Genomic DNA, 72089 nt, shown 5'->3' on the forward strand with positions numbered 1-72089 from the left:
GTCGGGTCAACTTTTTTTTTGTCAAAAAACATGTTTTGTTACTATACAGTTTACATTTTCATATATAATATATTGATTGATATCGCATAACAGATTTCTTAGTTTTATCTAAAAATGTTGTAAAACAAAAGCTATATTGACATTTTTTGTCGTTCATTTCAACTTTTTTTGTTAGATTTTCATAAAATATAGTTATGTATCTCTAAGGTCTTTAAATATTGAAATAATCTATCAAATAACAAAAAAGTTAAGACTATTCATATCTCATCCGGTCAATATATCCTGTCCTAATCCGGGCAATCGTCCTGTCGTTAGTGCAACCCGGATATATCGCCGAAAACAATGCAGGGTCAGCGGGTGGAATTCCGATATTTTGATAAATTCACTTATCAATTATAATTAATTGATTGTTTTATTTCAAACATAATAATCCATAAAAACTTTTAAAGACTTAATTGATTTCTTGATTTAAGATTTTTTCCATATTCTATTAGCAATTGACCCGTCCCTGTTTTCAAATCATGTGACACGCCACACTTCCGGTTAATCACGGGAACCACCATCACATAATAAATCAAAGCGCGAAAGCGCTGTAAAGGCAGTTAATTACAGGTTGTGTGTATTTTTAGTCCAGTTATATCATTATCTTGCATAGTACAGTGTACATGTACTTATCAGAGGTGGCTTTCAGTATTTAGGATTTAGAGTTTTCTAATGATATTGAGCAAGTTTTATGAATGTCATATTCTGAGCACTATATGAAGGCGATTGTTCTCACTTGTTTATGAACTAGTGCATTATGTCCAGTTTGTTCCTTTTTTATCTATGTTTATAGTCAAATTAGTTATCAAAGGTACCAGGATTATAATGTAATACGCCAGACGCGCGTTTCGTCTACATAAGACTCATCAGTGACGCTCAGATCAAAATAGTTACAAAGCCAAACAAGTACAAAGTTGAAGAGCATTGAGGACCCAAAATTCCAAAAAGTTGTGCCAAATACGGCTAAGGTAATCTATTCCTTGGATAAGAAAATCCTTAGTTTTTCGAAAAATTCAAAGTTTTGTAACAGGAAATTTATAAAAATGACCATATAATTGATATTCAAATACTGTTTAAAATAGTTAGGCATTTTCTTTTTAGTAATAAGTAAATGTTATCAACTGTATTTTATTCAACTCTGCAAATGTGGTTTGTTACTGGTAAGTATGGATGATAGTTGTTTCATTGGCAATCATAACACATCTCCTTATTTATATAATGATCCATATTCAACGACCTCAGGTACAAAAAAAAATGTATGTAACTAAACTATGATGGGAAACCTTTGACTTCTTTCTTTTATATAAACTTTTGATTTGGTACCATAGAACTATGTAGAATAAATGTACATTGCAACATGTCAACTCTTTCAATGACAATACTTTTTTTAGAAACTATAACTCCAAGCAAAATTATATTTCCAAGTATAAAGTAATTTATGAATGAAAAAAGGAGTTCTTAATTAAGAAATAAACTGATTCGCTGAGCGCAGCTGGATACACCCGCAGAGGTCCAACCCTGAACAATTGGGGCAAAAATGGACACAATATTCAAGCTTGATACAGGTCTGAATTTGGATTGTAATTTAATATTTGACATATTATAGTTTCTGAATAAATGTAGTCAAAGAACTTGAAATCGGTTATATGAATCGAATTTATATTCAATTAAAGATTTCTTGCTGTTGTGCAATACACTGTGCTGTTGCGCAATACCTTATAAATCTGTTGCCAGACTATAAACAAATAAAGTTCAATTTCCTCTCAATGTCATATTTGAAATTTATGAAAATCAATAGGAGAGATTTACATCAATAGCTATAAATAATTCACCAAAGTTTCATGTGAACTGCTTAAAGCATTTTTGAGTTGTCCAAAAACTGGAAAATCCCCCCTTTTTTAATGAATAAAACCCCATAACTCATATAAAATTCTAAAGGGAGCTTACGGATTGATAATTTAGTCTTAGATGCAAGATTTTTTTATCAGTTGTAAGTGGCTTTGAACTAGCTGTCAGTAATTGCGAGTACTCTCAGATCTGTACTTAGTGTCTTTTTGTTGTTTGGATGTACAACTACCCGACCACGTCCACTTGTATTTGTATTTATCCATCTGATGAGTTAAGCCTCTTCCAACTGATTTTTATAGTTTGTTCTTATATTGTACTGTTACACCACTGTCCCAGGTTAGGGGGAGGGTTGGGATCCAGCTAACATGTTTAACCCTGCCACATTCTGTATGTACATGTATGTGCCTGTCCCAAGTCAGGAGCCTGTAATTCAGTGGTTGTAGTTTGTTTATGTGTTACATATTTGTTATATTCGTTCATTTTTTGTACATAAATTAGGCCGTTAGTTTTCTTGTTTGAATTGTTTTACATTGTCATTTCGGGGCCTTTTATAGCTGACTGTGCGGTATGGGCTTTGCTCATTGTTGAAGGGTGTACTGTGACCTATAGTTCTTAATTTCTGTGTCATTTGGTCTCTTGTGGAAAGTTGTCTCATTGGCAATCATACCACATCTTCTTTTTTATATTTACATCAACAGATATAAACAATTCACCAAAGTCAAGGTGAGACAACAAAACTTAGTTGTAAGATCTCTGAAATTTTTTACACATTACGAGTTTTTCTCATTGTTGGAGATTGTACGGTGACAGTAACACCTGTAACTGCTTAAACCCATTTCTTATGCACTTTAGTTCGATAAACTCACTGAATATCATACCACATCTCCTTATTTTTATATACATTACAATTTACATGTGCATGTAATTGTAAATATATATATATATCAGAACAAAATTCATTGCGTCACTTTTATTTATGCATCCTTTGGCACAATACAAGTTCTAAAATTACACAACATAAAACAACTAAATGTTATTTCAGATGAAAGTTTTGTTTCAGTTCCATTCATAGGATTTATTAGAATTTTGTATGTTTTGCCAAGTCCAATAACTCGCTCTATGTGCACATGTTAATTGGAGACTTTTCTATCCCGTATAAGAGTTTTGTAACTAATTCTGTTTCTTTTTTTGAAAAAAGTTAGCAAACAAATCATGCACATTTAAACCTTTGTCTGCCATCACAGTCACCTGGATCACATAAATGAACTATTCTACATCTTTCAACTATTTCATAGTCACTGGTACAACCAACATATGCATTAGGGACATAGTTGACTAAACCACCAGGTGTCGAACATACAAGAATTTTCAGTGTTTCTGTTTTTATATGATGACAAGGTTGCCTGAGCTCTAGGAGCTTTAGGTTTTATCACGGGATATTCTGTGCTGTCAATAATAATCCAAGTCGTAGGAAACTTTAATTTGAAATTGGATGGCGAAAAATAAATGACTAAACCACTAGATGGCCAAGTGTTAGCCTCACACCACTGTATGGACATAAAAACAATCCATGTATACACAATATTCTTAACACTAGATTCAATCTAGAATCTAGACAGTTCAAAGTTGGTTGTATAATGCCTCAATTTCATCAAAGTCATAAAAAAACTGATTTTCAACTGACACCCTATCAATTTGAAAATATATGTATCTCAAACAATGTGCTGCTTGACCAAATGTGGTCAAAACAAATAAAAATTTAGTATACAACTCTAAACTGGTATAAAAATGCATGGCTGTGTCACATGTATTCATTTCAAAATTCTCTGCTGAAAACATAGGCATTGATGGTGTTGGCGTAATTCCATCTGTGAAGCTCAACATTAGCTCGGCAGTTGGTGGTGGACAGTCATAAATCCTGTCTGCGGTATGAATGACTTCTTCAGGAAAACCAACTTTACAATCAAAACTTTCCTCTAGATTTCTACTACAATATTCATCAAGTTTAGTTCTTTTGTTTTCACAGGAAACTGCCCTGATTTTTCTTTTTGCGGACGATTCAGTCTCTTGCTTGGTCCAGGAAAATATAATTCATGTTCAGTCGACCTTTAATTATTATATCAAGGACTGAAATGATTTATAAACATCTAGATTGCAGATAACACTCGAAATTAACCCGAGCTCTTTCCACACGGAATTTCAAATAATTCTATGTTTGTCAATCGGTTGACTGCTTATAATGCAAAATACAAATATATCAAAAGTTTTTAAAACTAACAAAACACAATGATCGTTTCTCTATTTCCCAATGTAAATGAAATGAAACAAAAAACATTTTATATCAACATAAGAAGAGGAGAGAATTCAACATTTCCGGATCTACTTGGAGCCTAATGACCCCCCACGTAGATAAGTTGAATATCGCGGAAGGAAGGATTAACCCGGCAACCAGAAAGGCATTAAAGCACTGCCTTTAAAAACCACCTTCGTATAATAGAAAACCACCATCGTATAATAGAAAACCTCCTTCGTATAATAGAAAACCACCTTCGTATAATAGAAAACCACCTTCGTATAATAGAAAACCACCTAGTAGACGTATATTAGAAAACCATCATCGTATAATAGAAACCACCTACGTATAATAGAAAACCACCTACGTATAATAGAAGACCACCTTCGTATAATAGAAAACCACCTTTGTATAATAGAAAACCACCATCGTATAATAGAAAACCACCATCGTATAATAGAAAACAACCTACGTATAATAGAAAACCACCTACGTATATTCGTATAATATAAAACCACCATCGTATAATAGAAAACCACCATCGTATAATAGAAAACCACCATCGTATAATAGAAAACAACCTACGTATAATAGAAAACCACCTACGTATATTCGTATAATATAAAACCACCATCGTATAATAGAAAACCACCATCGTATAATAGAAAAGCACCTTTGTATAATAGAAAAGCACCTTCGTATAATAGAAAAGCACCTTCGTATAATAAAAAAGACACATAAGACAGCTATGGCGTTCCATAGCGTTCCATACATTATAATGATATAACATCGTGCTATCGTAGCTTAACATTACAAAATTTCAACTGTACGTCCTGTAGTTTCAAGTGAGCATCTTAGCTTATTACGTTGCATCGTGTTGTTTTAAGTCAAAAAATTGTATGGTAAGCCTTTCGTTTCAATATAGTGGTGTAGCATCGTGTTATCTTAACTTAACATCATGTACTTTCAACTGTGCATCATGATGTTTTAAATCAACAGATTGCATGATAGACCTATCGTAATATCACAATGATATAACATCGTACTATCTCAGCTCAACATTTATTAATAACAAGTCAGCACCATACATTTTAGCTGTTCATTTTATTTGTTATCATAGCAATCGAAGTGGATGACTGAGCAGTATTTATCTGCAAGCTAACATCATGCAGCGCCAACATTTGTCAATTGATACAACATATATTTCTGGAAGATCTAGTGTTAGACATGTTCGATACCAAAGTGTCGAAAGCCAAAGTTTCGAACATAACAGGTTCGCCTTAAATAAATTTTGCAAGAAGTAATTTCAACTTTATTTTCATTAGAATGACAGAAATTATAAAATTACAATTTTCAATTAAATTTTCCATAAACCATGCAAGTTTCAAAGCCCCATACGGACTGACAATCCATTGAAAAGGGGTTGATCATTATTATAAAAATAAACAAACGATAACAATTTCATTGTCCATGACACTTATTCTAAGATGCATTTACGTATAAAGGTTTTACAGTTCAAAAAAATAAAACAAATGAAAAATAATTTAAAATCTTTTAAATTTCAGGGTTGATGAAAACTTTAATACGCCAAACAAATTCATAAATCGCTTAAACGGAAAACAAACAATAAAAGTACAGGCATCAGCAGTTTACCGATGTTCAAAAATGATCGTGCAACAAATCTGGACTGAGTTCATCGAAAATGTAAGAGTGCCCTGTTATACATACACCCACACCTAGCAAATCCAATCGTAATTACTCGGCCATTCTCGCTACTCTCTGTAGTTACGATTGCATGCAAATCCATGTAAAATATACCAGTATATTAGCTTATTGGAATTAAACCAAAGGGCAGTTTTGGTTTGCGGAATACTCAAGTGAGTGTAAACTACAAAAGACTATTCATTTGGGTAGTTACTTTGTTAGAAGCGCACTTTAGAAAGCTTGTTTATTGATCATAGCGACGGCAAACATGTTTTGCTTTTATTTTGCTCTATTCTATCTTACAGTGTTGCGTTCCCCTTAAAAACTCAAACCATTTTTCATTTCACATGTTCAAAAACAAAAACATTTAGTCAGTACCCGGTACCTCTTGAATTCGATTTAAAAGGGTGCAAAATAAGATTTTACTATTATAGCTTTTTACATATGATGAGAAAGAGATGTAGCAGATACGCCAATATGACATCAACCCTAAAACCATGAAAATCATTTAAGATATCTAGAAGACAATAGACAACTGTCCATAACATATGTCAAGCTCTAAATTGTCCAATTTGTATACATATTTGTACCTATAAACAAACACAAACAGCGAATAGGATCTTGTCACATTGCCTTTCTCTTTAGCTCTTGAAAAAGTTAATGTTATATGAGTTTGTTTATCTGGTATCTTCAAACTTTATCAGAAGTTTAGTCGGTAATTCTTCAAATATATGAATACACGTCGTTACATTATTAGTTATCTTCACGTTGCGCTATAGATATCCAACAGCAGTTTGCCGATGTTTAATTTTCCTAATTAAGGACAAATCAGGGTAGCAAATTAATACTGAGGAAACTCGCATGTACTCCAAACGGAGCGAGACTGGGTGAGTCGACAGGGTAAGCTTCTCCTGATATGCATGCGTCACCTGTCATGCATATGAATCTAAACTCAGTTAAAAGGTCACAATCGGGAATAGGACACAATCGGTAAAATTACAGGAAAGACGTCTAGTCTTGTATCTAAAGATCTAAGTCTGCCAAAATCTGTCGTTAGTTAGTTGAGACACACACATATAGGTTTATCGACCGTAAAACTGATGTAGTGTTGATTTCTGTCGTTCTTCCTTAAAACTCTGTTGTAGCAGTTTTTGTCTAAGGAGCATACACCTGGTAATGAAGACTATATAATGAGAACACGCACTAACGTAACGTATCAACTGAGATATATAAACGCCAAACAATGGAGCAGAAGGTATACACGATATCATTTCAATGACTTATTCGAAATTTGGCGACATTTTTGACCGTATGTATCCCATTGTGCTTGAGATAAAATAATACCGTAAATACAAACAGTCAAGATGACACCCGGTTTTTGGTGGGGTAGCTGTTGCTCAGTCTTTAGCTTTCTATGATGGATTTTGTAGACTGTTGTTTTATCTTTTGTTTTTTTTTGTTTGTTGCCATGGCGTTGTCAGTTTATTTTCTACTTATGGGTTTGTTGTCCTATTAGCATCTTTCACCTCACTTTTTCATACTTTGACATACACCTAGAATTCAACAGTGAACGTCACTTTAGAAGTAAATCTAAAGGAGATGATTTCGATTATCCAATTGCTTTCTTTCAAAGTTTATGAAGCAATATACGAGTAGCGCCTGCATGTCTCTCTCCTATGATAGGATTATTAGTCTAGGCCTTGTGTTTTATATACCAGTAGCGCCTGCATGTATCTCTCCTATTATAGGATTATTAGTCTAGAGCTTGTGTTTTATATCAGTTCATCCTTTATATACGATTGCTGTTTCCATGGATTACGCACCAAGAGATCCTAATGGTAAAATTGGAGTCATCGCTTTGAGAATTTTCCGAAAGCCATCATGATTTGGTCTGTGGTTTCGTAAAATCTTTGTGAGGGTTGTCAGCTGACATGTTCGAATTTCTAAAATACAATCCGGTTTCCCTTCCTTCGTTTATTAATATCACCGACATAAACACAATGACATAATTGGTATTTATCTATCATGAGCAACACGACGAATTCCACTAGTGGGACAGGAACTGCTAACTCTTTCGGAGCACTGAAACACTGCGCTGTTTTTCTGATATTTTATTTTTTAATGTGTGTTGTTTTTGTGATATACATTTTTAAAGGATTTGTTGTTTCTTGGTCATTGGCTTAACTTTATTTTGTAATGAAAAACTGCTGGTATTTTAATCAACGTCTACGTGCGGTCCTGTTATAGGATTGGATTATACGAATCATTTATTTACAAATTATGTAACTTATCGTACTAGTACCTTATTATGAGCAAGGAGATGACTGTAGCTATTGAGACAGAACCGTTTTTGATTGGTAAGCTTCGTTCTGTTCAAACTTTGGTTTCCTATGTGGTGTTTTGTAAACTTTTGTTCATCTTTTCGTGCTTTTGTTATGCCATGTCCCGCTTCAGGTTAAAGTTTTTGACAAGGTAGTGTTTGATGAAGTTGAAGTCCAATCAACTTGAAACTTAGAACACATGTTCCCTATGATATGATCTTTCTAATTCTAATGCCAAATTAGAGTTTTGACCCTAATTTCACGGTATACTGAACATAGAAAATGATAGTGCGAGTGGGGCATCCGTGTACTTACTATTAACACATTCTTGTTTGGTCGTGTTAAATTTTAATTTCCATCCATTTTAGTTCAGGATATGCATTGGCGTCTTTGTATGTTGGGTTTTGGTCGTTTAACCTTTTAGTTTTATTAATGTTCCTGTGTGGTGGTAACATTTTTCTCTTCACTGATGTCTCATGTCTTGCCTTTCCATTAGATAGGATGTCTCATGTCTTGCCTTTCCATTAGATAGGATGTCTCATGTCTTGCCTTTCCATTAACTAGGAGGATTTGTTGGATGTAAAATGCTAGTACAAATTTGTAAAGCATTGTTTTTCTAGGAGGACATTCTTTTCTAAATAAATCATAAATTGGAGTTTTAAATCACGACCACACTGTTTATGCCGTATCGAGACTATTCAGGGACATATATATATATTCACTCGGATTACGACACAGATACAGGCCTGTCAGTGTTTTATATCAAACCCATGGTCCATGACTTTGTTCTTTGGAAAGCAGTCCATAAATATGGGTGCGGCCTTTTTCACAAGCAATTGTTATATAATATGACACGTTTTATGATGATGCGGGTATTTGTAGGTTGTGTATTGCAGGAATAGGTTTCAATATCATATAATTTCACACCAATAGTGAATTATAATAATTAGTATTGGCCACGCTTAGAATTTGCGTGTCACTTGTTTTGGTAATTCAAAGTACATGACATAAGGAATTTAAATATATAAATATATGTCTGTCGTTTTGCATCTGAGTATTTAAGTGTACAAGTTTCTGACACTTTTTTTTGTAAACGGCATATTAGACATACTACAGATTGTTACATGTAAATCCCTAGAAAAGCTGATTATATATTGTGTGTAATATATATATGGGTCCCCGTTTTATTGCGTGAACCCCCTGAGGGTTCACGCATATAAATTAGTTAGAAATATAGTCTATGGAGGAATATTCGGAAGCTAAATTAGTGTTCATTCGGAACAACTATTCATTCTATCTGTATTATATTAGCTTCCTGCAATTAAGAGCGCCTCCATACGGGGTATCTAAGATATTTAAAACATGACAATAAAGAATTTTCACAGATCGCTAATTCACTTATATGATATATGATAATAAACAATCTATAGATCCTTTCAAACATGTATATTTATTGTAAAGCTACATTTTATGCATTGCAAGGGTTTACTGACTTGAGCAAAGTTGACAGATGTACCCTTTGATAAACAAGTGAAAGATAAATGGTCAAGATTTAATTATAACGTCCTATGCATATGGTATCAAACATCTGTGTCTAGATATTCACAGAGAGATATTTTAAAATAGTGCTGTGGCTTCTACATAATGAGTTATAGTGGGCTTTGGGATTTGATTTGTAACAATAAAATCATTATGCATACTTGTCATTTTGACAAATCAGATAAACAAAATCTGTTTCAAATGAAAATAAAACAAGTAAAATATTAAAAGACTATTCGTTAATATACATTTTTTACAACTTTTACTGTTTCCTTTTTACAGTATTCCCTATCAATTAAGTTATCTTGTAAGCTAATTAAATGTTTATTTAATTCATTGATGTCACTATTATTTCTTATATTATTCACACACTGTAAATTAATACTCTTAAATTTATGTGTGTTTTGGATGTGCACTAGTGATTGGTAAATCTTTGTTTTTAATATACGTGACTTAACATTAAGAATTCCATTTTTATGGAATCGATCACATTTGTACACTTCGGTATCTAAATAGAGGGTAGTAAAAAAAAAAGGGGGGGGGGAGGTTTGATCACGGAAACACGTGAAATAACAAATCGCAAAAACGTTGCACGGAAAAAAACACTCTGGAAAAACGAAGCCAAGGAATAAAATCGTAAATATTTAAGAAAAAAGTATTAAACGTTATTACTCAGCCGTTTTTGGAGATCATGCAGTCATTATGAATTGACATGGCGACCCTGCATGTGGTCACTTTTTAGCGTCCTCTAGTTGCATACGATTCATCATAGTAATACAATAGGCTATTAATAAATATCTTAGGACCAGTTAATTTGTTTATAATTTAAAACAATATCTGGGCTGACTTTGAATTAGTCCCGGTTTACTTTTTAATCAAATGCGGGACAAGCACGAGAAAATGAGAGTACCGACACGAAACACGGAAAATAATTAAGGGAAATCACGAAGCACGCACGTCGAACCAAACACGAGAAAACGAGAAATAAAACGTCGAAACACGAAATCACGTGAAATAAAAAGGCTGAAAACGTTGCACGAAAATAACCCTTTTCCACCCTCTAAATAGGTCATACTAGATGTCGACACCTCATATTAGAACTAAAGTAGATGATCAATTTCGTTTGAAGGTTAAAGAAATCTTCAACTTGTTCTAATTTGCCTGTGAAGACCATAAAACCGTCTTCCCTATTGACAGTGTAATTTGATGTTTTCTCTCCATTGGAAAAAGTAAAATCACAAAAATACTGAACTCCGAGGAAAATTCAAAAAGGAAAGTCCCCAATCAAATGGCAAAATCAAAAGTTCAAACACATCAAACGAATGAACAACAACTGTCATATTCCTGACTTGGTACAGGCATTTTCTTAAGTAGAAAATGGTGGATTAAACCTGGTTTTAAAGCTAGCTAAACCTCTCACTTGTATGACAGTCGCACCAAATTCTATTATATTGACAACGATGTGTGAACAAAACAAACAGACACAATAGGTAAAAATGTCACAAATAGGGGTACAACAGCAACACGAACCCCACCAAAAAAAAACTGGGGGTGATCTCAGGTGCTCCGTAAGGGTAAGCAGATCCTGCTCCACAAATGGCACCCGTCGTGTTGCTCATGTTATTACAAAGCCGGTAGGTCACATTCGTGATAAGGGAACGGGATTGTAGTTACGACATAAGGAACATATCCGATATCATCTGTGAAACGGATATTCCATAACGGTCAACCAACCCGTGATGGCGTCCGTAAAATTTACGAAGTGATGATTTCAACTGCACAATTTGGAACTCTTGGTTTAAAAATGAAAAGGTCACAATTGGGAAGATGAAATCATCTCTTTTGTCGTAAAGTATTGTTTTCAACCGACCCTCATAGTCAATTTCTAGATATAAGTCCTAATCAAATGGCAAAATCAAAAGCTCAAACACATCAAACGAATGGATAGCAACTGTCATATATCTGACTTGGTACAGGCCTTTTCTTATGTAGAAAATGGTGGATTGAACCTGGTTTTATAGCTAGCTAAACCTCTCACTTGTATGATAGTCGCATCAAATTCCATTATATTGACAACGATGCGTGAACAAAACAAACAGACACAATAGGTAAAAATGTCAAAAATAGGGGTACAGCAGTCAACATTGTGTTATCATCTTAATCACTATAAAAACAAACAAATGTAACGAAGTAGCACAAAAAGGCATACATCAAATTTAACATCCTCATTTTGCTTATATTATACGATTTTATTTATCTATGTAAATACCACCCATAAAAGATGGAAGGTATTAAGTACTGGCGTAAAATCGCACATTTGAAATTCGCACAGGTAGACATAAAATAATTTTGTCGTTCAAAGTATGAAGGGATACATAAATACAGAGTCACGTAAAATGGATATCACAAAAAACAGACTTAACAGTAAAAGTAATATTAATGAATAAAATAATTTTGTGGTTCAAAGTATGACGGGATACATAAGTACAGAGTCACGTCAAATGTATTTCACAAAAAACAGACTTAACAGTAAAAGTAATATTAATAAATAAAATAATTTTGTCGTTCAAAGTATGACGGGATACATAAGCACAGAGTCACGTCAAATGGATATCTCAAAAAACAGACTTAACAGTTAAAGTTATATTAATGAAGACAAATAAAAGAATACCATAAAACGTTATTAAATAAACAACGTCAGTACGCAAAATCTATACTTCAAGACCATCGTGTATTATTTGTGAAGTTCATACGGAATATTTATCAACAAGTTCTTGGTACCTTCCGATGAACTTTTTTAGAAAAAAGGACGAGACGTTCTTTGACATACTCCTGGTTCATCAACTTCCTGCTCAGACACTGGTGACGTTTTACAAAGTCTGAGTAGGAGCTGCGAGCTCTTGAATACCGAATAAGTTGAGAAATGTATATCCCATATGCAGGTGAAGTTGGTATATTGCTACTAAGGTGGGAGAAATTGATAATTTCAAAATTAAAATCGTCTCGTTTGTCATAGATTCTGGTACTGAGATGACTATGTATGTCAAATTCGAGGTATAAGTCTAAAAATGAGGCGGAGGAAGCAGTGTCTGTTGTTTCTTTCATTTCTAGTTCTGGTTGATATATTAATGGAACCCAATTAGAAAAGTTCGGATTGTTAATGGAAAGAACATCATCAATATATCTGAAAGTGAAATTAAATAACCTGGCTTCTTTGATCTTCTTGTTTTTGACAAGTGTCTGAAGGAACTCCGATTCATATGAAAATAAGAAGAGGTCGGCAAGGAGAGGCGCACAGTTCGTTTCCATAGGAATGCCGACAATTTGTTGAAAAAGTCTACCTCCAAATTCAACAAATATGTTGTCAATAAGAAACTCCAGCATACTGATCACTTGTTCCTCTCTGTAGCATGTTTTACCCTTTTGTTCACTATTAACAAAATATGCCTTATGGTATCCTTAAGTAATAAATTTATAGCGTATGCTACCATTTTTATGATGAAAAGCATTGTGGATTATTTCTTTTAAACGGTTTTTCAATTTCACATGGGGAATGGTGGAATACAAGGTTGAAAAATCAAAAGTTTTGATAGAACTAATTTCAGAAAAAGACCGAGATTTAAAATTATCCAGAAGTTCTTTAGAGTTTTTAAGAATCCACATATGGTTAATACCACTACGCGAGTAAACAGTTTCACAGTATTTCTGAAGACCCTCTTTCAAGGCGGACAGAATTTTAGTCAATCTAATGGACAATTCTTTAGTGGAACATGCAGATGAGCCGGCAATGTACCGTTGTTTGTACGGAATTTTGTGAAGTTTAGGTATCCAATACAAACAAAGTAAGTCCTCCGATTTGTTGTTCAATGCAATGTTCATTGAAGCCATGAAGGACTTATGATTCGCCAAAATCTCATCCTTGTCAAATGATATGTTTTTGTATGTGGGATTACCTGAGTGCTCATTTATTCCTAATTCTTTTACAAGACACTCGTAGTAATACGATTTACATATAAAGACAATATTATTTGAAGCTTTGTCCGCAGGAACAACAACATACTTATCTTGAAGAGATGATAGACATTTCACAGCCTCTTTGTCTCTGAAAACTGACTTTGGTCGATCACTCACACAGTTTTTCAACTTATGAATGCGACGTTTTATCAGAGACCTGATTGTTTTGACCCATTCTGACAAAGTGTCCAGTTGAACTTCTTCTCGTTTAGCCCATGCTCTGGCCTAGTCCTCAATGGAATCCATAATTATTTTGAAGTTGTGGTTCCAATTGATGTGTTGGGGTTTTCTAAATTTAGGACCATGAGAAATCATCTGTCGGAGATTTTCATGTTGAATTATGTTTAGATCCCCAGTAATAACATGGCCAGATGGGCTGTAATTGTAAGGCGAGTGGGAACAGTCACATGTCAGAGGGTTTTTTTAGGTATTGTTCTAAATCAAGATCCTGTAATGCTTGTTTATAGTTAAATATTTTGGGTGCAATGGGTTTGGTGTAACTGTAGGATACAATAGGAACAGACTGATTTTCAAAATAAATAGGAATTTAAGATGTTACCTCCTTGTGATATAGAACGTTGCTGATGATGATTGCATCAATTCCTCTATTGGTAAAGTAAACAGGAAGGAATTTCCTCGTGTAAAAGTTCCGATCTTACTGGTTTAAAAAGACGGAAAAGAGCTACATCACAAATTATACTGACAAGTCTGTATATTGGAGAAAATGTATTTATGCATCCTTTGTCAAGAACTTATCTAAGATTTTAATGAATAGGACAGACAGATGCAGATCTGTGCATGTTGGTGAAAATATATCACCCATGGGCGCTCCTATAATGTGTTTGTATAACAGTCCATTTAACTCAAATTCATTGTTTCTAAAAAATAATTTAACAAATGCAGTTAAATCTATTTTGTTGAGAATCTTTAAAGTATATTCTCCTGTGTGTCAATTAATTCTAATGCATTGATAACAGTTTCTTCTAAATTATCAATGATCATATTTGTGTACCTTGACGTACATCATAGGCAATAAGAATGCATTTCTTTTTGACCTCGTGTGACTCTATTTTATTAATGGAATCTTTTGATTTTGAATGTAAAAGTTATGCCTCTTCAATAATGGTTTTATAATTAGATCAAGTAAGTATCTCTCGCGGGAGAGTGATTGGTCGGTAACGAACATTAATATGTCCTGCTAGCTGACCAGTTCGCAATGCCTCATTACTTATTTCTAGATTAATTTTATGAATTTTTGGAAGAAGGTACATGTGTCCCCCATGTTTTGAATCATTATTATTCTTTAAGAAATTAAACGTCTGGGAATCTATTTTTTTTCCTCATTGCTTTATATTTAACATTTCTCTCAACATGCCAAAATTGTAATGATTTACAATAAAAAGAAAATATTATCTTCCACACACATGACCATGCAAACACTGATATATAATTTCTTATTCAGTTGAATTAATAATTAGAATAAAAAAGTTCTAAGGTTCACGTATTGTTTTTTTTTATAGAGCAACTTGTTTCTACTGATGGGTGAGTAATACTGTATACTATGTAAATTGATTGATTGATAAAGATAAAAAGAAATAAAAATTCCCAGTGTCCATACTATATAAATCGTCTCGCTTCTAGACAAGTTTGAAGAAAATAAAAAGCTTAATTCTATATAGACCACTTCTCTTCCCCATCTCAATCAAAAAAAAAAAAAAAAAAGGAAAACAAATATTTGATCTCGCAACTTGGTTGAAAAAAGAAATCTATATCGACTACCAACAATTTGCCATCAATACAATCAGGGATTATATCTAGTTTTTCATACCTCAACCCTCCCCTTTTTAATCTTAATCAATAGAGTAACAAAGATACATAAAAGGACGTACAACAACAGCAAACAAATACAAAAAATAATAGATCAACTCTGCAATACCGGTCAGAGGTGGATCACCCTGTGCACGTGACCACCCCTAAGGTTGGCAAAAATGTTACACCATGTACAAAAATGGTGCACCATGCATAAAAATGGTGCACCATGTACATTTTAATGTAATATTTTGATTAATTTATCAATTTGTTTGTCACTGGTAATAAAGTTGGCATTACTTACCTGAAGGCGAAATACATGTACCTTCAAAAGTTATGTAATCGGCGATTGTGAATTACTTCTTCAATTCCTTTGATGTGTAGGTGTGAAAATGAAGAGAGGTTTCAATACTGAATGTTTTCAGTAGGTGATTAATATTTTGATTTAACTAAATTTTAAAAGATTTAATTTGTATGGCAACTATTAAGACCATTAATGGTTTTCCACTGTGTTACCGAAACTCGTTTTGCGTTTTGAACATTCTTAATCCTACACCCCCCTTCTATCAACTGTCTCAAAATTCGGGCATTTTACATTTTTTTGTAACGTTTGCTATCTTTCCTTCAGGAAAAGCCCCAAATCAGCCCCTTCTGAAATACCAACGACTCGTAATGGACCTAGCATTGATACGAGCAATAATGGTGATTAAAGTCATGAAACAACCTCGTCATACATATAGGTATAAACAGCATGGGCCTTGTGCAGCAATCAACACGTCAAATAACAAATGAACAAAAAATTAATTGATAAAGATTCATTTTTAACAAGGAACAAACTACAACTTTCCCGTAAAGGAACAGAGAAATTGGCTGATTCAATATGATAGGCTTATGTACTGCCTCCAAAAGAAGGGGCTTATTGTATATATAATGCTCTATTTGTGGTTGACAATTTGGGAATCCTAGCATACAAACCATATGCACATGCTTGTACAAGACTAAACGAACATTTCGGCCGGGATGACGGACCTCTTAAAAAGAGCCACGCTAAATCAAGAGCCAAAGCAGAGCTTTTCCTTGACACTATTGAGAAAAAAGACAGTTGGCATCCACGAATCAATTTTATTACTGTTTAGCCATTACCTTTAATTGTTACTACTAGTATTTATAAAAAAAAAGGTGACCTCCCCATGGCAAATTACTGGATCCGCCGGTTTGATAGTTTAATATAATTATATTTACTTTAATTAACTCTCATATTAACTTACTTACTAACTATATTTAGTAACATGTAAATGCACAAGTACGAGATGTCTATTTTTTTTAATACGGCTGCTAAAATTATCAGTAGTCTACGGCTTCTTTACAAAAACTATGTAAGTTTATTAAATAGTAACCTTTTTGTTTCCTACAATTCTACACAAGCATGTTTTCTATAGTTCTATAGCTTTTTACCGTCTACAAAGATTTCGCGTCAAAAATTGTTTTCTGAATTAAAGAAAAAATCATGATACTGGCTAGAAATTGATGAATTTTGAATAAATAAAGTGAGTAGGACATGATAAATAATAATGACTGCTACATCTACATGGCTAACAAGCCAAATTATTGTTGTTTGTTTTTATCAAAATAATAAATCATTATACTCGCTAGAAATTGATAAACTTAGAAAACAAGATTGAAACTGTTTATCATCTACATGTGTAAGGACAATGATTTATTTATGATTTCATGTCATCATCCAAGATGAAGTCTGTAGAAATATTCCGGAAACAAAAAAACTAACTATTTCGAATGCTTTTATAATACTTTTGCATGAACAAATTTCGGTCTTTGACTATCAGTCAACTTTTTCCCTTTTATACAATAAAAATTAAAATAACAAAAATACTGAACTCCAAGGAAAATTCAAAACGGAAAGTCACTTATCATATGGCAAAATCAAAAGCTTAAACACATCAAACGAATGGAAAACAACTTTTCCGGGTTAAATATTATATAACGTTATAAGATATACATAAAACGGATACCAGGAATCACCACAAATGATGAACAGTGCAACAGACAACATCAACCAACAACACCAGACTCCTCCGAAAACTATCCTGACAAAACAAATAATAGCAAACAAATAATGGTCTTGATAGTCTGGCTTGAAACAAACACAAAATATGGAAGTGTTATACCAGCTTTACATTCGCACAAATCGTTCACTTTGCCTAAACAATAGTCGTAAACTAAAACACTGAATAAAAAACCTTCAAGTGCAGCTTTCACTAATTTGAAAAAGTAAATGCATTACGGCGAATAAGTTGCAGAACAATATCAAAATGTGCTCGTTTCTATGTTTTTTTCCCCATTACAATATTGTGTTAATCGAGCTCTCTTATATAGCTGTATGCTCTCACTAGGGCGACAGTGTTATATAGCTGTATGCTCTCACTAGGGCGACAGTGTTATATAGCTGTATGCTCTCACTAGGGCGACAGTGTTATATAGCTGTATGCTATCACTAGGGCGACAGTGTGGTTAATATACTAACATGGTTGTCACCAGCATAGAATTTAAAGTTTCAGTAGTGCCAGGATTAATTTGGTAATCGCTATAAATTTACATTCAAACTAAAGTACTAAATAAGAAAGCAGGAGACTAGGAACATTTGGAAAACAGTCATCAATTAAAATCCAGAGAATAATTTCGGGACCAGACAACCAAGAAACAAAGAATGAAAGAAAAAAAACCAATACGTGTAAGAGAAACGAAAAATGATAAAACAACGACAATTTGATACATATTGACAAAGATATATTACCTGTAGCATTGGTATTTTAAACTCATACAACAAATGGGAATAATAAGTTTTTTGTTGTCTACATAAGTGATACATGTCTTATTGTCCTGAAATGTCTTTTATTATATATCAAACAGTATAGCATATATATAATAAACTGTACATGTATGTTTAAAATTCTTGATAATGTGTAAATAAAATACTACGAGTCAATATTTTGTTTTCAATACCTGGTCCATTGTCATTTTTAGTGGATTACTAAAATTTTCTGAAGAAAATCGCCTTTATTTCCCGCCCTGTTACTGTTGTGCAAATATCAGCTCAGATTGATTAATTTATCAACAGTCAGCTGCTCTTTTCTGTATCTAAATCCGGTTAACATATCTGAGAGCTCCGAAAAAAATCAAAGATACTAGATAATATACTTGTTAATTGTAGGAAACAAAAAATGACTATCTATTGTGATTTTTGTAAAAAAAATCCGCATACTACTGATAATTTTAGCTGCCGGGATATCATCTCGTATTTTTAGCCTTTATATATTTTTTAAATAGAGGATAAGTAATATAAGTGAATATGGATGTAAGTTCTGGTATATAGAATACTATTAAAGTTGTTTCTCTGATCACGAAATACTTTTTGTTTCCGTTTTTGTACCAAGCCGTATTGATGAAGAATGTGATGTGATCAAATGTTCATTTAGATTAAAGTGGGTTGGTTCCTTCTGTAAAATATTTAGCATGCCTTCGGAATTTTAACACTACCACTCTAGGTTGAAAAAAACTTCCGTACAAAACATACTCATCGCTTTTAACGTATACGTATACTGTTCTTCATTATTTTGAAATAAAAACGATTCTGTAAGGTGTTGTTTATGTGAAACTGGGATGTTATATGGAAAGAAAGTTAATTTTTACCAGATAACTTTCAAACGGCCAATAACCCATGGTGAAAATCAATTGAACAATTATATCAATTATAGAAGATAGAAAAAACAATTATTTAATTATATAGCATTAGAAATATAAATACAAGTACTCAACTTCTTACGCATGAAAAATAAAAGATCTACTATCTATTGTGACTTAGTGTGGACAAATAATAACAAAGTATATCTGCCCACATGTACCGTAGCTATAAAATTGTTTTAATTATGACTTTCCAATAGTATTGGTTATTACTAAAGTGAGATGTGGGGCATATGTCAATGAGATAGAAGCCCAAAAAAAAATAGAAATAGATGAAATAAATATAAAAAAACTTTAATGATTTATAAATGGTCATATTGTAAGATATGAACAGACGAAATAACATGTAGGAAAATATATACCAGTATTAAGATATTAAAAACGACCAGAGTCTAGTTCATTTCAATGATTGACAAAAATTACGACAAAAACTATAATACTGGTAACATACGAATTAAAAAAAATCTTTGTGAGTCGTAATGTCTATCTGTTTTAATTTCAAAAAAAAAAAAGTATATATTATGTATTTATCGTTAGTATTTTGAATATCTCACTGATAGAACTCGAACTGAGCTCGTTCGAAGAATAATTTTAATTCACTTAATTCCAGACAGCAATGATATCACATTTTGCAAATGAAGAAAAATATCAATGAATTACAGTAATAATATTTTTTAGCCAAATGCACTTTATAATATATTAATAATGCAAAATCAATCACACAGAAGTACAAAATGTACTTTCTTTAAATGAAATTAATCTGAGCGTATCTTCTTATACATTTTGAGAACTGTGATCAGTAAGCAATTTTAGAAAATGACCATATCCTGTTTTCACCCTAGCATCTGCGGAAGTTTCGCCTACGTTAAGTTGATGTCAAATTCCATATTTTGATGTGGCAACCCAATATAATTAAACCTTTCAAGCCTTTGTTGGTACGCTGATAACTTTAAATTAACAGCAAAATACATTTCATTGATTTGACTTCGCATAAAATCAATTAAGTTCTCTTATAACAGAGGAATGTCTATTTCCATGCATATTAAAATGACCAAATAAGCTTTCGATTTCATTTAGGACAGAAGCATTTCCAGCATCTCCGATTAATGAATATTCAGTAGGGCGGAGATAAAAACAAAATCGTCACAATCCAAATGAGGGATTGATTGTTAATCTTTTGCGTCAAAGAACTTTCGCTTGGGTTGGACAACTTAGTATAAATAGGTGTTTTCAAATTGTCACTTCCATTTGGAACAAAGTAGAAGCGAAAAGAACATTTCGGACATACAATTTTGTTAGTAACAGGACAACTCTAATATATGGTTTCAGAGGAACAAACTTAACAACTTTATACATTTTTTCTAGCAAACAACGGAACTTACCAAGCTTTTCAAAAAAGACTTAGAATGAAATACAGCTTTACATTATTAGTAGTTTTGTATTCTTATGTTGTAGCAGGTGAGTAAATATATTTTTGTAAACTGATAGCATTTTCTATCATTATTTTGATGAAATTATAATGGATATTTGCATAAAAGTATGTTAATTCATGAAATTCCGATAGTTATATTACTACAAGCATGCTAAATTCACGAAGGCTAAAAAGGTACATTCTTATTTTGATCAAAGTTTTCTTTAAACGTTCTTAAATACAAAGATAACGAATATTGAAAGTGAAATAAAAAATCGACAAAACATGCATGTGCTCACTTGTTAATGAAAATAGTGAAAGAGAAGTATGGTAATTCTAATTGGAAGGTTACTATAAGCTGTATGTATTCGAATTTTCAACTTTTTGAAAACTTTAACTTGAATTATTTTCCTACCATCTACATGTAGTTATTATTATTTTAAAACTTCAGACATTTTTTAGCACTTAAGTTTTAGTGATGTCTTAGAACGTGTTTAGTATATTAAACTAGTAAAGGGAAAGCAGGATAGAAAAGTGTAATAATAAAATAATTTTAAAAAGTTTAAATATAAAGAATTTTCCTTGAATGTGCCGAATTATCATCACCTTCTCTGGTGGACATGCTATTTACGTTCATTTTGTAAAATGTGTAGGTAAGCGGGATTAAAAAGGAACGTAAGAATGGCAAATCTCTGAGCTCACCGATAAACTTCCGATGATTTTTCCGCTATGACAAGTCAACATACGGGCATATTCAAAATTTGATATAACATTAAGGAATTTTCCTTGATCTGTAGAGAGTTATCTGTTTTCGCTATTAAATCATTTTTCAAACGTCGATTTAGTAAGAATACATATGTAACTACTTTAACTATAGATATTAATCGTATCGTGGATTAAGTGTTTCTCTCATTTTTATATTCAGCTTAGAGCAAAATACCAGACACAGATTGTAATAGATTTTCCATTTATCTTCATATTTTGTCATATTAAGCCGTAATATAAATTAAACATGAGCTTCTTTATACTTTACTGTCATAACTTATTCAATGACAATGCATATTATATTTCATTTTCTCTAAGTTTATACATTTTTTGCTTTTTGATAATCTCTAAAAATTTGAATGTTTGATATTTAAGGAAAAGATCTTTTTTTGCTTCTTGATTGTCTATAAAATGGTGTTTTTTAACATAAGTTTCTTTCACAAACATTCTGCGTAAGTCGAAAAAGAATTAAAAGAACGATATACTATACATATACGCAATAGTTAGATTCAACTTATCATTTGAGAGGTTAACTTCATTAAACTTCATAGATTTGGGTCGAGGTAACTTCTTTCTACTGAAGGGTTAAAAATGCGCATCAGAAGGCGTTTTTGAAACTGCAATTTTCACGTTGTTCTTAAATTAATTTGTCAAATCACCTATCCAGTCATGATTCGAGGCTCCTGCCAACAAATTGTTTTAATCCGATTCCAAATGAAAACCTTATCCATAAGGTAATTTTGGACACATATTGCAGTGAGGAAATTATGGGTTTCCCTTGCAACTTATTAAAAATCAACCGAAATTAATGTTTTGTTTTCATCTGGTATTTTATCTTTTCATAGTCAAATGTTTATCAGCTAAATTAAACCAACGGACTCGTATGATTAATACCCGATTTTCTGAATTAAACCCTGAAGACCTGTTAATTTGTAAAATTACAATAGAATAATCAAATTCAGAGTCCTGTGCACCCACATTTTTCTTTCATCGGCGACTTTGTATTTGTTCAAGAGTGCAAACTAAAATTACGTCTTCTCAACTATGATGAAGAGCACAATTTCAACGTTTTGTGTTCCATTAGAAGCATAATCAGAAATTCGTTGTATCATTCAGAATAAAATTAAACAATTGATTGTCTTTGTCTTTCCATCTCCAGGAGGAAATATGTTGCTTTTGTACTTTCAGTTTGTGTGTTTGATCAACAAACATGTTTGCAAAAAGTTATTTTATAATACTTGTTTCCCTTTACTGATATTAAGTATGTGGTTCATCGGAATAACTATTATTATTATCACAAAAATAAGGTTTTAAATTAAAGTTAAGGGGGAAATTAGAGGCAACAATAGTTTACTGATGTTTAAACATCATAAATTCTTTAAGAAGTAATTTGGCATTGGTATATATACGGGGATGTGATTTGTTTGCCAATGAGACACAATCCACCTAAGACCAAAGGGGAGGAGGTAAACAACGACCTTCCCTTGGTGTTTACGCCTCTTTGATCATTTATCTCATCATGCAAATAAATATTCTTTAGATATGCTAACTTTGATCTGTAAATATAACTGATATAGAATGATTCACTTATGAACATCGAACGCACGAAGTGCGACAGAACCAACTCTTACTCTGTGATCAGTGAAAACGTATTTATACATTTACAATCTTCTACATGTCTTGTTTAGCCAAAGATTTGTTATATGAGAACGATTACTGATAGTCTATAAATATTAATGATCTATAATAATCTAAATGTATATGCAAAAGCAAAAGTATGTCTTAAAGTGAAAAGCTTATTCATTGAATGTTCGTAAAGTGACGAGAAGTGTTACATTTTAAATATAACAGTTAAACTCAAGAGAAACATATAAGATTATAAAATTGAAAATCCATTACTTCTCGAGATAAATTATTAGAATATGTCTGTCAAGAGACAAGAAAGCTTTTGCATGCAAAGTTAACGCTAGTCTTGTCAATAATTTTTTCTTCCGTTCTATATTTTGCAACTGCAGCGAATAGCATCGTAAACTGGAGTACATATTAAATAAGATTTTAACCTTTAAAGTAAATACTGTTGATTTAATAATCTGTTCGTGTTGATCGATTTCGTGGGTCGCATCTGATAACTCATATTCAATAATAAAATATTATTTACAAAGTAAATAAAAATACACAATGTCATTATAAAACTGAAGATTTTTATACCATAATCACATTCTTCGATTGATTAAAATTACATCAAATATTTGTCTAAGACAATTAAATAACATCTAAAGAAAATCTGGCCAAAGCTGCAGATGCAAACAAGCCATCGACAAGTTTAAAAGAATGATCACCAATGATCTCATTAAGAGGTAAACCATGAAAAACTACAGAAAAACAGGAGAAAACGTCCGCAAAATTAACAGATAAACCTGCAGAAATTGCATAAGATGTTTTATTCAATATAACAGAATATAATCCAATTAAGTTTGGATTCCGTTATTAAATGATTTCTTCTCTGTTTATGAAACAGTAAATAAGTTCAACAATTTAGAAAGTAAATACAACTATCTGTTTCAATCAAGAGAGATATAAAAGGGATTCGAACAGGAAAATACACGTTTTCATTCTTGCAACTTCTTAATCACAAAATTCCATAGATAAAGTAAAATCTTTGAAGTTAGTTCAGACCATTAAGTCAGTGTTTATTGGAATGATACATTTTATGGTAAAAGTTTAGTTTATAAATTATTCAATTGCATTGTAAAAAGGTGGAAACTTCCTCAAGCAAACTTTAGACGGCTTTGATCATTCTATTCGTATATATACTTTTCGATGGGAATTTGGGGATGGTTGATGTTCAATAACATTTCAAGTATTCGGATCCCAAACTCTTGGTTTCGGGTGTACATGAAAAAGGTTATTCCAGGGACATGTGTCACGCATACTGAAATTCTTATCATTTGCTTGCCACATAATTTTGAAAGAAATGAAGTCAGTTTTTCTCATAATCAAATCTTGTAGATTTATATTTTGGTCTGAATTTATTATGCAATTATAAACAAGGGACTAAATCATATCAAAGGATTTAATAAAAAAAAAAAAAAGGAGGAACACAAGTATTGCTAAAGGAGGCACTTATCCAGTGGTTCCTTTACCAGATATGTAATGTTATACAAAATTGGAAAAAAAAACATTTGAGATGAGTTCTGGTACACAGTAAGCCAGAACTGTATTGGCCATAAGTGTTTAAAAGTATTCTGTATGAACAAATGAACACACAAAACTGGAAGTGTTTTAGGCAACATGTCTTGTTACATATTTTTAGTAAAAATGGCTTTAAGATTTGAATATACAAAGTAGTTGGACGTTTATTGGATGAAGATTGGGAACAACTATGTCTAACACGCTGAATTGTATATGTATATTTTTATGCAAGTCGTAAACTGTAGATAGCTAAGATTACCCAATATAATACCTCCGAACGCGAATAAATAAAACAATGATGCAAGCGTCAACAAAGCAGAACATTAACACAGCAAATTATTTGCAATAAACATCAAGAGTTTACCATTTGGTCCTTCAATAATTGGTAAACGCCAACACAATCATACCAAATTGAACTTTAATTGATGAAAGACTATAATTCCATGTGAGTATCAACAAAACAACGCTTCCAACTCACTCATGTACATTTGATTAAACCGGCTTTTGGTATTCCAGTTAGGTTTATGTTGGGTGTTTGGCTCCCAATGTGTGTGTAGTTTATTGAACAGTCAAACTTAATAAGTTTGTTCATTTTTGGTTTAAAAAAAACCTGAATGCGACAATTATTATTGTTCATTCAATAGTGAACTACGATTTAAGCGAAACGCTTTTTGAGACTGTCATCATTTATATGCCAGGTTTTATTTTTATTAATATATAAAAAGAAGATGTGGTATGATTGCTATTGATACAACTAACCGGTTCATTACGTTTGGTACAGTCGGAATTACTTCGAAACCGATTATGCTCCTCTTCTAGCCAACTTTTTTCTGTATTCGTATCAAGATATACTTCATACATGGGGTTTTCAAGAATTACAAAAAGAAGCTAAAAGACTGTCAAAGATCTGCAATACATAGTCAAAGTTCCTTAAATGATTTAAACAAACTCATTTAGTTATAACAAAAGACAATCACTAACGAGCTTCCCGAAACAGGCAGATGAACTTGTTTTTTTTTTTAACTCAATCTTTTTGCCTAACAATAATGAAATAACAAAAGGTACAAAATGTCTATTTATTTGATTGCTATTTTGTCTTTTCGAGGTTGTTTTTATGGAGGATGTGTTTTGTAGAATATGTTTTAACTATTTTAAAAATCGCTTCTTGTAGTAACAAAAATGCGCACACAAACCCTTCGTTCCTACTTATATTTTACATTATGTTGCAATTAAGACAATTATTAAGAACCATATTAGTCTTTTAAATAAAGTGCACCCTCGTCAGTACTTGATTGAATTCCCCATTAAGGAGTAAAGATTGAAGCAACATCCAGCTTAAAGATTTCCGGTTTTTTTCATTCCAATAGAAAGATGAAAAACCTTTGTCTAGCAGAAGTAAAGAGAATCACGTAATATATACAAAATTCAATAAAAATTTAATCCTTTTCTTTTTTGTGTCTTTTCATTTGAAATATTTTTGATAATAAAAGCGGAAATGACTTGTCATTTTAAATGTTTATCTATCCAACAGTGTTCAAATGAAAAGAATTAAAGCTACTATAGGCCACCGCACGGCTCAACAATGATCAAAACCCATATCGTATAGTCAGTTTTAAAAGGCCCCGTCACGACAAAATGTAAAATCAAAGTTGTTTTCCGTAAGTGGCGGTCTCATTTACTTACACCACAATAGCATTTCTATAGAAACAATGGGATGGTGTTATTTGTTTCTTACTGTGACTCAGGCACACAAGTTTTCTTGTTATTTGGTTGACAATTTTGACGGATTCATTTTATGCAATGTGACATACGATGCTAGTTAATTTCATTATCAACAAATTATTGGACAATTTAGAATATTAATCGTAAATAAACCTTTTATAATTAATTGATATTTTCCCCGTTAGTGACAGAACTTGTTTACAAATCTAAATCGTATTTTTCTAACTTCAGATCAGATAATTTCAACAGGTTTGTGGTATTACCTTAATTATACCGACCATTGCGTTGTCATTATTCTGGAAGTTTGTGGTATTTCTTTATAACGATCATGGCATTCTCAGTTATTCTATATGTTTGTGCTATTACCTTTTAACGACCATGGCATTCTCACTTATTCTGAACTGATAATAGCAAGAGGTATTATAATACATCAGACAGATCACAACACAGTTTACATGAATATCTCTGCGATTGTTTTCAATATTATGATAGCAAAATTTAGAAAAAAATGGATTGGATTTAGGGATTGTGTTCGTGTTGCTCATTCTTTAGGGGTTTATTTTGTAAGTTTTATAACCAGTTGTTTTAAAAATCACAAATCCGTACTACTCTCCTTTGGTATTAACAAACCATAAGAACGATGAAAATTTCCCATCTTTATACTGGATAACTAAACTAAGGACGATATATGGTCAAGTCGTCAAGATGCTCGTCTAAACATTTTCTAAAGTTTTTATCACAATTCTTTTGACAGTAAAAGATACCCGTCAGAAATATTGTTATGAGGTTTATTCTAAAAGAGATGTCAATCGGATAGAATTGAAGATATACTCCAAATTCTTCAATCAGAATTTTTAGAATTTCGTAGTACTATCAAAACCTTTGATTTTTTTCTTCGCTTTACACTACATTGACCCATGCGCAATTGAAAAATCGACTACATTGTCTCATTGAACAGAACTATTTCCTACAAAAATGAGAAACGTAGATATCAATTCCTTGTTTTAGGTCTTGCCAAATCTTACTTTGTGAAGTACCACACTGATTCCCACAGCAAATACACCAAAGATGATACCACTAAAATCATGAATTTTTTGATCGACAACATACTTTTTGACTTAGGGTGACTGATATTTCAGCAAACAATCCATATTCCAATGGGTATTTATTGTGCACCACTACTTGTTGACTTGTTTTTGTACTCAAGCAGAATTCATACTGAACCTCAAGAACAAAAAGAAAAAAGCATCTTGCAAAGTTCTTTAAATTCCCTCAATAAACCACATTTTAATAAGTACTTACATCTCATATATCCCAGTATACTTGAAATTAAGGATACTACCGAAACTAGAAGGTCTGTTTCATATCTTGATATAAACCTTGATATTGACACATTTCTATCTAAAATATATGACAAACGTGATGATTTCACCTTTCGAATTATCAACCTCCGCTTTCTCAGCAGAAACATACCATCTGCTCCATTGTGTGTCGTTTACATATCACAGGTAATACGTTACGCTCGCGCCTACTCAAACTATACGGATTTTATTAATAAGGGTGTGCACCTTACACAAACAATGCTGCCCAGTAACGAGGAATAACTACTGAAATCGACACTACATGATGAGTTTTATGATTACCATCACGAATTGATTGACCGATACGATGTATCGGTGTCTCAACTCACTAGCGACATGTTTTTGCAGTCTTATGTCTTCAGCTACTAGTAAATTCGCCCCTGATCTATTACTTTACCGATTGTGTCCTATTTTCAAATATGACATTTTTACTATGAGTGAATTCCCATGTCAGATGATGCATGTATAGCAGGAATCGCTTACCCTGCCGATGCACCCGCTGTCGGTCCTTTTTGAGTTCATGCGATTCACTCAGTTTTTGTTTTTTACCTTAATGTGTCTCTTCTTCATCGATTGACGAGATTTGAACATAGGTTAACTACTGACGCTTTACTTTATCTTTTCATCGTTACTTTTTTGTCATGATTTTCATTGGTTTCTTTTTGACTTTTTAGTTCTGAATTTTCCCTTTGGAATCTTCCGCCTTTCTGATGTTTTTTGTTTGTATGCAATAAATTGAAGCACAGATTTTTTTGTATACATGTAAAGCATTGTATTATGTTGTTCATATATTTCTTATAACATATGTTTTAAGCTAAAAACTTGTTTCTATAATTGCCCTTTCCTTCCCTTTTTGATTACTTAAGTAAGACGACATGGAAGAAATAGAATCAATCTTTAGATTATATTTCGTTTAATTCAAGCCCATCTACCATATAAAGACATATTATCAGTATGTTATAATGTGTAAAATGTTAAATCAAAATACCAACATCAATAGCTTAAGTTTCACAAATATTGATATTTCAATAGTTCGGACTTCTCAAAGCTCGTCCCACTCTCTGAAGCATCATCGGACTTATTCTCACTTCATTTCATTTCTGAGATACCCTTTTCACATCAAAGACTACATAAAAGCTGTCTATAAGCATGCCTTCAAAGAATAAATTCAATATCCTTATCAGTAATTTAACAGTTCTTTGATATGCTTCACATTTAGAAAATATCTTGATTACCTCGTTATGATTGCTTGAAAATTGTAATTAAGTATTTCAGTACAAAATAATTGCAACTGTATATTGTTTGACGGTCACAAGAATGGATATTAAACTGCAAAACAACAGAACCTACGTTTATTTTATTTCCCTCCAATTTTGTGACAGCGTTTTGGAATTATACATAGTGTTAAATGCTACAAATAAAAAAAACTTAAATACAATAAAAAAATAATTTACAAAAATTCTGTGTGTTCTTATTAATACATGATATTTGTTTAAATGACCACAATAAGGAAATGCAATTTTCAACACATATTGCAAATATGATGCAGCTGAAAAGTTTTACTTGCCTTTCCATATTACTGCTCAGAAATAAGAGGCGAAAAAGTGGCAATCAGAATTCATAAATTAAAGGGAAACTCACAAAACCACGTATATTGAAAGAGTTTAAAGTAAAAATTATATTGTCACAATTTTTTTTGAAAACATAAAAAAGATTAAGAAAAGAACTTTTGATTTCAGATTCAACAAACCAAAAGAAAATCTGCATCGCTACATACAGAAATGTAGTTACATGATCAAAATTTAATATATTTGATAATTCAAGCTTTTATAAGAGACACTCTTCATCATGTAACGTGTTTTTAAAAGAAAACTGCTGAAAGGGTTTAAGCATGTTTCGAAGTTTGACGTAATAAATATTTGAAATAATTGCTCCTGGAACTTTCGATTTATCATTTGCAATGGTTCCGTGATTTTACATGACTCTTCCCACTTATAAATTGTACAACGACCATTTTTCTATTTTTCTCTTATTGGCCGATTACAGTTAAGTGGTTTCTATCAATTAAGAGGCATTTGAAGAAAATTTCACCCACAAAGATTAATGCATAACTTTCATATAATTTCAAAGAGTTCATCGTTTTCCTCACATCGGAAAATGTCCACATTTGTAAAGCCATAATAAAATTATCATAATGACAAATTACGCGTACTTCTAAAAATTAGCTTTTTTATGTTGTCAATAATATTATTATCAAGCTGAGATACTCCTCCACTTTTGCTGTGAATAATTTAAAAGGTCTTATCGAATAAATCTATTCAATACTTAATTGTTCCAATTAAAAGATAGGCATTGTCCGAGAGATAAAAGACTAATTATCATAATATTAATTATGATTTGAGTGATTTTATTATCCTAGATGTTCAAGATAGAAAACTGGAATACGGCGATTTGATCTGTTTACTCATGTTGACGATGATCTTTATTTAGATGACTAGAACATGTCATAATCTAAAGGTCAATCGTTGGCTATAACATGAATTAAACAAGCCAAATTATCATTATTTAAGCGAATATGTACAATCATAAAATGAAAAAAACAAATTTAGTTTTCTCAATTGAATTATTTCATATTTTATGTGTCGGGCCCTTTTATAGCCGACTATATGGTATGTGTTTCTCATTGTTGAAGGCCGTACGGTTGCCTATAATTGCTTACATCCACTTCATTTGAGGTTTGGTGGATATTTGTCTCATTGGCAATCATACCACATATCCTTATTTTTACAAAGAAGATATTTAGCTAGTATTTTTGTATCCTTAATTCAGTAAGTTTTGTGTTAAAAGTGTATGAATATTAAAAAAATCATCTACTCATTAAAATTTCACACGTCAAAAAGTCTGCGACAATTTTAAGTCTATTTCATGTTCCAATAGATTTCCAACAAATGACGAAGAACGTGATTTTCTTTCACTTTATAAGTGTTATTGCAAACAACATCAAATTAATTGGTTTGCAAATTGCTTCATGAAATCAATTTGATAATTTTTAACATCAATTTTTCAGCGATCCAAGCTTCAGCGTTTTGACGCGTAAAGCTGATGATACGTGAATAGCAAGAGCGTGTCTCGGTGTTTTGTACATCCAACATTAATGGATTTATTTTGATGTTTCTGTTATGGTTTCGGTTGGATAATCTGTTGTGTATTGTCGTTTGTAGTCCAAAAAATTATAAAATTGCCTTTCCGTACCATCATTGTCATGAAAATTGTTTGGACGAATATTGTGACTATAATTGTATAAAGTTCGAGATTGCATGTTAGTTACGTAAGCGCGTCACTGTTTTTGTGATGTTTTTCGTTGATGGAATATGTTCGTTGATTTAACATTGTCATAAAGCGGTAGGTTTGACATGCCATGAAACCAGATTTAACCCACCATTTTTTCTTAAAATGTCCTGTACTAAGTCAGGAATATGGCAGTTGTTATCAAATAGTTCGTTTCTATGTGCGTTGGCGTTTGTTTTTGTTGCATTTCGGTGTCCCTGTTTTCCTCGTATAGTTGATGTGTTTCCCTCGGTTTTGGTTTGTAACCCGAATTTGTTTTCTCAATCGATTTATGACTTTTGAATACAAGTATACTACTTTTGCCTTTATTTACCCTGTCGATGCTACCGGTCACGCTTCTTTTGGAGTTCATGCAATTCCCTCAGTTTTTTTTTCTACATCACTCTGTCTCCTTAATTCAATCAGATGTTAATATCGGTAAACTACTGTCGCCTTAATTACCAAACTGCTCCTTAGGGGAGTGAATCAAGTGTCGATTCCGAAACATTCGAAGGTTAAGACATGATCGGATAAAAAATAACGATTCCTTCTCTTATATTACATTGAAACAGTGAACTTTTATGTTGACTATACAAATTAGACCTGAATATAAACTAAAAGACTAATCAAATTAAAAAAATTGTTCAACTTTGAAAAAATTAAAATTTTCCAACATCGGTGTATATCTTGTTTGAAGAATGAAAAAAACATTATATAACAAAAACTGCACAGATTCTATATAAGTGACTGGTATTATGACATTAACACTTTATCTTTTATCAAGTTTTATGTATCGTGTACAAATTCATGAAAAGTGGGACAAATTTCCTGCATCAAAAGTGAAACTTGAATGACTATTTCTTAAATTCACACAACCACTAAACCATATCACTAAATAGTCGAATCCTTAAGTTTCTTAAATTATCATGTTCAGTAACAATTTAAGCAATTAAAACATATATTTTCATTCAGCACGTGTATTATTTCTAAACAAATAGGTATACCTAGCTGTAATAAATATGCAAAAGTGACAATCATGAGATTATCTATTTTGTCCATTATTACGAAAAAAGCTATCTTGGAACATGTACATGTATCATGTAATATATAAAGAACGGACAAAGTCCTTTAGTTCTGTAAGAGAATACATTTCAAAAACAATTTGAATGTATTTTAGGCATATATTTCATTATAAGGGAACAAATCTATTAATTCATTTATCCTTGTCGTTGGTATGCCTCATAAATGATGTTTATCATCATCATCATCATTATTATTAGTAGTATAATTATTATTATTATTATTGTTCTAAAACCAAGATTCTTTAGGCACGTTTATTAATTTTGAAATGTGAACACATCTTAAATCTATACCGATCTTTAAAAGTATTTAGAAATTGAATACTTTAACCGTAGAATGAAACAATAAAAAGAATCAATTTGAGGTCAATGCACAGTTTTAAGTTTTTAAATGATTCTAATGTAAAGACATTGTCGAAAATAGCGCACTTAATCACTTCACACTTCCTTTTACAAAGCCAGTTTCTTATCAAATTCGATGATGCGGTGATTCCCTTGCACTTCGACATTAACTAACTAATCCATTTCCCACCAGTAAGAGCAATAGACACTAACATTGTATCTATTAGCAATAAAATCGCCATTAAGAAAGAAACCACTGAACAAAAACAATGGCTGAACGTACCAATTAAAGCAATAAAATAGCGCCAAGTCTGATATTTTTTCAAAGCACCTGATCCAATGGCAATAAATATCGCAGGATTTTTTTGTGGGTGGACGTTGTCCATTTCCTTAATTATGTCAAAGTTCAGTATTTTATGCAAAAGAATGCATTTAAAAAATATGTTCTTATACTAATGTTTTCATTCTAACTCAGACATTGCACAAACCATGTAGGAACTTGTGGACGGTTTTTTGTTCTTGTTTTGTTTCCTTTTCTTAATTGATTTATTCATTTCTTTTGATTTAATCTTAATATATTTTCACTTTTAAAAAACAGTTTATTCCTGAAAACTTTATTCTGAAACTGTTTATAACTTACTGAATAAATAAGAAAATAATTTCTTTTATAATAAGGTTATTTGAAAAGTATGTGTTAGCCTAACATGACCAATCATGCATGCTTCGGGATTACTATTGCTCATTCTTGACATTGTGGGTTTTCTCCTATTTTTATTGTTCATTAATTGTCTTCTACCTTTTTTTTGCAAATAATTTGTAAATAAATATATTGACGGTGACCAACCTTGTCAGCAGACTTTACCATATTGCTTACCCTTTGTCATACTAAGTGTCTTCATTGAAATGTATAAAGACATTTGAAGGTTTAGTACCACTTGATTTGGTTCTTCTTCTTATTGTGATTCGTTTTCTTTTTCATTTTTCGTCCGATGTATTGCAGTTCTTTAAATAGTGTTCATAAAAGATAAAACTCAGAAGGATCGAGTAAAATGCTATAAAAGATGTGAAACACTGAGGGAATGTCTACAATCATTTGTTAAATACTCACTTGATAGAATCATCCAATTCGAGATGGCAACCATACAACCTTGTTAATGCTTATGACAGTTTATCAGTAACAAAGCAGTGACTTTGCATTGCAAAAGTAACAGTGATTTATCATGGAACTCACGATGGTGGACTCAAAGTCTTCATGAACAAATGATCTCAAGGTGGTGGAAACAGGTTCTTTACCATATGACGGTATCTTGCTACTTCACTAAAAGCTTTTTGGTCAAAAATTGGATTTTGTCATGGAGCCTCTTTGTGTATCTTCTGATAGGTCTACATTTAGGTAAAACATATTGTTATTTTTCAGCGTTGCTCTTTGCCTTCAATTTGCGGGTTTGGAAAAAGCCCTGATGCAGGTAAATTCAGGAAAACGCATTGAATGTACAAAATTTACAAAGTGTTATTTACAGCTACCGCTGCTGCCTGAAGGAATCATCAACTCATTAGCCAGAACTTCGGTACTTAAATGATTCACAACAAACATTTTTTATTTAAAATTCAACGTTGATAAATTAAGAAATTATTAAGAAACTAAGGTTTGAGTTCTCTCAGGCAATGTTGACCTTAGATGAAATTGGCTATACTTTTGGAGTCTTTTTTGGTCATAAAGCTCCTGACGAATTTAGGTATTTATTATCCTCGTCTTTCGGATGTTTCGTTTTGAAAGTTCCTGCTTGAAGGTAAATCCAGAAAAGCGCTTCGGACACACGAAAATTATGAAATGCTATTTTCGTTGTATAATACCTTTAAAACGGTTTTTATTGAAAGAAAGTGCACTTTTCATTGGGAGGTGGTTAAACTAAAGGGACTGGTTTTTGTATTCCTGTAAAATAAAGCTGACTGAATTCTGCTTAATTCGATAAAGCAATATTTGTGAATGGATTTGGGATAAAACCAAAATTGAATAAAAGTAAGACCGGACCCGGACAAGCATGAAATTAATACATTCCTTAATTTTTAATTATTTCAAAATTTTCAAAGAGCAATTTTCAATAGAATAATATCCATTCTTCTTGCCAGGACTGAACAACTGGCGGGCGATACTCCTCAGAAACGTAACAGTCCACCAGCAGAGGTATCGACCCGTTGGTTATGGTAACATTAGCGGTACCAATTAAAGCAATTTATTGCACATGTTGCGCATTTTGACAATCAATGTCTCTCAGTGATGCTAGAGGCAAAAATATTTAAAAGTCAACAACAAAATGACAGAAAATCCAAATCACATATAGAAATCAATGAGCTTCTTTTAGAATTTTTCTTTTTTTCCCCTAAAACCAAATATGTGTCCTTATTTTCGCAATATGTATTTGTATTTGAAAAGAAAACACATCTGTATTTACGTGTTAGGTTATCTTTTGTTAATCAAAGGTATGCATTTGAGTTAATTTTTATCTAGTTTTAATATGAAATGTGACCACGCCCCAATGTCCGTTTTGGTATAGGTTTCCCAAAATGAGGAACAAAACTTGTCTAAACAATAAAACAAAGCTGTATATGACAGGGTAGAAATTAGGCCAATATAAACAATGCTTTAATTTTCTAGTCATGACATAGTCATCCATTAACGCTAGCCTATTGGAGAATACTTGGTACGTTTCCAATCACATCAGTCATAAACATCAAGCTGTGAATTACAGTGCGAAATGCACAGTTAAATTTGAGTATTATGGCATTACTTAATTAAGATTAAGTAAATCGAATTCATTCAACTTCATTTGAAATAATTATACCAGTTAAGCCGACTATTGATATATCTTTAGGAAGATATTTTCGATTTTAAACTATATTTAGTTAAACGTGAAATAAGATATACTTCTGGAATTAGACCAACATATGATTAATGTTACTGTATCGACCTAATAATGTTGCAGGTTTAAATTAGGGTTTAGAAAACCATTCTAGTTGTCAAATAATGGAAGATTTAGAGACTTAATCTACAGACAGAAGATAGTGTTTCAACCTTAATCAACTAAAAATTATTATGAATATTAATACAGTACTCATAAACAAAATTAGTTACTTAGAAAATAGTCGAACCGTTTATTTCCTGTAAGAAATTAGTGTTTGTATTGATATATCCGGTCAGTTATAACTAAAATTCTCATTTGAGAGTATTGTATGTGTTGTTCATGCCTTAACAGTAAAAATAAATTTTCAAATTATCAAAGACATAATGTTAACATTTATGATGTTCAATCAAGATGAGTTTAAGAAAGCAACACATGTTAATGCTTAACTGAAAATGTTTTTCGTAGCATGACTTGTTGACCGTTTAGTAATATCTGTGTCACACGTACATGACGACTGAAATGATCTGTTTTATAATTCGAACTTTTTTGTTCGGGCGCAGTATTAAGTATAAATTAGACGAAACGCGCGTTTGACGTACAGAATAATAAGCCTGGTATCTTACATCTCAGTTGAGTTAGTTCCATCTTCGCTAGCCAAGGGTTACGATCTACTTCCCTCCTCTCCACCCTTGGCAGATTAAGCCAACATTTGTGATAGCAATGTTGCGCCATCTATCGGTAGATTAAAGTCACGCCCATTCCTAATACATTATTCTTGACCAATGGTAGCACTTGAACTCTTCAATTCGGAAGTAAAAACACGGTAGCGTCTAGATTCTACACACTTGGTAAAGCAGGAAACGAAAATATACGTTGACATTAATGCATTTGTACAAGAAACATAAACAGGAACTTCTATTAGTTGATTAAAAACATTCAAATTGTCACAAAATATAGTCGTATGTTTAGGGATGTAAAGACTTGTTGCACAATAAGCACGTGGCAATTGTTTACATACACTTTCTACATTTACACGTGATCATGTTATAGGCGCTTTTTGGTGGGATGCAGTGAGTTTCGTCTGCAACCAATGAAAATCATTACCTTGTGTCTCCGAAATTCTATCTCAATCCGCCAAGGTGGAGAGGAGGGAAGTGGCTCGTAACCCTTGGCTAGCGAAGATGAGTTAGTTCAGTTTACGATAATTTGTCCAGGTCATGAAACGGTTTGACTTTTGTTGTCGGGTAATATGGTCTGGTATAGATCGTTTACGACATCTTTTTTTATCTGTACCTATCTTTTCTTTGATTTGGTACTGTATAATCTGATGAGAAAAATGGTAAAAACAACTAAACTAATGTATTTGTCCAGGTCTTTGCTTCGCCGATAACTAAAATAGGAAGGTCATAATACTCAAAATATCTAAAATATTAATGCTCATATAATCTGAGGTTTCGCCATTATTTTGTACAATCATTTCAGTGATCCAAATGTTGCAACATAAATTGAAAATATGTTCAATATGTTCAACGAATAGTTAATCAAAATTTTCTCTTTGAGATATTCAACATTTTAGGAGGCATAATTATATTTAATGCTGATCTTAACAAAAAATAAAATACTTATAATAAGATTTTGAAATCTCCGATTGAAAACTTTTAAATCAAGTCTACATTTGATTTTGGAAATTATTAGAATATAACATCCGGTCAAGCAGTCACTAGTTGTTTTTTTTTTTTTTTAACCCGAACACATTATGTATTAAAATACAGTATTTGTATTTCATTTATTTGAATCTTCGATTGAAGTCCATACATATACTTGCTTTTTACTTTCTAATCAGTATTCTAAAAAGTGGATACGACCTCAAGTGCTCTCTCTTACTTCGAAAATCAACAGACTTAATTCGTTATTACATATATATAAGGTACATACTGAGCAAATTAAAACCTATAAAGAGAATATCATAGACCTCAATTGATATGTTGTTATTATTTATACTGATAGTTTCTACATCATTTAATATAATATCAATTTTTACACTTCAAACTGTGAGTTAACATTTCTAATTTATATTTACCAGAATTACCACTACTGGTGATAAAACCTGACTTTCATTCAGCCTAACAATCAATTTTAGATCCATTATAATGCCAGACCATTATCTAATGTATACAATCAAAGTGTTATAATCTGTCAGGGCCTGCTGAAACAGTCATATTTACCTGCCATCAGATTATTTACTATGCTTGAGTAACATTGCGTAATTTTTATTATTTTAAACGTTTTATTGATAATCTGATCAGATTTAAAGCAAGGTGTATGTCCCACCTTTCCCAATTAATTTCCAATTTTTATACATTTTACCAGTAAATGCTAACGGTCCATGGGACACTCTATCAGATAAAATTAAATCGTAATTGATCGTGAAGAGTCCAATCGAATATTCTTTATTAATGAAGAGTGTGACAAGATAAAGACTACATAGGAACTGCTTTAATTTCTCATTTTGTATTTCCGATTCATTCCATTTGCTCTTATAGTATCATTAGTGTTAAAAGGTCTTTTCCAAATTGAACAACACCCTTTACAATAGATTACTCGAATACTTAAAGAGGTTTTAGAGGTTCTTTGTGAAAGTGATAACCCTTTTACAATGTTACAAATTTGTAAATAACGCTTGTTAGAACATATCATACTATAAAAATATAATCGACAAAATGTCTATTATCACACTGTTTAGATGTCAATATTTAGAATTCTATATACTGAGGAGTTAAATAAATGAGTGAAACGCGTGACACTAAATAGAAGTGATAGCCGCATTCCCTAGCACGTTTTCAAAGGAAGCATTATGACCGGTTGTTCTTATTCGGAAGCACGTTCATAGTTAAATGTCTGCTGCAACACGAAGCCATTTGTTTCGTAATCAATCAATGTAATTCCTTTACTCGCTCTTAAATGCTTTTTTGTATGTCTAAATAATTCTCGAGTAATTTAAATTCATTTTTAAATTGAAAAATTTATCATTCAAATTCAAGCTTTTAAAACGAACAAATATATTAATTTCAATTTAATATTTGAAGTCTCCCTGTTGTATAAGCAACACGAAAGACTAGGAATGTATGCATTGTATACAGATATATAGTGCAACTCTGTTAAATCTAAACAATCAGATCTAATTGTGTCCAATCTGATAGCAAAATTTCTTTAAAAGAGAGGTTACCAAAAGGGATATTCAAACTCATAAGTCTAAAACGAAATGACAATTCCATGACAAAAATCAAAAACAAAAATACCGACCAAAAAGACAAACAGCAGTACTAGTATATAAGAGGGGCGTAAAGGGGGGGGGGGGGGGGGGTATCTGCACGGAAGAACGCGAAATAAAATTGCCATTTCACGATGAACGAACAATTAAAAATTTCTTGCACGTTGATCTTTTTACCGATTTCACGAAACACGGTGAATAACGAACCGTTTTCACGGCTGCACGTGAAATAAAAATGGCAAAACACGTTGCACGAAATTAACCCTTTACCACCCTCATATAAAACACAATGCAGCATAGAAAGAAAACTAAAGACTGAACAACACGAACCCCACCAAAAACTAGGGGTGATCGCACGTGCTCTAAAAGGGTAAGCAGATCCTGCTCGACACGTGACACCCATAGTGTTGCTCGTATTATTATAAACCCGGTGATCTATCTAAATCGGTGGGTCACATTCGAGGAAAAGTGGAAAAAGTTGGGGAGCATATCTGTCGTCATCTGTGAAACAGATATTCCATAACGGTCAACCAACTCGTGATGGCGTTCGTTTAATTTTCGAAGGGTTGGTTAATTTAACTGTTATTGGCAATGCATATCCAGTAAAGAAACGTTTTTCAAAGCAATATTGAGTTGTAAAATATACAAAGAAAGAAAAAAAGAAATTTTATTTTGTGATACTAATCAAACTATAAATAAAGACAAAAAAGGGAATAATAACAAGATGCATATTGATGATCTTAGTTCTAAACAAATTATTTCCTTTAACGAGCATTCATGTTAAAATAATTTAATTTGTGATCTTTTAGAAAGTTATAAAGTGCTATTAATTTAACAAATGTTTTGTTTTTCATTTCTAATTATACAAATTTGGTGCAAACATTTGATCAATTATGATATTTGATATGTTTCCAACCGGAACTATTTTATTACTTTCCTTTTATGAAAATTATGCGATTTTTCATGGTGCGTGTTCATGGCATTAAAAAAAAGCCGCTGTGCAAGATTAAAATCTAATCTCATTCTAAGCAAGACAAGATATTGCAGTGAATGAATCTGGTTTTTCTTTCTTTCTGTACTTTTGAAAGTAGATAAAATAAAGGTTTACTGCTAACGTAATTGCATCCAAATAGTTAAAAATCAAATAAAAACTTTTTTGTTAATTCAAAGGACAATATGTGCTCTCTACCATGTCTACTGATAGACAAATGTTTATACCATATGTTTAGCATTAAATCTCCAATTGCATGCACTTATAGTGAAACAAATATAATAAAATTAATCATCTAATTCCAATATTAATATTAGGTTTGTTTAAGCATATTATATCAACAAGAATAGGAAAAGGAATATATGAAAATATTACAACGTTCACATTAGAGACGTTCTCTCCCAATACTATAATATAAACAAACAACCACACCGATGGTTTCGATAAATCGTGCTCGCCTCGAGATCGGGAGGGGTGATGGTTTATCTCCTGTCGTGTCAAACCAATGACTTTAAGTTGATATCAACTGCTACTCGGCCAAGTATGCGACATTTGGAGGGAAAGCAAAGACTTGTCGACTCGATGTCAGAATGATGTGTCCGGGTAGGTGACATGACTTCCTGTGGACCGTTACCTTAATTGTGAACTAGCACGTTCGGCGTCATATTGCATATTCTTGTCCTGATACATGTAATATTTACCACTGGAAGTTTAACCCCACCCATCATCATCATCATCATCATCAGCATAAACCTAAACACAAAAACATTTAAAAAAACAAAATTATGATAAGAATGTATATACTACAATAAAGCAAAAACAAATTTCAAAGAAAAAAAGTTCAATATAATATGAAATAAGACATATATATATATGAAGAAACAAATACAATAACTAACAAGTTGTCGATTTGGGACAGGCACATTATCATTAATATAGATTTCTGAGTACTAAATCCTGTTAAATGTTACGTTCAGTTCCTCCTTTCATTTTCAGACATTTCTACAATGTTAAATTCAGTACTTGCTCATGCACTTTGCTCGTGATCAATCATGTATGTTCAGTTTATTTCCAGAATGTTCAGTAGCTCATAGTTGTCTGTATTTGACAATTATACGTGCATGAATAGGTCTGGATATAATATAAATGAAACGTCTGACTAACACAAAATGAAACACAAGGAAATATTTTAAAATCGCTTGAAGTTTGAAAATTTAGTGTTAACAGATATTTTTATTTACATAGTTCAAAAATCACAGTTGCTTCTTAATGATCGTTTCAATTTAAAATCCAATTGTATGGTTGCATAATAGAGAAGTTAAATAGCTTGTCAGGATAAACCCTAATGGAGACATTCCAAATCGAAATATAAGCCCTATGTTTTTTTGGCGGGTTTTCAATTTTTTTTCTTATTAGGCATACATATATTTCGGACGCTTTTAAAAAAAAATGTTCATTTTCATCATGTAGACACTCCATAAATACCAGATTCGATACGTTTTCAGTGCGAACGCATGATTTAGTTTCGTGATTTGAAATAAAGATTCATTCTGTAAGAATTGAAAAAGCTGATTTATCATCATGTGTTATGTGAAATACGGTTTAAAAAACATCAACAATTTGATATTTTGTCTCGTGTTTACTACATGTATTGTATGCCTACTTGTATACAGTGCAGTTTTGTTATTTCCAATTCAGTTTTGCAAGAAATTGAAATACTTCTTAATCAAGAAGCTATAAACTAATGCCTAACAAATTCGGCGCCTTTAATTATTATGTTTATGTGTATAAAACTAGAAGTGATTGGTGTTTTAGACATTTACGATCTTTCTTCTGAATGATTAATTAGCTTAGCAAGTAAGGCGGTCTTTTTGAAGCATTCGTAAACTATTTACTTGATAACAATCAGAATTATTTTCGATTAACGAATGAATTTATGAGTTTGATAAGGTTTTCGATATGGCAAAACGACTTTTCCCGATTTTATCGTGTCATGTTCTCTCTTAATAATAACAAAACGATTTTTTATTACTTTTCATACAAATCAATAAACCTGCCATATGCATTTATTGACATTGTTCGGGAAATGGTGCACTAATTTTGTACGTATCTATGAATGCAATTAATTTCAATTGTTTTATAAATCAAATGTTTTATCAATATAATAAAATTTTCCATATAAAAAGTGTCATTGAAAATCAAGACAGCAAAAATAACTTTAATGCAGGCGTTTCTTTTCGGTGTATCTGATCTAGTCAAATGTCGCTCAGTTTCTAAATCACATACAGTATAAGTAAGGATATAGTGATTTCTATTGGTTTTAAAAAATATCATGATCAGTAACTAAAAACCGATAGAATTACTGACAGTCTCTGTTCAGGAAAAGTCGTAAAAACAAACTTATGTTGGGAAATACAGTAGCCGAAATTAGATATGTTGCATGTAAAAAACACGTGGTGTCTTTATCGCTATGTTACATTTACTCTCAATAACTGCAATCATTCTGTATTCTTTTAGTTGTATCTGTGTTTATGTTGTCTGTTATAGCGATATTTTTATTTAAATGTTTCCCTGAACTAATTTAACTGTGTGATATTCAACTTGTCTAACTTCGGGTTGATTTAAAGCTTGATATATGGCATAGGCACTCTATTGTTGAAGACCATTTTCTGTATTCTGTATAACTATATTTTCAGTTTTTGTGTTGATGAGAACCAAATCTCCTTTCATCCACTGTTTGGTCATTATTTCAACAAGAAGTAAAAGCAATTTTCATATTTTTTTTATTCTAATTTAAAAATGTTGACATAAAAAGAACAAAGCTATATATCAATATAAATTCACAAAAAATCAATTAAGTTACGGTGATTTTTCAGTAATGAACTGAAACATTTTGTCCAAATAAGTATATTTTCAATACAATTGTTCTGACTTTGTTGAGAACTAAATGATTAACCTGCAATTTTTCCTCATTTTTATAAATGTCTAATATCATGTACGTGCAAATACATGATATTCCTAGATTACAACGTGTGACTTTCAAAGATATAACTTTTCCTACAATACGCTAGGTTAACTGGACACAAACCATAAAAGAAGACGTATTCTGTAACTGTCATGACCAAAATAGCGATAAACATAATTAAATAAGTCTTCATAATGTCTGAGGCATACAGTATTGTCTTCTGTCGTGTTATAGATTTGCAGTTTTGATATCTGTTCATAACAATTACCCCCTAACAAAGCAGCATGGCCTGAATCAGACAATAATATCATATAAAAACTACATTATTGGGAGATCAGACAGAGATTTTTGCTTCACTTTGATCAATGTATTATCATTTAACGTGTAAAGACAACCAGACTGAAAAATTAAGTTATGTTTTTTTTTCTTTCATTCCCCTTAATGCACTAATTCTTTCCAATACAAGATTGAAGCACTCGTTTAAGTTAAATTATAGGTGTCGTCTGAACTATAAGATAATGAATTTCTGATGAGAATTGTTTATAAAAAGCGATTGCGATCACTTTGGACACAGAACTTACGTCTTTTATCTTAACTAATACATTTCAATGATATGATCTTCTCTCGGTCCATTATATAGCATCCTTCAAATTGGTATTGCCATCTTGGTCTATTTCTGAAAAATGCATGAAGTATTTGACACTGGACGTTAAGCAACCAATAATCAAGAAATATCGGTTCATCAAAAGTTTTGGAAGTATTTATTTTCTTGTCACTATTCTTGTTTATACTGCGTTGGAGCTTTGTGTACGCAGATCATTGTGACACTTAAGATCTATTATCAGTGTTTTTACAACTTCTAGCTATCTCTCTAATGCAACTTGTTCATACAAACGGAACATACGCACAAACTAGCCACACTCTTGCTAAGTTTAGAGAAATTATGAAATATATTCTTACCTCGAAAGGGAAGTAATTTCGATAAAGTTATTTAACTAAATTTATAACGTTACTGTAATGCAAAAAGGGAGTTGAATTTAGTTTTATTTGCACATTCCCTAACAATAACTGATTTTTATTAAGCATGATACTTTTGAGGCATGAACTGAATGAATAATTAAACAAGAACTATTTATACCTTGGTCCGCCTGTTCATGCAAATGGATTTCAAATCAAATAATTTACTCTTTAAACTCAAGGTTTAATTACTTTCAATGTACTTTTAGACAGCTAGGAGGAATATCGAAGCTTTGAAATTTGTATTTTGTTAGTATAAAATTACCGTAGTACTCAGTGGTGTCCTCATTCAGATATCATAGCCGTCACACGTATGACTATTTGTTGTATGGTTTATAGTTAGGGTAATGATCTTACTGTTTGAGTTATTAGAATATAACGGAAACTGTCGGCGTCATTATTGACATTTCTCATGGCTATCAATTCATTACAAAAACCAAACAGCAATAAAAAATCAGTTTGTGACCACAGTCGTAATCTTATTTAATCCATAGCGGTTATAAAGTGTTTAACTTGCATTGTTTTCCATCCAATTTATTCGTACTTTTTTTAATCAAATAAAGTATATAACGACTACAGCTTGTCCTCGCCTGTTGCTAGATATCGCTAGAAAACTAATCCGTTCTTGAATAATTAAATTAAATACGATGTGAATTAAAACTCTATTTGGTAACTTAATTCGTTATTACTTGACGATTTACGAGACTGTTCATTTCAAAAGTATAATTTTTTGACCGAATGTAAAACAAAATATGTAATTAATTTTATTGGATTAACAAACCACTAATATCAGATTTATATAATATTCTATCATCCCTTAAATGACACATAGGTTCATAGCAATGTGATCAAGGATAGACAAAAGTTAGATTATTGTTTGTCAGTAATGGGACCGAAAATCTTTCTTTTTTTATTGATTTGCTTTTATTAATTACACATATGATAGCCTTTTTGTCAGCTGGGTCTGTATATTCAATTACTTAAATCAGATTGAAAGACATCAAGGGTCGGTAGCCTTGAAAATATCTATCATATCTATCATCTATCGTGAGTTAAACGTCAACCAGACAGGAACACAACGGACAAAAGACATAATGTAGAAAAGTGTTTATACACTATATCAAGCTCTTAATCGTCTAGAGTTTAAAAAAAATTGTGAATAAATCTAATAGAGACTCTAAAAAATCTGATATTAATACCTAATTTCCTTAATGACAAAAGAGCCTAAGAAATAACTAAAGACAAACACTGACGAGATTTTTGTCATGTCCCAAAAGAACAAGTTGCGTTATTAAGTTATTTTTTTCCATCTCCACTGATAACATTGGTCACAAAAAAGAATGTAATATAAAACATTAGTACCTGAAACAACGGTATAATAGATAACACGAGTACGAGCTCAACAATTATAAACAATACCATATCACAGAATACTCGCAGTTACTGAATGCAAGCTTATATCGCCCCATAACGCAATATCACTGGTTGTACTTAGGAGTGGATTTCATACATCAGCGCCAAAAAAAACAAAAACAAAAACAAAAAACAGAAAGTCAAGATCTTTTGCAACACCTACAGTAAATCTGTACAAAATCTCTATGAAAAAAAACCAACAAACAAACAAACTAAACAATTACTGTATTTTATCTTGTTCGAACTATTACAGATCAGCGAATTATTATTAATCCCATGTATTTACAAAGTTTTCATCTCCTCATGCAGTAAGTAGATTAAGTCATCATGGCAAGCTTTAAAGGTGAAAAAAAGATCGGTCGTTGTATCCTCATTTGTGTTTTTTCTTGGTGTCACTGAAAGTTCAATAAAACATTTGAATACGTTTATGCGAAGAACATTAATTAATTAAGATTGGAATTCCTTTGATTTTTTTTCCATCTAAAATACTGCTTAAAGAATCAAATAGCACAATATTAACAACCCAGTTAAAGCTTTTGGACATAAAGTAGCATTTCCGGAAGCAATTAAACTAATTTAATTCTTGTTTCCTTGTTCTTCAGGTTCTTCAAAAGTAACAGAGTCCAGTCACGACGATGGTCAACTTAACAGAGTCAGACGAGGTGGGTTAAGTATGTTGCGATTGGGTAGAGGATTACAAATGTTAAGATTAGGAAAACGTGCCATGCCTATGCTTCGACTTGGACGAGGTGCAGAATCATATACACCAGAAGAAATTCGTGTGATTATTAACACATTAATAGGGGAAGAGAGAGGTGACAGGCAGGTGCCTTTACCAAGATATGGAAAGGACGTTGAAGTACAAATGCTTTTACAGCGACTTTTAGGAGATCCACAATTTCAAGAACGCCGATCAATGAGTTTGTATGACGCAGGTGATGATTCACCTCGTCTGATTAACCCAGGACCTCGTCCAGGAAAATACCGTTACCGTCGTTCTATTCCAGACGTTCCACCTCAAACTGTTTATGATGAAGAGAAATTTGAAGATATTAAAGAAAAAATTGCAGATATTAAGGACGAAGTCAAAGACAGTGAAGAAAGGACTGTTCCACTTCCACGATTTGGTAGATACCTCACAGAAGATGACTATGTTAATGATCTTGACGAAGAAAAACGCGCAATGCCCATGTTAAGATTAGGAAGAGCTATGGCTATGCTTAGATTAGGTAAACGAGCAATGCATATGCTTAGACTAGGCAAACGACCAATGAATATGCTTAGATTAGGCCGATCCGATGGATCACTGGACGATGAGGAAGAGAAACGAGCAATGCCCATGCTGAGACTAGGAAAACGACCATTTAAGATGTTAAGATTAGGTAAAAGATATGACAATACTGCTGATGATGCTGAAATAAAAAGAAATTTACGAATGATGCGATTAGGACGAGGTGATAAACGTGCCATGCCAATGCTTAGACTAGGCAGAAGTCAGCAATAAATATCATTATTCAATTTCATTGGTTTAAATCGTATTCATAACGAATTTAATGCAAATTATTGAAATATTGGTGATGCTAAGATAAAGAAGTTATTCTGGGAGCCATTCACGGGACAAGTCAACCGCTACGACTATGTAAAATATTTCAATAAATATTCATCTGATAACAAAATTATAAATGAAGGATGTTATTTTTGTACAAAATGCTCATGTGTATATGTCATTTCTGTGATCTATTTAATAAATCAGATAGGAGTTTATTAAAGTTTCTGTAGTAGTTACAATATTGAGTACATATATACAATACTTAAGGATTCCAAAATAGTCTTGATATTTTGGGTAATAGATAAACCAATACGCTAGCATTTTACATCTAAAAGTGTTCTTCATAACTAACATCAATCACTGTAACTCATATGATGGTAGAACCGAAAGGCGCTGAACTGTGACATAGATTATCTAAATGCTTAAATTTTCTTCAAACTTTGGTAATTACCTATAAGCGACTTCTTGTATTGACATCTTCTTTGCACATTCGAATCAATTTTCTCAACTCCAATTTGAAATATATTTATAAGGTTCCTTTGGTCCTTTTATACTCTTTGGTCTTGATTTCATCAAATCACTTTCATGGTATACACTTATGCGCATACCGCATTCACAAATTGTTACCAATAAACTTGTTTCTGTTTGTTCAACCAACCAAACTACACCTAACCATTTGAATAAATACATTTGTTTGCAGTAAAGTAATTCGCCTAAAGAGGCGTGCAGTGCCCATTGTATCCGTCTAAAGAATCCTATAAAGTCCATTTACATCTGTCTGTCCATTTTTAAAGTTGACTTATTTATATTGAATTTTGGAAGGCAAAAAGGGTGAGGCAAGCACCTTTTAGGAAAATTTTTCATTGAAAACAAATCATAGGTTGTTATGTTCCTGTTAAATCATCGTGAAAAAATGAAGACAAATAAACAAGTTTTGGTATTTTAAGGTTTTATTTTCGGATGCGTTATGCCTTGTTGCATATGCTATTTTGTTCATAAAAACACATGGCGCTTCGATTCTAAAAGACTTGAAATAGGTAATTTTAAATAATTTTAGGTTGCATATCAATTTCGTGAAAAGCATTTGTTTCCCATTCGTTTGATGTATTTCATCTTTTGATTTTGCCATTTGATAAGGGACTTTCTGTTTTAAATTTTCCTTGGAGTTCGGTCTTTTTGTTATTTTACTTTTTGATATGCTTAAGTATTATCTTTTATATATTTATCCAATTATATGTGACCGTAAGATTTTCTGTTGGAAGAAAGACCTTGTCCAGGATAAATCACTATCAAGTTGTCAAGTAACCGACTTACTACATGCCAATTCGTAAAAGAGAGGCGAAAGATACAAAAGGGACATTCAAACTCATACGTCGAAAATAAACTGACAACGCCATAGCAAAAAAGAAAACGACCAAGAGACAAACAACTGTACACAAAACATATCATAGAAAAATAAAGACTGGATGAGCAACACTTAGATTGCATTTTGACAAACAGACAAACAACTGAGTGAGTCACTAGTGGTTCCTATTGTAACGGACCAATTGATATCCCACCGAATTATATACACAAACTATCCCCTCAGCTAGAAAATGCCTTTTTGATATCAGGAATATATTTGTATATACCATTACATTATCAACGTCGAAACATTTATGACGTGTATACATATATTTTAGTGAAATTGTTAAATCTCAGGACAATATAAGGACTTTTAAAAATAACTAGCAGTTTTAATAATTTTGTGAAATCTCTGAAATTGTAAAGTATTTTATGAAATCTCTCAAATTATTAGTAGGAATTTTGTAAACATGTACCAAAAAAAAAAAATTTTTCTAATATAGTGAAACATTTAAACTAAAAAATGTCAACGACATTTCCAATTAAAACTGTTTGACAGTGATCATGAGTAAAAGAAGATGTGTTAACAAATTACAGTACTTAGTTTTGCGTGATCAACTTGCATGATTTCGACTGCTGACTAGTGGCCCTGCCTTGCATAAAGATCACATCTAAATTTAAAAAAAAATATTCTTTTCAGAACATCAACTTATTAGAATTTAAATAAATCACGACTAAAACCAAATGTGGGATTATTTAACTGATTGACAAAATAATATGATTTGTTTATCGTTTAATGCTAGTCATAGTTTTAACGAGAACAGATTTACAATAAATGTATAAGGTAGGTTTCAAAAGAGGCTTGACCTGGTTGAAGGGTGAGTAATTTAGACTCACATTGAAAACAATTGTTGTTAAACGTGGACAGAACTTATACCATGTAACAGGCCATCTACATATTATTCAAAGGTTCTATAACGTTCCGAAAACGTGGCACTCTTCCTACACTAGGTATCAGATTTCTCGCCCACATGAATATCGAACGTAACTGCGTATTTGTCCATCTCGCATATCGAAACAGACGCCTTTCTTTATCTTAAGCTTTACTGCCGGCGTTCCACCACTGCCGAAAGGGAGAATTCAATTTCTCTAGGAGTCTTTATCCCAATCATTTGGAAAAAGATAAAAATTATATAAACCAATCTGCCCTCGGGTATTAAACATTAGCTTAACGAAATGTTTTATCAGAACTTCTATGTTATTTTTTAAAGTGCAAAGGCTTCTGAAGAAACTTTTGCCTTCTTATTTTCGCCTCCTTGACTTGAACATTTTTACCTATACATTGACCTTTTGAAATTCGTGTTTTCTTTCTATGATCTGAGGAGCTGTACATGTCTACAAAATATCTATTATTTACAATATATAATATATAAACAAACTCACACAATAGGTAAAATGTCACAAATAGGGGTACAACAGCAACACGAACCCCACCGAAAACTGGGGGTGATCTCGATTGAGAGAAAACAAATCCGGGTTACAAACTAAAACCGAGGGAAACACTATAAGAGGAAAACAAAACATTCTCTTTAACTGACATCATCACGATGTTTAATTTGTTATTGACAACATATTTGTAACGTTTAGAGGACGTGTTTTTCAACAAACAGTCGTCATTCCTATGTTCCTCTTCTTTCTGACTTGTTCCTTTATTGTTATGAGGCAGAAGCTTATCAAGAAAAATTAAAAGAGCTGGCATTGGACCTTTAACTTCACATTCCACTACATGATTGACGACCTTTCACTTTTTCGCTGAATAATTCAAGTTAAGTGACTATGTTAATAGCATCTATCCCTTTGAACTTGATATAAAGAATACCACAGATACAGGTAAATCTGCTTTATATCTTGACTTGCATCTTAAAATGTACATATCAGCCAGTCGATACGACTTTCGAGGGCCTGTGTTTCCTACAATGATTTCCTTGATAGAACGTAACAGCTTACAAGAAAGCTATTTCTAAATGATGAAGTTGAAGTCATCCCTTCGAAAGTTTCTCAGACGTCTTCAGAATTTAGTTGTCCGATATAGAGTATCGGTTTCAAAAATGTTTGACATGTCGTAGCCACAACCCCATCCTGTTTTCACCAAATGCGACTTAGCGTTGAATTTCTACTTGCAATGATTAACACGACATGTGCCACCAGTAGAGTCCAGTCTTAGAAAGTTGTTTAGTGGCTTGTGTTGCTTTTGCTTTGTTTTTCAGTGTTGTATTTTTGTGCTTTTTTATTTTTCTGTGTTGTTTTACCGGTTATTCTCCTTTGCCATGGAAACAATGCAATCATTCCAAATTTTTGCTTTCGATCAATTTTTAGGATAAGATATTTTACAAGACCAATAGTTGTGTAAGTCGTTAATGTCTTAGGATTAGACACGAGACATTTATATTACCAATTCGCAATTATAAAATCACTTAAACAGGAGTAACACGGTGGTTGTCACAAATGGAGCATAAACTACCAACACTTCCAGAGCACATGAGCTCACGACCGGATTTTGGAAGAATACGCGTTCCTCAATCTTAAGTTTTAAGTGTAGTGTTTTGTTGTGCTTTTTTGTGGTGTTTTGTGGACAGTTGTTTGTGTTTTTGTCGTTCTTCTGTTGTGCTATGATGTCTGTTTTTATTCGATTTATGGCCTTCGATTGCCCAATGGTGTATTGTTGCTCTTTTTAACGAAATGTAATGAAGTAACCATTTTAAAAAGTAAATATCATGTATGCCATTATTAACTTGTCACTAATTAATCATCTTAATAAAAATTCGGTCATTTTCCGTAAACCCAAATTGCTTTGTTGTAACAAATAAAATATATACAACCCATTACCCTAATAAAAAAAAGAACTGACATAGGATTTGATGTACAGCAATTTTTAGACATTTTTTTTCAAATGCCTATGACGAAAAGGCAGGTATATTGGTTTTTCTTTTTATCTCTATTTAACACTGACTCTGTACATACAATGGCCCAGCAGCATTGCCAATATGAAATACAGCCGACAGAATACATACTTTTATTTGTTAATTACCCACGGATCCAAGTTAATTACGATCATTGCCACCACATTCATTTTATTCCTTCAATCGTTTATACATTGAAGCTGCAAAGCATGATAAGTCAATATTGCGCACAAACTTGTTGATGCAAACCACTTCAATGTAACGACGTTGTAAGAAAGGGAATTATGTACACTTGTTTAGTAATGTCATTGCACGGGGCTGTCTTCTGTTTTGTTTCTTTTCTTCTCTGTTTGTGTTTGTTTTTTTTTTTATTTGTTTGCTCTTGTTTTGTTTTGGCTTTCATGTTTTAAACTGGCAATTACGAAGCTGTATAGAATTCTAAATGCAGCGATATAAGAGTTTGAGAAGGCATGACTACTACAGCAGCAGATTTCGTACTTTGGGCTTGTTTTCAGTAACAGCTGAGTATTCTTTGATATAGTATTATTGATATTTTGTATGTGTAGTGTTTTTGTCCCCTGTATTTTATAGAGGTAAATACAGTTTTTCCGAACTACCTTTTTCGATTGATTCTCTGTACCTTTTGTTACTCAACTAATTAACGACTAGTCCAACCGCGCTACTTATGTTTGTTCAAACTATAGATATATACGACATTTCAGAGCTATTATTTCCTATCATGATTCCTTGATAGAGGGTTGATGCTTATAAGGAAATTAAACCAAGAGCTGAAGTTGAAATCATCCCTTCGAAAATTTTACGAATGCCATCACCAGTTGGTTGACCATTATGGAATATCTGTTTCACATATCACGACTTATACGTTGCAATTGTCGTCACAAGAATCCCGTCCTCTTTTCCTTGTATTTTACTTACATGAGCAGCACGACGGATACCTCCTGTGGATCAGGATCTGCTAACTCTTTCTTGGCACCTGAGATCACCACCAGGTGGTGATGGGGTTTGTGTTGCTCAGTCTTTAGATTTCAATGTTGTGTTTTGATCGTTTTTCATTTTTGACGTAGCATTTGTCAGTTTGTTTTCGCCTTATGAGTTAGAAAATTCCTTTGGTATCTTTCGCCTATCTTTTAACGGTTGTTGTACATTTTCCCTAAAGAAATTTGGCGTTGAGGACAAATTTGGTAGTCTAGATTCTGTGCAATTTTTAGCTTTACATGTATAAATACTGAACTATATTTTTCTGCTATTACATTGACGCATACCTACATGTTTCATGTTTCACAGAATATTGACACAGATGGACGACTCCCCAGTATCTATGAGAAACGTGACGACTTTAGCTTTCCAACTTTAACTTCCTATTTGTAAGTAGTAAGTTCCCTTTACACAACCATATTGCGTTTACATATATCAATTGATACGGTACGCGATTGTATGTTGACATTATATGGAATTCATTGACAGGGTGTGGCTATGACGCAAAAACTAATCGCGCAGGGTTATTTGGAACCATCGTTGAATGCCACAAGAATTCGTCATGACTTTGATGGCCCCAACGTGATGAAATCGACACTACATAAGTCTGACGGTGACCATCACAAATTGAATGACCGATACGATGTAACAAAAAAGACATGTTTTTGATGTTTAAGATCGTTATATCTCAGAAAAGTCTTTTGATATGTAAATTAACCGGTTGCTTTCTCTTCCCTATTTTGACATTCAATTGAATGTAGATTCGCATGGCGGGTGATACATATACATCAAGAGACATACACGGTATTTGTATATTTCTATATATCAGATTTGTATATTCTAAATGAATTGACGAGACCTGAACATCAGTCAACTGTTGTTGTCTATAATTTATATGGATAATTAATGTAAAAAAAATAAAACATGTAAATATGTGTTTCGTTTTTCTTTATCTTTTTATATCGTTTATGTATTCTAACATAACAGGTTTTTATTTTGTTATCGGTTAGGTAAATAATCAAAAGCTGGTTTCTTAGTGTCGTGTCAAATTGTCAATATTTTAGGGAGGACACAATTGTTTTTCATCCAAAAACTATAGTGAAATAAAATGAGTTATATCAATTAATTGTTAATCTAGAATACTAAAGGAACCAGTTTGCCGATTTTTTAGGTAGACGTGTGGCTCAAACTGAAAGCTTGTAGGGATTTTCTCCTTGTAGGCATTCGCTTTCAAAGCGTTTATTTGCAAATGCATGGTGTGTGCACTTGAAAACATTATTTCTGTAATTTTATGATGTCGCAAATGTGCATTATATCTTCATTCACTTTGGGATAACTCCATATGGAGAATGTAATTGGCGGTTTATTTCCCATCGTATAACATTGTCGTTTAATAACAACATATTTACATTAACTCTAACAAATACTGTCATAACATATATCACATTTTCACTGCAAAATACAGAAATAATTCAAACATTGAGACTACTAAGGTGCACATCGACATACTGTTAGACACCTTGACAGGGAATAATGTATGAATAAGACAAGCTATTCATATGGTCTACATTCCAATTTCGACAAATACAGTTATACATTAGAAAAGTTAGCTCAAAGTAAATACAACCTAATTGTAAGAAAATAAAACAATGCACCATTATGAATACACTTGCGCAGATAGATATGTAGGCTACGCAAAAGGATGACATAATTACAAAAAAAATATTAAACAGTTCAACTGACCACTCTTACCATCGATTTATAACTATTTCCCGCTAATACATGTCTATGTCTGTCCTCTTGTATTTGGTACATGTTTAAGCAGGGGGAAGTTGATATAGAGTGTAATAGTTTTGTCTTTCTAGACTAACTTGGTGGCTATACAACATTTACCTGAATCAGCTCTTTCAAGAAAAAAGTAATTTGAATCTTAAAGTTAATGAAACATGAACTTATATTAATTATTATTTGCTTTTCAAGTAATATATCAATCACACATATTAATGTGATACCTTTGTAACATTCAGTATACCCTAGGCTGCACAACATTTGATACAACATCAATGATATTGTATATCGTATCTCGAAGGACAAATCAAGCCTTACAAATATATCTATAATAAAAACTTACAAAACACCATACCATTTTGTAAAAATTTCATTCAACCTGTTTTATTAACATCATCATTGATATTCTGATTCTTATATTTACATAAGCTCTCTCTCTCTCTCTCTCTCTCTCTCTCTCTCTCTCTCTCTCTCGTGTCTTTTTATAATATTTCTTAGCTCAACAACATACTATTTAAGTCTCTTTGACAGCATATTTATCTAAGTTTTTTTCACCGGAATTCTTTTAATCATAATTGCCAGGAAACCATTGTAAGCGGAAAACGGTATCCAACAAAAATCCATATTGAATTGTATCTCAATTTTCCTCGCAGGAGATGCACATTATATTAAAAAATATCATTTTACTATACTTATTTGACAAAAATAAAGATATCGAACTGCGACAGTTGTCCTTTTATTTCTTCTCACAATAACAATTGCTAAATGGAGGTTTCCTACTTTCCTTTGACGATAAATATTTATGTTTCTATATGTTATGGTAAATAATAAGTAGAAGATACTTATAAACTGTATTTGATGAAAAATCAAAGGACAAAACATACAGAAAACAAAAGAACATGGAAGGAAAACGACTCAGATTAAATGATACGAAAGCTTCAATTATATGCTTTCCTTGCATCTCATCTAGTGTATTTTATTCACTTTGGCTTACTTTCCTTTTTTCTAAAATTATTTTGTATTCATTAATCTTACTATTTAACAATTGACAAAGCATGCTCCAAGAAATTTATTTTTATTCATAATTTTAAATATAGTTATTTTGGGGAAGGCATATTAAAATAAGCAATATTTGTTTATACTGTATTATCTCATATTGAACGATTTTATTCATTGAATGGTCTGTTATTTAAACCAAATGGTTGGGTATAACTAACTTCCTTAAAAAATTGGCAGTGAAATAAGATGTTCTTGAGAGGTAAGCATAAAAGTATTAACAAAAATACCGAACTCCAAGGTAAATCAATAAACCATAAAACTTGACAAGATCAAACGCTCAACCAACGGAACGAATGGAAAATATTTGCTTGGTACAGGCATGTGGAGCAGGATCTGCTTACCCTTCCGGAGCACCTGAGATCACCCCCAGTTTTTGATGGGGTTCGTGTTGCTTAGTCTTTAGTTTTCTATGTTGTGTCATCTGTACTATTATTTGTCTGTTTGTCTTTTTATTTTTGGCCATGGCGTTGTCAGTTTGTTTTCGATCTATGAGATTGACTGTCCCTCTGGTATCTTTCGTCCCTCTTTTCTGAAGAAAATGTTGGGTTCAACATCGTTCTTCGAATGCAACACTCAAGACAGACAGTCTTAGGTCAAATTTGTCAGAGAGAGTTACAAACGTATGTACATTTCAGTAAAACATGCACTTTAAAAGCTGATAAGTATACAAAAGCTGTTAATGTAGTGTATAATCCACAGTGAAACTGTTAATGCTATGGCACCAAACACATTATAAATCTTTATTTTTCTACTGTGTACACACTATTGCGCATGCAATATTAAACTTCGCGTTAAAATGGACTGGTATTCATTCGCAGGTTTTTTTTCAACATTTAACAGTCATTAAATATTTGTCAGCTAACCCGATATTAAAGTAGTATTCTAGCGATGTCAGTTAAAAATCAAATCGTCTTAACTGATAACAAAAAAAAAGAAATATAAATGTGAAAGCTATGCTTTTAGTTTTACATTCAGATATTTTGCTGAGTTGTAACTTTTACATTCTCATGTGTTTATGACGTTCCATTTTCACATATCTTGATTATGCTCTCTCTGACATTTAGATATTGTGACGATGGTGTCCCTTACATTTAGATATTTTTATGATGTTCTCTCTAATATTCAGAAATGTTGATGATGTTCTCTCTAATATTAAGATATTGTGTCGATCTTCTCTCTTTAATTCAGATCTTTTGATGTTCTCTTGTACGTTAAGATATTTTGATGATGTTCTTTCTAACGTTAAGATATTCTGACGATATTCCCTCTTGGATTTGGATATTGTTACGATAATAGAAAAGAAAGGATATGGGGTATCCATTCATGACACTAAATTAGTACATGTACATCAAAGAACACAACAAACAAAGGAACATCTGTTTTATTGCTGTTTTCATCTTAAAGTCACAGCGAGACCTTCAACACGGAGCAAAAGAATCTTACCTCACTGCAAGTTTAAGACGGCCCCTAGCACCGGTTGGAGCGGTATGCTTAGCTAGCTGACGATCTGAATTGGAGAACAAAGCCATGGAGTAATATCAATAAAAATTAATATGACAAAAGAATCCAAAATGTACTATCATAAAAGAGGGACGAAAGATACCAGAGGGACAGTCAAACTCACAGATCGAAAACCAACTGACAACGCCATGGCCAAAAATAAAGAGACAAACAGACAAATAATAGTACAGATGACACAACATAGAAAACTAAAGACTAAGCAACACAAACCCCAGCAGAAACTGGGGGTGATCTCAGGTGCTCCGGGAGGGTAAGCAGATCCTGCTCCACATATGGCACCCGTCGTGTTGCTTATGTTAGTACACATCCGGTAAATAGTCTAATTCGGTAGGTCACATTCGTGAAAAAGGAAGGGTATTGTAGTTACGACATAAGGAACATATCCGATATCATCTGTTAAACGGTTAATCCATAACGGTCAACCAACTCGTGATGGCGTCCGTAAAATTTAGGAAGGGATGATTTCAACTTCACCATTTGGAACTATTGGTTTAATAGCTTCCTTGTGAGCAGCCATCCTCTATCAAGGAAAGCATGATGGGAAAAACAAGCCCTGGAATATCGTATCAATTGGGAGATATATACTCCGTATGCAGGCGCTGCTGGAATGTTGCTACATAGAAATGGAAAATTCACAATTGGGAAGCTGAAATCATCTCTTTTGTCGTAAAGTTTTGTTTTCAACCGACCCTCATTGTCAATTTCTAGATGTAAGTCAAGATATGAGGCAGACTTAACTGTATCTGTAGTATCCTTTATCTCTAGTTCGATGGGATAGATTCGTTCAACATAGTCACCAAATTTTGTATTATTTAGTGAGAGAACATCATCTATATAGCGGAACGTAAAGTTAAAGGATATTGCCAACTTCTTATCTTTCTTCCTAAGAGGTTCCTGTATGAAGTCAGTCTCATAATAATAAAGAAACAAGTCGGCAAGAAGAGGGGCACAATTGATTCCCATTGGAATTTCGACAGTCTGTTGAAAAACACGTCCTCCAAACGTAACAAATATGTTGTAAATCAAGAAATCAAGCATCTTGATAATGTCAGTTTCAGAGAATTTTTTGATTGAATCAGAGTGTATAATTTAGCCCTACAATCACATTAAAGCGTGCAAAAAATGTTTTTACTTGCATTCGAATATTGTGACGATTTTCTCACTTGCATTCATTCAGATATTTTGATGATATATTGATCTTGATATTGATAACAATCCATACTTCTGCCACTGGATCCATTCATATATCCATTCGGTTTGGGGATTAAAAATACAACGTTGACGATGTCCGTTTTAGACACTTACTTAAAATTTGGTCCAATACTTTCAAACATCATTTTATTTTATTTTCTGTTTTTTATGTACCACGCCAACGACGAAATAGGTCTAGTTTATAAATAGTACATAGATGAGAGGTGATAGAGCAAATTTTAACCCCGAATAAACATTGTCAACCGAGGCAAAGCAGAGGTTGAAAATGTTTTTTTTAGGGGTACCAATCCAGTAATTGGATCAACATAGTCTCTAAAAGGAAGCATGTGAGGACATCTTTCTACAGGATATATTTAACATTAACATTCACTCATTCTTTCGTATGTAATCGTTTCCTCGTACCTTTCGTCGATTTAGCACAAACAAATGACTAGATTTTTTTTTAAACTAACATTTAAAGACAGCAAATAAATGATAATGTGCATACACACATGAATATCTAAACGTCAATAAATATTCTGTTACCATATTTTCAACCATACCATATATGTGCAATGGCTAATAAACTCATCATAGATGTCATGCTTAAATTTTGTACCGTACAAAAAGCTCATCAGAGACGCTTGAACAAAAAATATTAAAAAAGCCTAATAATGTACGACGTTGGAGAGCATAGAGGACCCAAAATTCCGTAAGGTTTTGCTTGACAATTACAGCTTTGGTAATCTATTCAGAAATATTATAGTCGAAAAATATTTAAAAATTAGAGATAACCATTGATATGCATACTAGCAAAATATGGAGACATGTATAACTAATGACATTGGTTAATGACAGCGTTACTGCATACTTGGATTGTATGAATAATAGAACATGTGTGGTATACGTCAAAAAGACAAAAAATCAACAACAACAAACAACCAACAGACATCAAAAGGTCATTATTCAACAAATAGCTTGTTGTTTGTTTCTTGTCTAGATAGATTAGCCTTATCATTTGAGATAAGATTGCGTTTTGTTTTTGCATATCATAGGTATAGATTTTTGATAGCAAAGTACATGGAGATTTTGAATCACAATAATGTAATAGGTACGTAATTGGGCAATCTCACGGATTTTTATGAAATTTTTGCAAGCAATTTAAGAATATGGAACTGCATTTGAATATCGAAAAAATATAAAAGTAACTTTTATACTTTCGGAATTACAGCAAATTGAATATTCTGTAAAAAGAAGTACAAATGTACAGTATGCACGTAAATATCGAAAAAGATATTGATTTTCTTTACTTTAAATTGCCTTGTCTCAAAAACGTGTCCGACAAATTTCTGTAAAATTGATATGTTATTGCCATTAACATTTCTGTTTTATTGATATAAATGTTTTAGGAGGTCACCGAATTCGTTTTTCTTGTATAAATTATGCAAGTGTCTCTATGATATCTAAAAACGTCGAAAAATAAGATCTCTAGCCACGACGTCACGATTATTTTTGCCTTTTTGGCGTTTTTTCCACGCTATACAAAAGATTCAATTATTCATACCCAAAAAACGAATTCGGTGACCCCTGTAAATTGTATATCAATAAAACGGAAATGTCAGTAGCAATACCATATTATTTTTAAAGAAAATTCGTAGGACAAGATTTCGGGAAATATTAATTTTAAGTAAAAATTGCTGAACATTTTAACGATATTTACATGTATTCTATACATTCTCACTACTATTTTCCGGATATTTTATTTGCTATATCTCAGAATATATAAAAGTTAAATATATAATTTTTGGATTAGTATTGCCAAATTTCATTAAATTCCGCGAGATTGTCCATTTACTCACTTATTACCTTAAATTAGATAACAGTCCCTCGGTAATGATTATCGTCCCTTTTATTTGGTTATGTTTTAGACATGCCTAAATCAAGTCATTCTCCTGGGGTTTTTGTCTAACAAGGGAACAGGTACCAATGTGTACGTTGTATTACGTAATATGAAAATATTCTTTGAAAATGTTGTTTAAGCATATTCCTACAGTATTTTGTTAATTTCTTTGAAGTTTTTTTAATGGATAAATACATGAAATGTATACTAAATGTATATCTAAACTCATTTAAAGTTGTATTGATGGAACACCTCGATAAGCTTCAAATTGCCGTACATACACAGATATAAAAGCTATCCGGTTGTAATTGTTTCCCGTTATTACGCCTGGAAAATCGTACTATTGCAAAATAATTTCTGAAGAACAGGAAATCACCATAACGCTTGACAGAACTTCAAAGCAAACCTTATATAAAAAAAAAATAATACTTTTCTAAGACTTTAAAAGGTGAAGTGTCAGGTAATGTGTGTATAGCGACAATGCAACCTTGAACGACTATTATATTGTTCTTTTTTTTTTTACATTTGTACATATTTGATAATAGAGGCGAGAGATAACAAAGGGACATTCAAACTCAAAAGTCGAAAATAAATTGAAAACGTCATGGCAAAAAAATAAGAAAAAGACAAATGACAAACAACAGTAAACAAAACACAACATAGAATACTAAAGATTGAGCAATACGAACCCCACCTGTTCCTAGCTTTGCACTCGATTGGTTTCAAGTATCTTACCAAATCACTTGTTTAAGTGTCTTACGTTATCTATAGAAAGAATTGTACAATGCAAAGAATGCTAACTGGTTAGTACTGTTGCAAATCATATAGAATGTATGTATAGTAAATATAATTAGATAAATATGGACATCATGGTAGTGGCCGCCACAATACGCTGAAGTTTATATCTCTAGTTTTGGCTACTTGTGATGTGCATGGCTTAGTGGAAGCGTATCATATGTGAAAAACCACATTGATCCCAACAACAAATAGATCAAAGATGATATTGACGTTTTGGCCTCCATAGTATCACCAGATCAGTAGAAGCACTTGTTTAGATTGCCTTATTAGTATTTGGCCCTCACAGAAACTTTTCAAATACAAAAAGCATCGTGCTAAGTTTTTCAATATCACTTTAAGATATATTTATGATGTCCTACCACTCAATAAACCACATGTCTATGGAATATATGACGAACATGATGATTTCTACTTTACATTTTTCTACTTCCCATTTCTCAGCAGTAACATACCCTCTGTCCTATCGTATGATGTTTACATATCTTAATTAAGTAGCCTTCCACACATCAATCATACAATTTATGAGAAAGTAAAACTCACAAAAAAAAAGCTACCCTCTTTTAATTCTTATGTTTTACTTACTATATACGTTACGTAATAGAAAATAGTCCTTCCCATACTGCCTGATCATGAATGAAAACTGACTTGATATGTTCAATGGAATGTACTGCAGATTGTGCATTTATTTCTCTTTTTAGACTTTTCATAGGGCATTATATATACTTTATATATCCATTGACCGTGGGTTAAAGTAGAAGTTATGTGTACAATGTAGCTTTAAATTAAACATGCCATTATGAACAAAATGAAAAAAAAATGGTTAGCTTTCTACCAGTGAATGACCTATTGCATGATTTTTAGGTATATTGGTGCTTAATAAGTTACTCCCGTGCATGTACTGACTTCATTAACAGAGGTGTGCTCCTTTCCCCAAAACTCATCCATCAGAGTAAAGTGGAAGACCGACTGAAATCGACACCAAATAAGATTATTAGTCACCATCACAAATTAATTGACCGACATGATGTGTCTATGTGTCTCAATTTACTAGAGTTTTCGAGGTCTTATATCTTTTGATACAAAAAAAAAGTCGTCAGATTTGAAATTTCACCAATTGCTCTTTTCCTAACATGTTGATTGGATGCAGATTCGAAAGCAGGTAGTGAGTGTATTGCTGGAGACGTTTACCCTATGTACGCACTTAGTCTCACTCACTTTGGCATGCATGTGGTTTGATCCTTCATTGAACATTAAGAGCCCAGGCCATATTAACAGACTGTTCACTCAGCTATATATCTTGAAAACCGGTTGGAGTCAATGATCAGTAGTTGTCATTGGTTCTATTAACTATATTGATTCAGTTTTAAAAAATGCATGATAACAAGATCGGTACCAATTTTACTGCACTGGATGACCAAAAGTAAAGCAAAACCCGGACAAACAAATTATGTCTGCTCTCAGTCTATTATACAATCCAAACCGTTCTACTTACTTGCCTTCCTTGTCTTCCTTAACAAATTCACAAAATTGTATGGTCTTCTTTTTTCGCTTTCTTCAATATCATACTGATAATTACGAAAACAATAGTTTTCCAGGGTATCTATTTGCTGGGAGGCTTCTATCAAATTTAATCTATTTTTTAAATATATAAGCAAGTGTTATATACAAAAATATCTTATTCAAGCAAGAATTGAAGGAAAATTCCATATCAAAGCTATGTTAATCAATCACAGAAACATCAAATATTTTTTTTGATTCGTTATCTCGTTGTGAAACGTCAAAGAACTCGATGATACTTATGCTTACGTCGTCATAAATTACTTATTATTAACATCTTTCTTGCGTGTACACACAGATACATTTCATAATGACAAACTTGACAAGGAGATTTCTGTCACTCCACACTAAAAACTTGTACAATGGCGTCTAAATAGCAATAAAACATGTCGATCATTCTCTTCCATATTCATGAGTTAGTAATGATTAAATTTGAGTCACATCTGCATCAATAAATTGTCGATTGTAACTACCAAAATATCTCAATTGCTTAAGAGTGCAACATACCTAATAATATGCTTTAGTGCAAATATTTCTAAAGAATATAATAAAGTGTTTTGGAGGTTACGAAATTTTACCAGATACTGGAAGCTATATAAAGCGGCAAAACATAATGCCAAGTTAAAGAAAAGCAACGTGTTTTTTTTTTTTAACAGACAGTCAACATTCGTATAGGAACGACTTATGATCATCTTCTCACAGACTAATTTGAAAAATTAACAAAATCCAGCGTACAGTTATTTTAAGTTGAAATTAAAGAACGTAGAACGTTTTTTTTTCTTTTATTCTTTTATAAAAAATGTTTGGTCTTTGGAACAACTAGGAATAACATTTTGTGGAAGAACGGGTAATGTGTTGATTGAAAAATCAAGTTTGGAAGTTACGAATTTAAAATGCTTCAACTTAAAGTTTGTAAGTACAAAGTGACAAATAAGTAGCTAACACTAGAGTAAGTTTGAATGGCCGCATGTCTTCAAGACTTATCACCTGAATTATGTAAAATGTACTACTTTTCATATTGTCTTTTATTAGAGACAATAATACTGACGATAAGAACAAACCTATGTGTTGATGGGGTAGAAAATCCTTAGTATTTCAAAAAATTCAAAGTTGTATAAGCAGTAAATTGCTCAGTCTTTAGTTTTCTATGTTGTGTTTTGTGTACTATTGTTTGTCTGTTTGTCTGTTGGTCTTTTTCTGTTTTAGTCATGGGGTTATCAGTTTATTTTCGACTTATGACTTTGAATGTCCCTCTGGAATCTTTTGCCTCTCTCTTATAAATAAACATTAATCATAATTCATGTAAATACAGAAAGCTTGGTGTACTGGGCTGCTAATACCCTCAGGAAGGAAACTTTCACCAGCTGTTGAATCAACGCAGTGGTTGTAAAAAAAACTCATCAAATATACCAGGCTATAATTGTGAACGCCAGACACGCATTTTGTCTAATAAAGACTCATCAAACATAAATTTATAAATATGACACTATCAATGGTAATTCATGTCAACACAGAAGTGCTGACTACTGGCGAGACAAAACCACTTCGTAAATGGTGATTACTTGAACTTATGATTAACAATTTTGATGGTAGGATTAATTATTGTTATAAAAATTATTTACTGTCTGGAATCAAATAATAACATAACTAGGAAATAAGATTAATTTCTTGAAGTTTATATCAACGTAGAATTTAATCCTTCGGTAAGGGATTTCTAAAATAAAAGCCTAATTTGTTTGACGAATTATGAATGATTTCAAAGCATTTTTTTTAGGTTGAAATTAATTTAAGAGTTTACCGACATTTTGTCTAGTCAACAAGGTGTGATAATTTGGACAAATGAACAAATTGAAAGTTTTAATTTTACTAAATACATATGACTCGTAAAGCGTAAAAGAGAAACAGACATATATGTGAAAAAAATAATGAGAAAAACGTTTTTTTTTCTTGACATGTCTAAACTATTCATGAGTTGTCGGAGTATGTAATGACTGATACATTTTCAATTAAAATTTTAATCTGTAAACTTCCGATAAATTACATTATTATAAATGAATTTCAACTAAGTTTGACAAACAAATTCCATGATCAAATGACCGCAGATAATAAAGATAAAATCACTTCTTTTGAAACATCTCTGCAGATGAGAAAATTTATTTTCGAGCACAAAATGTCAAACGAAAATTGAAAATATTTATGCAAATAACATTCTAAAAAAATGAGGTGAGTTTTATGTGAGCTCTATAAGCGAAATATATTGTTGGACTTTATCCTGTTTGTAGATTCTTGAGCACTTGTTTATTAATTTTTTAAGATACTAAACAAACTTTTTTAAGACGTTTTGATTATTAGCTGTGATTTCTAAATGCATCGAATACAGGGTTGAACACAGATGCTATGGAAGGATCAGCAGTTCCTGATCTCTTAGAGATACGCGTCAAGTTCCATCTGTTCAAATACGTTGACACATCATATCAGGTGATATGGCAACGTATATATAGCGTATTGGTAAATAATTTAATTTTGGATGTAACGCGTCTTCTGATTGGCTGACGTTGTTTTGTTTATCAGCTCATAGACATAATTTTGTCATGTGACCGTGACGTCATCAACGTTTTTGCATGGTTTACTACGGTTTAAAATGGAATTTAGAATTAAATTATAAGAAATGACTGTAATATATTTTCTGTCTATTCGAAATAACATAAAAAATGTGGTGCACACTTTGAAATAACCCTCTACGCGGGTTATTTAGTGTGCACCACATTTTTTCTGTTATTTCTTCATAGACAGAAAAAAATATTACAGTCATTCCTTAAATGTTTCTTGTGTAACGAAATTCCAATATTTATAAACCACCAATACAGGTTATTTTTGACCAAATGTGAAGGTTTGAAATGAAAGCAAGGTTTTTCAGAACGGATGGAATATTACCAGTAGAATCAAAACTGACAATGAAAACTAAACTAGCACAAAATATAACACTGTAAAATAATACAAAAACAACACTAATCATTTTCATAAAAGACAAGACGTGACCCGAAGTGCTACAGAAGGGTATGCAGTTCTTATTCCACTTGTGGCACCCGTCGTTCAATTTTAGTCGCATTTGGTGATGTCGTAAAGGAGGAAAGAGGACTGGATTGTGGTAATGACATATGAAAGATGTCTACAACATAGATATTCCGTAACCAATAATCCTGATAGCTGAGCAAATATTTGTATGTAACTATTTATTTTTTATGAGTTTATTGTATATTGTTTGTAGCGTATTCACCAGACCACTAGTTAGCACTTCTGTGTTGACATGCATAATCATTGATATGGTCAAATAATTAATTAACTATTTCTTTGCATTTCATTTGTGTTTGCTGTGCATGTACTGATTATGTGCAATGGATGGATACCCCCTATCCTTTGTTTTTGTATTATTTACTAAACTTTGAATTTTTCGAAATACTATTGATTTTCTACCCCAGGAATAGATGACCTAAGCTGTATTGGAAAACCTTTCGAAATTTTGGGTCCTCAATACTCTTCATCTTTGTACTTTAGTTGACCTTTTCAACTTTTTTATTCGAGCGTCACTGATGAGTCTCTTGTAGACGAAACTCGCATTTAGCGTACAAATTTCAATCCTGTTATCTATGATGAGTTATTCAGGCTCTATATTTAATACCTGTAATATCTGAAAAACTAAAATTACCTCTTTTATATCACATAAATTTACAAAAGCTCAGCGGAAATTTGTTTTTAATCAGTACTATACTACTTTTACTTTTGAAATTGATGTTGAAGCCATCATTTACTGTGATCATTTGAGGTGTATATATGTAAATAAAAACAAGGGAATGTGGTATGGTTGCCAATGAGTCAACTGTTACTAAATCCTTGCACACGTCTTTTATTTTCACTCTACACACATTATCTAATCCTTACAGCAGCCTGTTGTTTCCTCGCTGCGTACGTCTTGTTATTTCCTCTCTTTACACATCCCTTTATCCTTACACCAGCCTGAAATTTACTCTCTACAAACATGTCTTGTTATTTCCTCTCTTCTCACATTCATCAATCCTTACACCAGCCTGCTATTTCCTCTCTACGCACATTCCTTAATTCTTACACCAGCCTGTTATTTTCTCTCTACAAACGTCTTGCTATTTTCTCTCTACACACATTCCGCAATCCTTACACCAGCCTGTCATTTCCCCTCTACAACAAATATTGTTATTTCCTCTCTACACACATTCCTTAATCCTTACCCCAGCCTGTCATTTCCTCTACACAATGCTTGTTATTTCCTCTATACACACATTCCTAAATCCTTACACCAGCCTGTTAATTCCTCTCTACAAACATTCTGCAATCCTTACACCAGCCTGTAATTTCCCCTCTACAACTAATCTTGTTATTTCATCTCTAGACACATTCCTTAATCCTTACACTAGCCTGTTATTTCCTCTCTACACAAGTCTTGTTATTTCCTCCATACACACATTCGTTAATCCGTACATCACCCTGTAATTTCCCATCTACACACACGTCTTGATATTTCCTCTCTACACACTTTCCTTAATCTTTACACTAGCCTGTTATTTCCTCTCTAAACACATCTTTTTATTTCCTCTCTACACACATTACTTTATTCTTTCACCAGCCTATTAATTTCTCTCTACACATATTCCTTAATCCTTACATCAGCTTGTCATTTTCCTCTACTCACGTCTTGTTATTTCATTTTTATTTCAAAACACCATTTAGAAAGTTTTTCACTTATTCATTTATCAATTCTCAGTGTTTATGGTGTAACTAAAATCACTCTTTATCTTTTTTAGTTCTACCATCAGTACCCTTTAAGTCGAGTTGACATAAAACATTACGGCATATCAGATTATCTGTTTACCTTTAACAATTTGGAATTAGTAACTTTATTTGTATTAGATTTGTCCCTGACAGATTTTTTAATTAAAGATTAATTCTAAATCACCACAAATTGATGTTTATTGAACAAAATGCACTTAATGATAATGGGCGTGGGTGTATAAAAAATAAAATGACATTAAGGTAAATGGGGTGCTAGTTCTTATCAGAAAATGAATGTAGTTTCTTTTATCTAGTGGATTTGCTTCAAACAATTTAAAAAGAAATAACTCAATGTTGAAAATTACAGCCAATAATATTATTATACGTACTCCCATTCTTTTTTCTCTTTATCATACAAAAACTTATAAAAACTTTCAATCCTTAAATCAAATTAAAAGAAAAGTTGAACTTGACCAATGAAAATACAAACTTTCGTTATAACGAACTTGAAGAGATGTTGAAATTGTATGTAACACAAAATTTTTACATTATTACAAGAGCGTTCCTCTAATAAACTAGTTCTTCAAATTAAAAAAAGAAAGAAGACATAATACATGAATAAAGATAAAAAAACAAAAACATCTCTATATAATTAACCTTAGTCTTCGTAAAATTATGATTATGCAGAATCTTACTTGCAACGAAGAAATTAACTCTTTTAATGCAAATTACATTTAAATTGCCCATAAAACTTAGTTTTCTTCCGGGTTAAAAGCAATTCAGATGTTACAGTAACAGTGTTTAACCACACAAATTTACGTTAACAATTAATTATTTGAAAAACATAATTTCATTCTTCAAAATTAGTTCCTTCCAAAAATGAGTTCACATGAATAAAATTGAAACTATCTAGACATCTTCATTGTGTTACTTATCCCATTACTGGACTATCGCTATGTCATGTAATGATTTTAAACGTTTTTTGTTGAAACCAGTTTGATAGTCTTGTCATTTTATAAGAATTGAACTTGGACAAACTTTACCGTTTTTCTGTATTCAATTTCGATTACCTGATCCATAATTGTTTTCTGGGGATGGGCTTTGTGCGTGTGTGTGTTTGTGTGTTATATTGGTACGACATTCCATACATCTTCCATCTAGAGTTGAACATATAACTTCGGTTTATACAAACACTGAAAAGAATTAGACATTAAGCAATATTGTGATAATTTCGAGAATATTAAGTATAAGAATATGATTGATTCAATGATAGTAAGAAAGTCAGTTTGTCTCACAGTTTCAGTGCTAAAGGGTTTTTCTTGTTCGCCTCTATATCTTAGATTAATGTTCAAATGTTTACCTTGAGCATCAGGTGAATTCACCTTTGGTTTGTGGGGTTCATGTTGCTCAATCGTAAGTTTTCTGTGAAATGTTTTGTTGCCTTGTTTGTGTTTTTTGTTCTTGGCTATGGTATTGTCTGTTGTGTTTTTTGTTCTTGGCTATGGTATTGTCTGTTGTGTTTTTTGTTCTTGGCTATGGTATTGTCTGTTGTGTTTTTTCGTCTTGGCTACGGTATTGTCTGTTATGTTTTTTCTTCTTGGCTATGGTATGGTCTGTTGTGTTTTTTCTTCTTAGCTATGGTATTGTCTGTTGTGTTTTTTCTTCTTGGCTATGGTATTGTCTGTTGTATTTTTTCTTCTTGGTTATGGTATTGTCTGTTTTCTCCTAACTGATTGTTTTCTATTGCCTTCTTGGTAGCATTTCCCACCCACTGTATTCGGACAAAGGAGAATTAAAGTAGTTTCCTCAGTATGCACAAAAATTAATCGATGATATCAGGATAATAATTTGGAACGAAAGACGCGCGTTTGAAATAGAGGCGAAGGATACCAAAGGGCCATTCAAACTCATAAGTCGAAGATAAACTGGCAACGCCATGGCTATAAAAGGAAAGATAAACAATAGTACACAAAACAACATAGAAAACCAAAGACTGAGCAACACGAACCTTTTAAACTTCATTAACACATTATGAGTTATAGCCATTACTAATAAAGGGTTATCCTCAGTGATATATGCACGCTCAAAAATTTGAAAACTATCTCTTCAAATACTGCCTGAAAAAGAAAATTGGTTGTAAAATGCATGTAGTACCTCTTCGATATAATTTGAAAAACAAAACAAACATAGTTGTTTCAAGCTTTTTTTTGGTCTTATTTATTTGATCAATTTTTTTAACGAAAAACAAATGTTGTCAGGATTCACAAATTTGAGAAAAATAGTGAATTCTCTTTTATAGGAAAAGATTACCTTAGCTGTATTTGACAAAACCTTTCTAAATTTTGGATCCTCAATGCTCTTCAACTTTTTACTTTATTTGACCTTTTTAACTTTTTTTATTCAAGCGCCACGGATGGGTCTTTTGTAGACGAAACACGCGTCTGGCGTACAAAATCTTATTCCTGGTATCTATGATGAGTTTATTTAGTCCTTCAGTAAATGTTACTTTTGAAAAATGTGAATATGTAGATTAAGTAAGGCTAAACAAAACCGTATGGTTGGTTGACTTTAGTAAAAGAATATTGTTAATAAGATAAAATCTATCCACAAAACAGATTATAAATGCGAAACGGGAATGCTTGTTTCCCTGTTTGGACAGAAATTATATAAGGAATAATATTTTTATTCCATATCGTGATGATCATTCCTGTATGTAAAATATAATTGTCGCAAGGTTTCTTTCGAATGAAATATGTTTTCCTGTCGGCGGAAACAACATGATTATATCTGCCATTGTTGCAATATTCATTGATCATATCATAGTTTCGGAGAAAAATTACAAATTTAACGTCACCTTTTGAATTGTAAGTGGAAAATATTTGCCTCGCCGTATGGTTCAAAATTACTGTTATTTAATCATTTGAATGAAATATCATTAAATAATTTCATCGATCGACTTTGACAGATTCAACCAGGTATAATTGGCCAATCATAGTACTGTGTAATGTCATCTACTTCCGGTTAAAGGAAATTCTCTTGAGGCATTTCTTTTTGCTTTTTTATGCTGTACTCTGTACCCACTAACTGTGGGTATACAATAACAAGGAAACAAGAACTGTTTTAACACATTTACTACATGTCGTATCAAGCAAGGACTTTATCATTTTCTTGTTTAATTAACTGTGCAATACACGACTTTTCTTGAAAGGATTGGAAGTTCTTGGATGATAATACATACATGTATTTGTCACTGTCCTATTGATATTTTGTAAGATCTAGAATTCTCCAAGTACAATTTAGAATTTTGAGTTATACTACAAGAAATTGGAATTCTGATTTATAATAAATAAAATCCTTCACAAATAAGAATTCCTCCAAAATATAGGTACCGACAGATTGTAATTCCGTGATTGTTCAAATGTGTTTAACTATAATATTTAGTTATTTACTGATAACAAAATCAATGTTTATACAAATAAAACAATATTCAAAGATCTAACTACAGTGTTGAATTGGTTACCTTTTAGAAAAAGTTTATCTAAAAGATTTATAAGTTTATCCGAATCGTATCTAAATTTCCTGGCTCGGGTAAACAACATCACCATAAAATTTGGGATGTGCTATCCCGTTTGAAATAAGAAGATTTCTAGATAGTTTCAATTTCATTCATGTGAAATCTACAGGTACAGCCATACTTGCAAACCAAATCTTTGTATTTATGGACGAATTCAGTTTTCAAGTAATTTGTGGTAACGAAATACCTTCCTTAATAATTTACCAGTAATACATAGACTACGCTCATTGAAATCCAAAACGTAATTACAGACATAGGCATCAGTTGGTTTCAACTTATGAGTTTGAGTGTCCCTTTGGTATCTTTCGCCTCTCTTTTGAAATAAGTAAATCAGTTTGGAAGATACCCAAGAAAATATATGTCGAATATAAAAATGCATTTTAATAGATTTAGTTTGTTATAAAGTATTGATCATTACGAACTTTGTCCGTACTCTTTCAAGTGTCTTAGATCACTCGACTGAATAGGCTTTTTGTTAGTAAATTACTGTGTTCCCTCTTCGGCTTCGTCTAGGGTTGTAAGTTGTAACATACTATATGATAAATGCAGGCATGAGGATAGACTACCTTGCAAATTAGCTGTTTATGTTAATCGTAATTGATAATAATACTTATCATGCAGTCATGTCAATTTGAATATACTATATACGTCGAAATGTGTGACCAAACAATGTTAGAGCAGTGAATATTTTTCTTTTTTCGGCGGGATTTGAACAATTACTTCTATGATGATGGGACAAACCTCGCATGTACTGTGTCCAGTGACCTAAACCACTCTTTGCAAATGTACAATTCCTATATATAATCTGTAAAATTAACATTTGTTTAACCGATTGAAAGTTTTATCTAAGCAGATGAAGTGTCAAATATGTGTACTTTGTTCTCCTGCCATGACTCTTTTTATACAAATTAAAGTATTATTTGAAGGGCTGTATATTCTTTCTTGGAATGAAAAAAAATATCACTATTTATATTTGACTGCTTTAAAAATTAAGAAAAATTAAGGAGACTATGAAATAAGTCTTGGAGAATAAAATTTGAAGCGGCAATCTTGTATTGAAAATTATTGCTATATATATTTAAACTGGTATAAAAAAAACTTTATTATATCATTTAAAGTTTTTACACGAAATTTCGCTAAAACGTTCTCAATAATATTAGTTCATGTTGTGGTAATTACATTTTCTCAACATAAGCCAAAATCTTTTGATTTGTTAAAAATTATTTGATTTGTGAGGGATATAACTTTGATGCACTTGTTTTTAAATTCAATTATAGATAATATTGCAAAACTGTCTTATAGTAATGTTTTAAACAGCTGCATCTAGAACACGTATCATTTGACCACTTGCATAAATTGCTTAAAAACAGCTATCTTAACACATTCAATCTATTTTTGTATCTTAATAAACTACACATTTTATCTTTAAAAATCCGTCGGTGATTGTCTTTTGTGTAACTAAATATTTTTGTCATTTAGGAAATTTAGTGTTGCTTAATGTTTTGGTGAAGTTGTTCAGGATATTGGAATGAATGCACCGTTTCATTGATCATGTCTATTATGAACAGATTTGCTTCTTTTCATCTTTTTGTGTGTTTTTCAGTGATAGTTGAGTGTATTCTCTCATTTATTTACTTTTTATCCTTTTTGTCATCTTCTTGCTTTTCAGCACAATTGTACAGGTAGTGTAATGTAATGTAATGTGCATCAAATCCTAAAGAAACTTGTTTGCTTCAATAACGTTATAATGTTGACGACTGACTCTATTGGTGGCTGGAAAACCTGTCAAACCTCACCAAATGAATTAAATCAGGATATATAATTATTTGCTTTGTGATTATAAAATCATTACATTCTCCGTTCCTCTTGATCTTTCTTGGCTTATCAGCGTCATTAACTTGCTTGAGAAACATGACGAGTATCTCTAATAATGCAGGAACTGGTTAAACTAGCTTCTGATG

General features: G+C 32.2%; 1 protein-coding gene across 1 annotated transcript; it reads left to right on the plus strand.

The window, feature by feature from the left end:
• Positions 1-20391: 20391 nt before the first annotated feature.
• On the plus strand, positions 20392-46862 carry LOC127705954 (myomodulin neuropeptides 1-like). The gene is made up of 2 exons (XM_052210338.1): positions 20392-20787; positions 45691-46862. Exons 1-2 carry the CDS (start codon positions 20736-20738, stop codon positions 46590-46592), a joined length of 954 nt encoding a protein of 317 aa, XP_052066298.1. The 5' UTR covers positions 20392-20735; the 3' UTR covers positions 46593-46862.
• Positions 46863-72089: the final 25227 nt, after the last annotated feature.

This window comes from Mytilus californianus, unplaced genomic scaffold (genome assembly GCF_021869535.1).
Source record: "Mytilus californianus isolate M0D057914Y unplaced genomic scaffold, xbMytCali1.0.p SCAF_6, whole genome shotgun sequence".
NCBI lineage: Eukaryota > Metazoa > Mollusca > Bivalvia > Mytilida > Mytilidae > Mytilus > Mytilus californianus.

Excerpts from the sequence above, each read along its gene's own strand:
- LOC127705954 (XM_052210338.1), top strand. The coding sequence starts at position 20,736 with ATGAAATACAGCTTTACATTATTAGTAGTTTTGTATTCTTATGTTGTA. Across the intron at positions 20,788-45,690 it reads GTATTCTTATGTTGTAGCAG|GTTCTTCAAAAGTAACAGAG; the intron begins GTGAGTAAATAT and ends CTTGTTCTTCAG.